General features: G+C 50.2%; 3 protein-coding genes across 3 annotated transcripts in view; 1 reads left to right on the plus strand and 2 right to left on the minus strand.

Moving 5' to 3' along the window:
• Positions 1–25,856: 25,856 nt before the first annotated feature.
• Positions 25,857–34,503, minus strand: MYCBP (MYC binding protein). Its single transcript, XM_078620945.1, has 5 exons — positions 34,241–34,503; positions 32,237–32,309; positions 31,044–31,092; positions 28,805–28,934; positions 25,857–26,713 (listed from the first exon to the last, which is right to left on the minus strand). Exons 1-5 carry the CDS (start codon positions 34,253–34,255, stop codon positions 26,669–26,671), a joined length of 312 nt encoding a protein of 103 aa, XP_078477071.1. The 5' UTR covers positions 34,256–34,503; the 3' UTR covers positions 25,857–26,668.
• Positions 34,504–38,844: 4,341 nt separating this feature from the next.
• Positions 38,845–56,416, minus strand: LOC144738081 (ubiquitin-conjugating enzyme E2 J1-like). The gene is made up of 10 exons (XM_078620991.1): positions 55,896–56,416; positions 53,245–53,318; positions 51,356–51,487; positions 49,172–49,256; positions 46,759–46,864; positions 45,038–45,161; positions 43,818–43,920; positions 43,345–43,415; positions 40,831–40,941; positions 38,845–40,782 (listed from the first exon to the last, which is right to left on the minus strand). Exons 1-10 carry the CDS (start codon positions 55,924–55,926, stop codon positions 40,657–40,659), a joined length of 963 nt encoding a protein of 320 aa, XP_078477117.1. The 5' UTR covers positions 55,927–56,416; the 3' UTR covers positions 38,845–40,656.
• A 5,746-nt stretch (positions 56,417–62,162) lies between these two features.
• DAP (death associated protein) overlaps positions 62,163–72,089 on the plus strand; it is a 14,955-nt gene continuing 5,028 nt past the window's right edge. The window contains exon 1 of the mRNA XM_078620939.1: positions 62,163–62,413. Coding sequence (XP_078477065.1) covers positions 62,359–62,413 — 55 coding nt within the window. The 5' untranslated portion in view covers positions 62,163–62,358. The remainder of the gene's footprint in view (positions 62,414–72,089) is intronic.

Consider the following 72,089-nt stretch of genomic DNA (forward strand, 5'->3'; position numbering starts at 1 on the left):
TAGTGTATAGTGTATTGTATGTGTGTTGAACTTCTTTCGTACCGTGGGAGTTGTGGTGAGGCTGCCGTTCATGGCCCAGGAGGAGCCGTTGAATGTCGCGAGCCAAGTCTGCTCGCTGTAGAACGTGGCTCTCACGACCTCGCAGCCGGGCACGTCCAATAGATATAGACTGTAATATATATTGCACCATATACAGTATATACTGGATATATACTGTACCATACATATATACTATATATACACTGTAATATATACTGCAGCATGTAATATATACTAGCGGTAAGTACCCGGCGTTGCCCGGGCGAAAAAGACAGACACACACATCGACTTACACACAGACATCGACCCACACACATAGAAACACATAGACTTACACACACACATATGGACTGACACACACACAGACTTACACACACATCCACTCACACACACACACATACATAGACTCACACACAAATTTACCTACACGCACATATGGACTTACCAAGACACACATATTGACTAAGACACACCATCATGGACTTACACACACACATCGACTTACACACACATATTGACGCACACACACATGGACTCTCACACGCATACACACATTGCCGTACACACATCGACTGACACACATCGACTCACACACGCACATAGAGCCACACACACATGGACTGACACACACACATGGACGTACACACACACATGCACTTACACCCACACATGGACCTACACACACGCAAGGAAATGCACTTGCACTGACTCGCATGGAGCCACCCACACATAGTGACTAACACATACACCCATCGACTGATACACACACATATATCGACTCACACACACAGACACATCGACCTCACACACAGACACATCGACTCACACACATTGACTCACACACACAGACACATCGACTTACACACATCACCGCAGACACGCACATCGACTCACACACATGGACGTAGACACACGCATTATTATTGTTCAAATAAGTAACTTAATTTTCAATTAGGAGTTGTCTACACACACACACATAACGCAAACACATTGACTAACAGAGACATCGACTTACGCACACACACATCGACGGTATGCACTGCTTTCACTACAGCAGTGCATACTGACTGTGGTGGTACCTGCTATGATAACAGCAGTGCATACCAACTGTGGTGGTTGCTGCTATCACCACAGTAGTGCATGCCGATTGTCGTGGTATGTGCTATTACTACAGCAGTGCATACTGTAGTGGTGCCTGCTATCTCTCCAGCAGTGCATACCGACTTTGGTAGTACCTACTTTCACTACAGCAGTGCATACCGACTGTGCCAAGCAGCTTGGTGAGAAGGTGACAACAGTTGATGCGATTATTCGCAAATGGAAGAAACACAAAAAAACTGTCAATCTCCCTCGGCCTGGGGCTCCATGCAATATCTCACCTCGTGGAGTTGCAATGATCATGAGAACGGTGAGGAATCAGCCCAGAACTACACGGGAGGATCTTGTCAATGATCTCAAGGCAGCTGGGACTATAGGCAGCAAGAAAACAGTTGGTAACACACTACGCCGTGAAGGACTGTATTCCTGCAGCGCCCGCAAGGTCCACCTGCTCAAGAAAGCACATATACATGCCCGTCTGAAGTTTGCCAATGAACATCTGAATGATTCAGAGGACAACTGGGTGAAAGTGTTGTGGTCAGATGAGACCAAAATGGAGCTCTTTGGCATCAACTCAACTCGCCGTGTTTGGAGGAGGAGGAATGCTGCCTATGACCCCAAGAACACCATCCCCACCGTCAAACATGGAGGTGGAAACATAATGGTTTGGGGGTGTTTTTCTACTAAGGGGACAGGACAACTTCACCGCATCAAAGGGACGATGGACGGGGCCATGTACCGTCAAATGTTGGGTGAGAACCTCCTTCCCTCAACCAGAGCATTAAAAATGGGTCGTGGATGGGTATTCCAGCATGACAATGACCCAAAACACACGGCCAAGGCAACAAAGGAGTGGCCAACTACAAGAAACGTCTGACCTCTGTGATTGCCAACAAGGGTTTTGCCACCAAGTACTAAGTCATGTTTTGCAGAGGGGTCAAATACTTATTTACCTCATTAAAATGCAAATCAATTTATAACATTTTAGACATGCTTTTTTCTGGATTTTGTTGTTGTTATTCTGTCTCTCACTGTTCAAATAAACCTACCATTAAAATTATAGACTGATCATTTCTTTGTCAGTGGGCAAACGTACAAAATCAGCAGGGGATCAAATACTTTTTTCCCTCACTGTATAAACCGTTCAATCTGCCCGTCCCGTTCCGACGTCACCACGATAATTATTATTGTGATGCAACACCCCCCCTCCACCACGCCCACCACCACCACCCCAACCACCACCACCACCAACACTACCACCCCCCACCACCCCCCCCCCAACACCACCACGCCCACCACCACCACCACGCCCACCACCACCACCACCACCCCCAACCAACATTGCCACCACCACCACCCCCAACACGACCACCCCTCCCCCACCAACACCCCCCCCCGCCCCCACCACCACCACCCTGCAAGATATTCTGACTGAGTGGTTGCAAATCGCTGGCAAATAACAATTAATTAATTAATTATCGCAATTCTATTTTTGTACCGCGGCACCACAGATATACCACCCAAACCGTTCAAGTAACATTGGGACAATATTGGCAGATGGGCTGAATCACAGTTTTTTCATAGACAACTTGGGAGACCCTGATCGGAGTACCACTTCATCATGAGGCCTCCTTTGCCAGTACCAAAATATACTAATAGGGTTTTTCCCCTTTTTTCTGACAACAAAACTGACACCTTTTGCATTAGTATATTTTGGTACTGGCAAATGAAGCCTCATGATGTAGATGCTTACCCTGAGCTCCCATTACTCTGATAGTGCGTTGTCTTTGAACTGTGCGCCTTTTGGCGTCATCTGGTCGAACACCATATGAGACTCGGCTCGAAGAAAATCTATCTCTGGTGTGGACCAATGAGTTTCAAAGACAATGCATGTATTATCAGAGTATTGTTTTTTGTTTGCATTTTGACTGCAAGTATTGTGGTTAATGTAAACATGATTCCTTGCAAAAGGTGTCAGTTTTGTTGCCAAAAAAGGGGAAAACCCCTATTGGTATGGAGTTCCACTAGTGTATGCAACAAGTCACGATCCCCTTTTTAACTACACACACACGTTCGTTTATGAAGGTGAAATCTCGTTTTTTTCCTGGAACTGATTTCTCAATTGAAAGTGTCTCCTGAAGCTGAGTTGAGAGTCTGATCCTATCACCCAATCCTTGATCTGAGCGTCAGAGTTGAGAGTCTTATCTTAGCGCCCAATCCTGGAGCTGAGTCTCAAGACTGATCCTTGGATCCCCTGGTCTCCCTTCATTTAAATTCAAACTCTGTTCGTGAGACCCAGCCGCCCCGAGTTTCAATGCAGACTCTGATGCTGAGGCCGTGTTTGCCTGTCTCAATGCACATGGTTGGCTACGTACGGTGCGAAATAAGATATACATATAACACACGTACATACCCGAGTCTCAACCCACACGCAAATCGTGATACCCAATATACCTTTCCCGAACCTCCGACAAGCACGTTTGGCTACGTACAGTGCAAAAGAAGTTCAACCTGAGTCTCGATCCAGACTCAAATCCTGATACCCAATATATATTTTCCGCACCGCTGGTTAGCACGGTTGGGTACGTACGGTGCGAAAGACGTTCAAGACCAAGATCGCATGTATAGCCTGAACAGACTGTTGGGGCAAGTGGTGTTAGCGAGCACCAATGAAGGCCGGCATGGCACACGAGGGGGTGAGAGGCCAGCACCACGCCCGGCCGCCTTTGTTTCTCCCAGTGCATATGTTTACGCACCACACCAGGTACTTATTTGAGGCTGAGTCAACATAGGGGAGGGGCAGAACCCGTTCAGATAAGCGTGACTGGTCACTGGGTTTCTCGTGCAGCGCGCTAACCACTACGCTACTACTCCCAATGTTTGGCTCCGTAGGGTAAGAAAGACGTTCATCATACATCCCTAATTCTCAATCCAGTCTCTGAATCCGCAATACCTCTGCAGTTACTTTCGCTGCCTCTACACCACTCTCCCTAATGGGGCCTCAGAGTGCATTTGAGATACCGCTCACTCACCGTGCTGGACTCGGAGCTGCACAGACGATTTCGTTAGCCGGACCATCTCCTCGTTCTTCCAAAGGACCTCGATAGCGTAAAGCCCAGAGAGTATTCCGGTGATTCATATCCAGCATTGAGATATGTCCTCTTCATCATCATCATCATCCATATATAAAATTCCCTATAGTAAATTTTGGGTTAACTTTGTGGGGAGAGAGAGTCCAAATCAGTTAATTATCCAAAGGCTCCACGTGGTACAAACTGGGACATCACTCCTGAGAATGAAACCAACGGTTTAATAATAGAGTCAGTTTAATGGAGGACAGAGATAACAGAATAGAGATGCCAAGAGACGGAACTTCTGAGATGTTCCAAACACTTTGGAGCAGCAGCTACGTTATATACGTGTTATCAAAATTGAGGTGATGCCCACCCGACCGCGAATACAGAGCAAAGATACGAGAATGTCCCTTGTCGTTTCAACAATTTTCTGAATTAACAAACCCTGCTGCCTGGAAAGTTGAAACGTTCAAAATGACAACCACCGCATATAAACAACGTGGTACTTCTACATGGTAATCTAATTCTAGGATGTATTGTTACGTGACAATACAGCACAGAGGTTTTTAAAATGACAAATGTGCATGTACTTATTAACATACTCTTAGGGTCACTGTTATATTCTTTGGTTCTTTCGGTAATGTCACGTCGATAGAAAAATTCATAATTAAAATACAAATATTATTTTTTCTATCTAGGTGACTTTACCGAAAGAACCAAAAAATATTAATTCCTGCAGTCACGAAAGTTTTAAGTCAAAATCACTGTTATGACATACGGTCTGGGTTAAGCACGTGAAACTTGATAATAATGGAATTTTGGAAGATCATGTTGAAGGATCACTCAGGATGGTAATCAGGACCAGTTCAGATAGCCAACACTGTGTTGATTGTGAGTGGGACACGGCAAACGAGACTCAATAGGAGACGGGACAAACCTAGACACAAAAACGCGGAGGGAGGAAGGACATTTTACAATATAACACGTGGCTACAAACACACATACGCCACGTCTAGGGGCCAACTTGTATGAGTCGATAGACCTTGCAAGGGGCAATAACGTGGCTCTGTGTTCACACAAATCCAGGAATGGCCTAAGGCTGACTCGATGAATGCTCAGGACGAATGTACTCTGCAAACCCAACGGCTACCTTCAGCGATGTGTTCATGAAGCCATCCAGATATATACACACAGACACAACTTCAACCGAGAAGATGGGTACAAACTGAGTAATCATTGGAAGGACGTTATTAACCAGTTAAAGTCTTAACTGACTGTGATGTTTCCAACCTACCTGCCATCATGTCAGCTGTTATTTCCGTCTCTCTGTGTCTCTCTCTTAGATCTGTGCCTCTCTCTTAGGTCTCTCACACGCCCTTTGGATTGCACTCTCATGCTCACATGTCTGACTCGATGAATGCTCGAGGGACGTGACAGTAGACAGTAGGATGAGCTTTGGGCTTTGGCATGGTCAAATGAATTAATGAAATAGATCTTGACTTAAAGCTTTCGTGACTGCAGGAATTAATATTCTTTGGGTCTTTCGGTAAAGCCACGCAGATAGAAAAATAATAAAATTATCACGACGTTTCGATCGCAACGCAAGCAATCGTCATCAGGTGAAAAACATTTGCGAGAGAGCTGCCGAGGCATGAACTGTAGGGAGTGGTGGGTGCTCTGGTGAGGCTAGGAAGTGGTGAGTTCTGTGGTGAGGCTGTAGAGGCAGTGGGAGTTGTAGTGACCCTCTAGGAGTGGTGGGTGCTGTAGTGAGGCTGTATGGAATGGTGAGTGCTGTGGTGATGCTAGGGAGTGGTGGGTGCTGTGTTAGAGCTGTAAGGAGTGGTGGGTGCTGTGGTGATGCTAGTGAACGGTGGTTGCTGTGTTAGAGCTGTAGGGAGTCGTGGGTGCTGCGGTGAGGCTGCCGCTTAGGGCCCAGGAGGAGACGTTGAATGTAGCGAGCCGTTGAAGCTGCTCGTAGTAGAACGAGGCACTCGCGACCTCGCAGCCAGGCACGTGCGGTTTCTGTAGACTGTACTATATACTGCAGCATATATATATAGACTGTAGTATATATTGTAGCAAATATAGACTGTAATATATGAAAAGAGATAACACAACGTGAGACATGGAGAGAGGCATACACAGAGATACATGCAGATACGTAGTGGCTCGGAGATGTTACCTACCTCGCCTGGTATACAGGAGGTCATGGATTGAATTCCCACCCTGGCCCATGCTGTATATTTGGAGTCTGCGTGTCTCTCTTTCCCCGTGGTGGTCGTGGGGAGATTTCTCCAGGCCCTCCGGTTTCTCCCTCGACATTCAGAATCAACATCACAACACGTTCAGAGTGTTTGACTGCGATGAAGTTCCACGTGTGATGATGATGATAAACCACTTCGTTGAGTTGTCATTTGTGGCCTTGTCGCTTCTGAAAAGGAGCTATACAGGTCAGTGGACCTTAACCGGTAATAACAAAAACAATGTTTTTACATGTGTAGTGGCATAGCGCTGGCTGCTGGCAGGAAAGGGGATCTGTGGTGTCCGGTAGTCCTGACGTGAAGAGGCCAAGATATACACAAGAGGGTGATCTAGGGGAAAGGTCGCAGAAGGGGCCCACCAGGAACCCGCTGGTGAGTTCCAGAAAGGCTGGGGCGGAGCGAGGCCACGCTGATAGTGTAAGAGGGGCCCCTATGGGGGACCTCGGGGCTCTTGTTGGAGTGGGATCCCCGTCGTGCTGCTGAAGTCCATCGTCGCCATTCTTCTCGTTGTCTTCACCATTCTTCTCTTCGTCTTCACCATTATTCTCGTCGTCTTCACCATCCTTATCGTCGTCTTCACCATTCTTCTCGTCGTCTTCGTCTCTACCATCTCGGGGCGTCGCTAGTCAGGCAGCCTAACAACTGTCCTGACTGAGTAGCGTCGCCCATTAATAGACGGACTAAACATTAAGTGTGTTAATCCCGATGGTGCTCGTTAATAAAGAAGTTCCTCCAAGTTTTATCGTCTCCGAGTAGTACAAATCGTTGCCTTTGGTAGCACGGAGCCAGCCAATCGTCATCATCAGGGGCTGGGGGTTGCTGCTATGACGGCAACAGGCTGTGTGGCGAAGCTTCGCGTTGTTGCAGCTCTGCTCGTATAAACCGTTCCGTCAGGCCGTCCCAATTCGATATCACGAGAATTCTGACGCCAAAAAAAACAAAGACCCCCCGTATAGCCTTAACAGACTGTAGGGGCAAGTGCTGTTAGCGAGCACCTATGAAGGCCAGAACGGTACACAAGGGGGTGGGTGGCCAGCACCACGCCCGACCACCTTTTGTCTCCCCAGTGGCGATGTTTACACACTGCACCAGGTACTAATTTGAGGCTGAGTCGACCTAGGGAAGGCCCAGGACCGGTTCGGATTATCGTCACTGGTGTTGGCCGTGAGCGGGAATCGAACCCAGGTCGTTGGGTTCATAGCGCAGCGCGCTAACCGCTACACTATCACTCCCTCTCTATTTAAGGCCTCGACACAGAGGCATTGGGTCTCTGTGTGTCTATGTTGTGTCTCTCTCTGTGTGTCTGTGTTGTCTCTCTCTGCTTGGGGGTCTGTCTGTGTGTCTCCGTGTCTGTGTTTTGTCTCTCTCTCAAATTTAGTTCTACCTGATGACGGTTGCTTGTGTTGCAATCGAAACGTCGTATTCTATTATTTAATTTAATAATTTTTTACGTGAATTTACCGAAAGAACCAAAGAGTAATTCATGCAGTCACGAAAGCTTCAAATCAAGTTTCAAAAATAGTTTGTATTCAATGGTGTATCGCCAGAGCGATACACCATTGGACAAGTTCAGATAGCCGCTACTGTGTTGATTGTGAGTGGGACTCGAACTCGGCCAACTGGACTCAATGGGAGACTGGACAAACCGAGACACGAATACCCAGAGGGAGGAAGGCCGTTTTACAATATAACACGTGGCTACAGACACACATACGCCACGTCGAGGGGTCAAATTGAGTCGATAGACCTTCCAAGGGGCAATAACGTGGCTCTGTGTTCACACAAATCCAGGAATGGCCTAAGGCTGACTCGATGAATGCTCAGGACGAATGTACTCTGCAAACCCAACGGCTACCTTCAGCGATGTGTTCATGAAGCCATCCAGATATATACACACAGACACAACTTCAACCGAGAAGATGGGTACAAACTGAGTAATCATTGGAAGGACGTTATTAACCAGTTAAAGTCTTAACTGACTGTGATGTTTCCAACCTACCTGCCATCATGTCAGCTGTTATTTCCGTCTCTCTGTGTCTCTCTCTTAGATCTGTGCCTCTCTCTTAGGTCTCTCACACGCCCTTTGGATTGCACTCTCATGCTCACATGTCCTTTGGATTGTACTCTCATGCTCACATGTCCTTTGGATTGCACTCTCATGCACACATGTCCTTTGGATTGCACTCTCATGGTGCTAATCTCTCATTAACAGTGCTGTTGTGCGCATATGCGGGCATGATATTCTTATGCGGCGACGGAAGTTCATTCATGCTAATCTCCCTCCCTAATCTCTCTCCCTCATCTCCCCCATTAACACAACTGACGTGCTTGCGTCCGTGGATTGAATTCCTTTCCAACTCAGACCCCTCTTGCTTGCCCATCGTATATAACCTTGTTTTAACAGCTCTCTCACTGGTTTAGCAGTTCCACTGCTGGATTATTCTTGTGTTGCGATCAAAACGTCGTGATATATTATTTTAATTTTGTTTTATTTTTATACCTACGTGACTATACCGAATGAACCAAAGAGTATAGTAGGAGGAGCTTTAGGCTTTGGCATGGTCAAGTGGATGAATTAAATAAGGTAGAAATTCCTTCATACCAATAGACAAACATCATAATATTTAGTCTTGCAATGGCAGACCTCGAGTGGTACTCAAACTCAGCCATAAGTTTGAGCTTTACAGAGGCAAAGGCTCTGAGTCGTTAAGAGTTTGAGATCTTGCCAAGGCAGACTCCAAGTGTCCTCTCATTCGAGAGCCGCAAGCGCGCTCCAGCTGTGGATCGAGCCTGCCAGTCTACACATCCTTACCTATATAGCCTCTTGTTACAGCAGCCCTTTTGCCCACTTCAGCAATTGTTTATTTCTGTGGTTGTCCCACCTGATGACGGACGCTTGTGTTGCGCCCGAAACGTCGTGATTTAATTTATTTTATTTTATTCCTACGTGACTGTAGCGAAAGTACCAAAGAGTAGAGATTAGCATGTCAATGTAATATCAGAGAGTCGAAAATGACTGCTAACATCGGAAGGTAGGATGGAAACATCACAGCTAGTTATGACTTAAGCTGATTAATAACGTCCTTCCAATGATTGCTCAGTTTGTACCCATCCTCTCGGTTGAAATTGTTTCTGTGTCTATATATCTTGATGGCTTCATGAACGAATCTTTGTTGATAGCCAGTGGGTTTGCAGAGTACCTTCGTCTTGGAGAAATAATTTTCGTGTGAGCCCACATTAAAACAATGGTCAGCCACGGCCGAGGTATTGGTCCTACCGTGTTTCAGATCTGCCGTATGTCTCAGACCGTGTTCGTGGGCTCACTCACAGTTTTTTCATAGACAACTTGGGCGACCCTGATCGGAGTTTCGCTGTTGTATGCTACGAGTCACGATCCCCCTTTAAACTACACCCACACATTCGTTTATGAAGGTGAAGTCAATTTTTTTTCCTGGAACTGATTTCTCAGTTGAAAGTGTCTGCTGGAGCTGAGCGTCAGAGTTGAGAGTCTGATCTTATCACCCAATCCTGGAGCAGCGCGTCAGAGTTGAGAGTCTGATCTTAGCATCCAATCCTGGAGCTGAGTCTCAATACTGATCCTTGGACCCCCTGGTCTCCCTTGATTTCAATTCAAACTCTGCTCGCGAGACCCAGACGCCCCGAGTTTCAATGCAGACTCTGATGCTGAGGCCGTATTTGTCTGTCTCGATTCACATGGGTGGCTACGTACGGTGCAAAAGACCTTCAAGACCAATATCGCATGTATAGCCTGAACAGACTGTTGGGGCAAGTGGTGTTAGCGATCACCTAGGCAGGCCGACATGGCACACGAGGGGGTGGGTGGCCAGCACCACGCCCGGCCGCCTTTGTTTCTCCCAGTGCTGATTTTTACGCACCACACCAGGTACTCATTTGAGGCTGAATCGACACAGGGGAGGGCAAAACCGGTTCAGATAAGCGTGACTGTTGAAGGTCGTGAGCGAGAATGCAACTCTCGTCACCGGATTTCTGGTGCAGTGCGCTAACCACTACGCTACCACTCCCCATTGTTGGCTACGTACGGTAGGAAATACGTTCAACATACATCTCTAAGTCTCAATCCAGTCTTTGAATGTGCAATACCTCTGCAGTTACATTCGCTGCCTCCACACCACTCTCCGTAATGGGGCCTCAGAGTGCATTTGAGATACCTCTCACTCACCGTGCTGGACTCGGAGCTGCACAGACGATCTAGTTAGCGCAACCATCCCCTCGCTCTTCCAAAAGACCTCGATAGCGTAAAGCCCAGAGAGTATTCCGGTGATTCATATCCAGCATGAGCTATGTCCTCGTCATCATCATGACCAGCATCCATAGTTAAAATTCCCTATAGTACATTTTGGGTTAACTTTGTGGGGAGAGAGAGTCGAAATCAGTTAATTATCCCAAGGCTCCACGTGGTACAAACTGGGACACCTGTCCTGAGAATGAAACCAACGGTTTAATAATAGAGTCAGTTTAATGGAGGACAGAGATAGCAGAATATAGATGCCAAGAAATGGAACTTCTGAGGTGTTCCAAACACTTTGGAGCAGCAGCTATATTAAATACGTGTTATCAAAATTGTGGTGATGCCCACCCGAACGCGAATAGAGGGCAAATGTACGAGAATGTCCCTTGTCGTTTCAACAATTTTCTGAATTAACAACCCTGGTGCCTGGAAAGTTGAAACGTGAAAAATGACAACCACCGCATATGAAAAATCTTAAACAACGTGGTACTTCTATATGGTTATCTAATTGATAGGATGTATTGTTACGTGACAATACAGCATGGAGGTTTTGAAAATGACAACATTTGCATGTCCTTATTAACAAACTCTTTGGGTCAGTGTTATATTTCTCTTGCTTCGGTAGCTCTCTCGCTATATTGTTTCACCTGATGATGATTGCTTGTGTTGCGATCGAAACGTCGTGATAATTTTATACTTTTTCTATCTATGTGGCTTTACCGAAAGACCCAAAGAATATGAATGAAATAAGGTAGAAATTCCTTCATGCCAATAGACAAACATCATAATTTTTAGTCTTGCAAAGGCAGACTACAAGTGTCCCTGAAAGTAGCCAAGTGTAGTTTGATATTTTTATCTACACATTTTGAGTTTCTTGCAGAGTCAAGGACTTCGAGAAGTTGTGTTGTGATCAGATAAGAGGTGTGAGAAGTTACGTGGCCGACGAAAATTGTTAATAACAGCACCTGGTGGCAGGGTGGTCTCATACAGCTCTCCCTCATGCGATTGTTGTGAGAAGGAATTTTCATATAATACTGTGCTAAGCTAAGAGGTGTCAGGGAATTGTTGTCAAAACGTCCATTGTGGCAATACAGCAACTTTCCTAAGTGAAGATTTGAGTTCCACACCAATATCGGGTGTGAACGGAGATATTGTCCAAGCTATTGGCTGGAAGCGTTCTGTTTGTTGTGAAGTCAACCTGACATTGCACGAGGTGTGACGAGGCTGGGGGCGTGTCGGCCTTGACGTGCAGGTTGCAGCACAGCGCGAGACCTCCGAGATTGAGCCACAACAGGCTGCTCGCACCCGAAGCACTCTCCAAAGGGCCGAGAAGCTTCGAGCGTTGGGCCAGCTTTGCCGCAGCATCCTCCAGCTGCAGATCGAGCCTGGCGACCTGCGAGCGTGCTGCGTTGCAGTCAACGGCTGACTGGCAGCGCTCTGATTCAAGAGCCGCAAGTGCGTTCCAGCTGTGGATGGAGCCTGCCAGTCTACACATCCTTGCGGCACTGGAGGTGTTTTTCTGGAAGAGAGAAGACAGGAGGAGGGACACTAACGTCAAACTCACTCACCTTTTTACACGCTTTTTATTAACTCACTCTGTCTGTTGTTGTTGTCGTATCCTCAAATCTTGTAACTCAATTTTAACCCACTTCCCAATGTGGTATCGACTGCAAACTTGGTATACTTATGTCATACTGATGACAATACCATATTATATCATGAAAAATATATATTGTAAAACATTCTTTTGTATATGTTATGTTTCGGCTTGGGTGTAATTGTCCACGGTCAACTGACGTTGGCTGTAATTGGCCACGGTCCCAAATGTTATGGCAAGTTTCGGGGCCACTTCCTGGAGTCGTGGAGTTATTCGATTACGAGTACATTTAATAAAAAAGCATGTTTTTAAAAAAGTGTTTTTTTATTACTTATTTAACTGTCGTGGGCCAAGAACAATTTCAGCTTGCATGCATCACGCAGTATAACAAATTAATTGTGAATTGTCGCATTACCATTAGACATTCGGCGGGTTGTTTTCTTTTAATCGCGTGATCGTGAGATCCTGATCGTTGATGCTTTCTAACCTGCAGGCGTGGTGGGAGTTGTGGTGGAGCTGTAGGAAGTGGTGAGTGCTCGGGTGAGGCTGTATAAGCGGTGGGTGCTGTGGTGAGGCTGTATGAGTGGTGGCTGCTGTGTTAGAGCTGTAGGGAATGGTGGGTGCTGAAGTGAGGCTGCAGTTTAGGGCCCAGGAGGAGCCGTTGAATGTAGCGAGCCGTTGAAGCTGCTCGTTGTAGAACGCGGCTATCGCGACCTCGCAGCCAGGCACGTGCGGTTTATATAGACTATAGTATATACTGTAGCATATATAGACTGTATATATGAAAAGAGATAACACACAGCGAGACATAGAAAGAGGCATACACGGAGATACATACAGATACGTAGTGGCTCGTAAATGTTAACTACCTCGCCTGGTATACGGGAAGTCAGGGATTAAATTCCCACCCTGGCCCATGCTGTATATATGCAACGAGTCACGATCCCCTTTTAACTACCCCACAGGGTCGATTAAGAAGGTGAAAGCTGTTTTTTTTCCCGGGAATGTATTTCTCTATTGATAGTGTCTCCTAGAGCTTTGGTAGAGTTCAGAGTTTGATCTTATCACCCAATCCTGGAACTGATTCTCATGACTGATTCTTGTACCCCCGGGTCTACTTTCATTTCAAATCGAAACTCTAATTGCGAGACCCAGCCACCCCGAGTTTCAATCCAGACTCTGACCGTGAGGCCATGTTTGTCTCAGGTCGCAATTCACATGATTCACTACGTACGGTGCGAAATAAGTCGTAGATATGTAAAGACGGTGCCTGGCCTAGTGGGCTTGGGGGATGGTCGTGGTGACAGGGGAAGGAAGGGTCGCACGAGGTGACTGTGCAGAGCGACCGAACAAAGCTGGGACAGTTCGAGAGGAAGGGGCGTGGCCGGGGGCGGGGCTTGGCCACGCTGAAGGGGATATAAGGAAAAGGCTGAGAGGGGGACTGGGCTGTTTGGGGAGTCGGGGTCCAGATCGTCACTATCTACATTGTTGTCATTTGTCGTTTTCACGGCCGTCATCATCATCATCGGAATCAACACCGGCACGGACAGCTAGTCGACCAGCTATATAGGAACGTCGTGTAGCAGCTACGTCTCATCTGCCTACGTCCGCCGGTGAAACTGAATAAATATAACTGTTGGACAACGTGCTACATTACACATACAACATACCTGAGTCTCAACCCACACACAAATGGTGAAACCCAATATACATTTCCCAAACCTCAGAAAAGCACGTTTGGCGACATACATTGCGAAAGACGTTCAAGACCAAGATCCCATGTATAGCCTGAACAGACTGTTGGGGCAAGTGCTGTTAGCAAGCACCTGTGAAGGCCGACACGGCACATGAGGGGGTGGGTGGCCAGCACCACGCCTTTGTTTCCCGAGTGGAGATCTTTACACACCGCACCAGATACTCATTTGAGGCTTAGTCGACATAGGAGAGGGCCAGAACCAGTTTAGATAATCGTCACTGGTGGTCGCGAGCGAAAATCAAACTCTGGTCTCCGAGTTTGTAGCGCAGCGCGCTAGCCACTCCGCTATTACTCCCCATGGTTGGCTACGTAGGGTACGAAAGACGTTCAACATACATCCCTACGTCTCAATACAGTCTCTGAATGTGCAATACCTCTGTAGTTACACTCGCTGACTCCATCTCACTCTCCGTAATGGGGCCTCAGAGTGCATTGGAGATACCGTTCACTCACCGTGCTGGACTCGAAGCTGCACATACGATTTCGTTAGCCCGACCATCTCCTCGTTCTTCCAAACGACCTCGATAGCGTAAAGCCCAGAGTCTTCTGGTGCTTCATATTCAGCAGTTTGGCTATGTCATCGTCATCATCATCATCATTACCAGCATCCATAGTTCACATTCCCATAGTACATTTTCGTTTAGTTTTGTGGGGAGAGAGTCCAAATCAGTGAATTATCCCAATGCTCCGCGCGGTCTAAACTGTGACACCACTCCTGAGAATGAAACCAATGGTTTAATAATAGAGTCAGTTTAATGGAGGACAGAGATAGCAGAATAAGAGATTCAAAGAAATTGAACTTCTTAGGTGGGTCCAAACACTTTGGAGCGAAATATGGGAACTGTAAACAGACAGACTCACACAGATACCCATAGACTCACACAGAGACTCATACACTCGCAAATAGGCCCATACACACACACAGACTAATAGACTCACACATATACCTGGAGACTCACACAGATGCCCAGAAGCTCACACAGAGACCCATAGACTCATACAGAGACCCATACACTCACCAAATTGTAGTGTGCGACATCAGGGCAACTGTTAACAACTCCCACGGTAATAACAACAGCAGGTCACACAAATCAAGGGCAAATCTACGGACAGTAGCCTTGTAAATGAGATTAGCCCTGTAGTGAAAATGTAATCTTACGTCCAACGCAACATTGTATAACGATCGCTTATCAATATATTGGCTGTTGAAATCTCTCTCGTGCAAACTTGTTGAGCCAGCTGGGGCAGAATAAAAAAAACTGATCCCGCTTTTCAACCAGTCTCTGTTAGTTTTTATGCGTCTCTATGCATATCTATGAGTCTCTAGGAGTCTCTATGAGTTGCTGTGTATTGCTATGAGTCTCTCTGAGTCACTATATATCTGTGTTTCTATGTATCTCGTTGTGTGTCTACGTATCTTTATGTGTGTATGTGAGTCTCTATGTATTTCTATAAGTCTAGGTGTGTCTCTATGAGTCTTTATGTGTCTCTGTGAGTCTGTATATATATCTATGCATGTCTATATGTATTTATGTATCTCTATGCATCTCTACGTATCTCTATACGTCTATATTTATCTGACTCTATCTGTCTCTTTGAGTTTCTATGTATCTCTGAGTATTGATGTATCTCGATGAGCCTATATGTATCTATATGCATGTCTATGAGTCTATATGTAAGAGTCTATATGTTTCTGTGCGTGTCTATGTATCTCTATGCATCTCTATGAGTCTCTATGCATCTCTATTAGTATATATGTATGAGTATATATGTATCTCTATGAGTCTGTATATCTCTATAAGTTTACACACGTGTAGTGGCACAGAATTGGTCACGTAGCAGCATAGCGTTGGCTGCTGGCAGGGAAGGGGATCTGCAGCTTACAGCAGCCCTGATCGACAGCAGGTCACGTGATAGACCAGAGAGGGATGTAGGGAAAAGGTTACGGAAGGGGCACATCAAGAACAAGCTAGTAGGTTCCAGAAGGGGGGCGTGGCAGGTGGTGGAGCCAGGCAACACAGTATAAGAGGGGCCCCGAAGGGGACCTCGGGGCTGTCGTTTGGAGTGAAATCCCCATCGTGCTGCTGGAGTCTTCGCCGCCGTCTTCATCATCACTGTCTCGGCCTCGCTGTGCGCTGCGTTGCACCGCTAGCTGAGTAGTTAACCTCGCGTCCAATAAACCTTCACAGCCAGGATGAACGTCCGACTCCAAACGTCATTTATTGAATTTAACGAGGTAAAACTGGTAAGAAAACAGCACAGATACAGCATCTGTTAATACCCGGAAACACCAACACAATGAATGAACACCTGTTGTATGTGTTGTAATTATGAAATTTTGATAAAAATAATAAAAATTAATAAATTTCAAAAAATGCGCAAATCGCATAAATTATGATGTGTGCAATTATATGCATACATTATGATAATAACGGAGATAATCGTAGTAATTTATGCGGATGCTTGCGATTATGTTAATGTGTGCAATTATGATAATTAAGCTTAGCTTCGTTATCCAGAGTTGTATCAATCGGGATAAAACGATTATCTTTGATTAAACATTTACTGATTATCTTATTGTGTGTTATGTTATGTTAGGTCTCCAATTTCATATCTCATCGCAGGATACAGTTCTTATGAATAAGACAGTTTTGCATGGATTTGGAAAAAAAACACTCGAGATACTTCTGGGTTAACAATTTTATTCTAAACAAACATGTGATACTCTTAACATGCAAAGGCAAAAGTATGCGTCAATATATTCCTTGGCGAGATTATGCAATTAACGAACTGAAGGCTAACATTCTTCTAACAATCGTAATTCTATTTTTCCACCAGACATCTCATTAGTTCTCCCATGTATCGAGCACAATCGGCGACTGGCCGAGTTTCAAAACAAGTATGCGACAATATTGATATGATGGCAATAAAAGCACTTATTGTACCCCGAAGGCGAAGCATACGTCAATCGATTCGTTGGCAAGATTATATCTGTTAACGGAATGTTTGAGACAATGGTGGGTGAGGGCGTGTGTGTTGGTGGGAGAGCGAATCTGGCTCTGTTTTAATTAATTCTTCGGCGAGACTCTATGACAAAGAAACAGGTTTGACACGATATTCTCTCTCTGTAACGTATCGATTCGCAATGAGGATTTCTAGAGTTTTAGTTTGCATCGATGAATCTATTGGTCGTTTATGCGATAAGAGAAACGAAAATAAAAAGGCAAGAAAAATTTCACACTCTTATAACCAACGGATTCTTAATTACTCAGAGGGCCACGATTCCTCACGGCCAGCTGGTGTTCCAACTTTATAATTAGTCTTCTGATGCTTGTCTAGGGTGGGTCCCATTGTGAGAGAGGTGGATTGTCTCTTGGATAAATTCTTGCATTCCCCGCGGGAAGTAGGTGTGTGTGTGTGTGTATGTGCTTCCTTGAGTCTGTGAGTGGGGGAGGTGATATGACCCTGGTTCGGAGATTTCCTCTCGCCCGTGCGGGTTGCAGCCGAGACTTTCTCCGCTTGAAGATGAGCGGCGTACGCTGGGTGGTGCTTGGCGCAGGCACCCGTACTGTGTGACTCTGACAGCGCGGGCCGTTCTCTGTAGCTGACGACGCGGTGGCGTTCTCTGCAGCTCTGACGGCGGCGCTCGTTCGGACGGCTTTGACTCTCTTTCTCCACTGCGGGATGACAAGTCGGTTCTCGTTGGTGCTGGTTGATCTGTGTGTGCGTATTGAACACACGGCGCATGCGTTGGCGCTGTCCTCTTCCTCACAGCCGGTCGATCAGGCTTTCTCCACTGCTGGGATGACGAGTCGGTTCTCGTTGGTGCTGGTTGATCTGTGTGTGCGTATTGAACACACGGCGCATGCGTTGGCGCTGTCCTCTTCCTCACAGCCGTTCGATCAGGCTTTCTCCACTGCTGGGATGACGAGTCGGATCTCGTTGGTGCTGGTTGATCTGTGTGTGCGTATTGAACACACGGCACATGCGTTGGCGCTGTCCTCCTCCTCACAGCCGTTCGATCAGGCTTCCTCCACTGCTTCATGCTCTCTGCTTTGCTCGCTTGGTCGACGCTTGGCGATCTCCGCCCTTCCTACAGGTTGCTCGCTTGGTCCTCGTCACTCTCTCTTCTCCGTGCTTTCCTTTGTTCGTGCAGCTGCCAGCTTCATACGGGCACTAGCTGATGCCTCTCCCGCCCTCACTTCAGGGGCTTCGTGGTTTAAGTTCTCTCACGAGAATTATAGCTGGAATCTCTGTCAGCTTCACTCGCAGCTCGGCGACTCAGGGTAGCGATTCTTCTTAGGTGGTGCAGACCTCAGCTTGTCGATGCACGTCGCTACCCCGCGAACATCGTCATTCTGGATGACGGAAGAGCTTCTTCGTTGTCAGCGTTGAGATGAGATGGGGCCGGAGCCCTGGTGAGAGGTGGGGGCCAGAGCCCTGGTGATCTGTAGGGGCCGGAGACCCGGAGAGATCTGTGTTGAATGAATTTTGCCTCGGCTTATATCGGGAAAATCCACTCAGTTTTTCCGAGTTGTTCAAAGGCCGGGTCATATAACTTTTCCATTTGTTCGTGTGCGTTTTCGTCCGTGTGTGTCGTGTTTTATTGTGTTTTATTGGAGGAAAGGTTTTTCAAAAGCCACGGCTGCCCGCAATAATTCTGGAAGGAGGGGTGGGGCTTCCTCGCAAACGGTGCCACACACGAGTCATCAATTAAACCAGACCGACGATTCGCACTGAGGTTACACAATCACAATCCACGTTTTTGATAATGAATAATATTGGTCGCGAAAACCTACGCGTTAAGCGAGCTTAATGATCCCCTCCCTCGCTCTGGGCGTTTATCCTTGTCTCACACTGCTTCGTTTGGTTTGGAAAAAACGACTCACTTTGCTGTTTAGTATTATTGTGATTTGATTGTAAGTAGCCGTGTTCACGGTATTTCATCGTGGTTTGATCTCCCTATGGGAAATGTTATTTGCTCGCGTGCGCAAATCTTGCTGTTCGTGCTGCGGGGAGACAAAGACGGCTGTGCTCCGTCATTGGAGCACCCTGCGCGTGTGTTTATTTATTTTTTAAGAGCATATGCTTCTGTTAATTCCTTTCTCGAGCCGTCACCCGCTCGTCACGAACTTTTATGAGGGCCATTTCCTGGCTGTGTGCCTGCTCTGTGGTCGTTCCTCTCGGGAAGACAAAGACGGCTGTGAGCTGCTCGCTTCCCCTGGAGTATTGCGTGTTGGTTAATTATGATAGACTTCTCCGCCCTTAACTCTCCTAGGAGATCCACTCTAATTTCGTACTTATTATTTGACTTCTTGTTATTATTTAATCTGATATCCCGGGGCTAGGGAATTTGTTTTATTATTAATTTTTGTCTTAGGAGCGACCCTGACTGCCGTATTTATTCTTTGATGCTTCGGCCCGGCCACGTAGAAATTATTAAGGGTAAATAATGTCCGTATTTAATTAACAAATTATGAATCACGACCCTGGTGCAGACTGTCGTCTGGTTTCCAATTGGAGCGAGGATTGATAATGTTTGCAAAACTCGTCTGTGCTTTCTTGTTGTCAATGCTATTTTTGTTAAGAATATAATTATATATTCCTTCGTGGCGCCTGTTTTTTTTGGTATTGTAAAAGGGCCTTTTGAAGAATGGGTATTATCCTAACAACCCCTTGCAATTCCCCCCCCCCCCCCCCTTTTGTTCTTGTGTGAAATTCGGGGCGGTGTTATGACGTTTGATGGCGGTCTCTTTCCTGCCTTCTGGCCTTTGAAGCGAGGTGTGCTCACATCTGCTGTGGAGTTGGGAAACGGGTTTTCCGCTCGTCTTTGTCTGCTCCCAAGTTGCCCCGTGTCTATTAAAATTATATAGTATATATGTTGGCTGAATTATTCTTAATATTAAAAAAGGGGTATAGACACAACACACCACAGCATCATAACATTGTCTTAGATAACAATAGATCCTGGATGGACCAGGCCCCTTCATTACCACTGAATAACTATACAAGAGCATAAGCTGCTGTGTTACATGAAGGCACATCGTGTATTCATCACACTGCACCCCAAATGTACAGTATTACACATAACACTAAATTGTGGATGAGATATTTCGTCATCCTTGCTCTCAGGATCGCAATATAGTTACTTGGGTACAAGTTTGACTCGACTTATTAAATTACAAGTAACATTCACAATAAGGAAAGTTGCAGGCTTCGTTGTTAACTAGGCCTCGTATTTATCATAACAATTTAACAGTATTATAAAGGCATTTACATCATTATAACGGTCATTCTAACATTATAACAGCATTGCCAATATTATAAGAACATAAACGAACTTACAGACAATGCTTCTTAAGGTCCCACAATGGACAATTGCGGCTGGCTTCACTGGGACGCGATGTGTGCCGCCATCTTGAATTATGTGTGTAATGGCCGACGCCCGCGTGGTTGAGCGGGAATCTTAAATCGCAACTTCCTGGTCACGTGACCAAAATTAGCATCAAAAACAGGAAATTTCTGTGTACATACGCCCCCCCCCCCCCCCCCCCCCGGATCTGCCGTGAGGCAAAACTCCTGCCGTGAGGCAGAACATTCCGTGAAAAGTTCGTGGCCATTGATTTCTGTGTCATAGAAATTTCCAAAATCTGTGCAATTTCGACGAATTGCATCGACATCTGTGTCGGATAGAAGAGTTTTGATGTCCAGCAGAAATCCAAATTTTGTGTTCAGGTCTTTTAGTCATAAAAACTGTGTTGACATCTCCTGTTGAAGTCGATAAAATACGCTCTTCATAACGCGCACAATTCCTTCTTCTGCTGAAAGTCCTGCATCTCTTGCCAGTTCTCCTGGCATCTTCCGACGTCGCCTAATTCTTCTGTCCACATCGATCCCCCAGGCTGTGCATCTTGTTTTAGCGTTTTCTACAGCAACTTGGCTCAAATCATCACAAATCTTGACAAATTCATGTTCCAAAGATTCAAGATCAGTTGCTGCTTCCTTGACATTCATAGTAGGATCCTGTAAGCGCTTCTGAACACGATCAATTTTTCCAAGAATGACATTCCAGAAATGTAATAAACTATGAAGTTAAAATTTAATAAGCATGCCTGTAACTTTTCGATTTAAAGCTTTCCTGACTGCAGGGATTCATCTTCTTGGTTCTTTCGGTAAAGTCACGTAGAAGGGAAATAATAAAAATAAAACATAATAAAATAATTCTCACGACGTTTCGGCCACAACGCAAGCAGTCGTCCTCAGGTGAAAAACAGGTCTGTCGAGGGTATATTTAGTATACTAATGATACTGATGTAGTTTATACTTTAGTTTTTTTACGTGGTGGTTTAATTGCTGCAGCTCCATACTATTAACATTCCTTCCCTTAATTAATGCTAACCCTAATCCCTCCCTTTGATGCTGCTAATCCTGCATAATGCACGGGCATATTATGACTTTGAAACCCCCCGCCCACCTCCTACGCATTCCACAAGTAATGACTAATCCCATATTTGCATTCCCCATAAATATGCTAAATTCCTCTTGATATGCAAATTATTTTGTCAAGGCGCTCTTCCCCCTCCAACCCAGCTTAAATATATGCTCCAAGCCTGGTGGTGTTTCATTCAGACGCTGTCTTTCCGACAGACCTGTTCTTCACCTGAGGACGGCTGCTTGCGTTGTGGCCGAAACGTCGTGAGAATTATTTTATAATGTTTTGTTTTTATTATTTTATTATTTCCCTTCTACGTGACTTTACCGAAAGTACCAAGAAGATGCCCGTAACTGTTCTGCATCACTTCTGGTTTCAGGTGTCATAGTTACGTCCTCCGATAATTTGTCTAGCAGCCCTACTAGCTCATCCAGTCCTTCATAGATAGCTTTAACAGCTTCTGATCGTGCACTCCAGCGTGTTTCAGGCCGTCGTAGTTTCCGCCACCAAAAAACAGGCCAGTGAATAAGGCTGAAAGACTGCACCTGTCTGTTGTTTGGGATGTTCTTCCATGTAAGTTCTTAATAGGCGCGCGTACCAAAATGTAATTACATGACATGTAAGCTGTGTGTGGCGGGATATATAAACTTTTAGGTTGAGGTGTAGATTTGTGCAGTAGTTTCAGGCTGCCGCGCCCGCCGCAATAAGTTATAATGTAACGTTGTAAGCCTCATTTTGGCGCCCCTTTACCTTGGCGCCCGGGGACATATGTACCCCCCCCCCCCGCCCCCTTGCTACGCCTCTGACAGGCCTTACTAGCGAAATACATTTCAATGGTGATCTCGAGTTTTACTGGACGAAGAAGTGCACGCTTCATAGCGTGTTGACGTTTTAAAAATATATTCAAAGACAATAGTGTTGATGAAAGTGCGTCTAGACAACGAAGTAGATTTGTTATATTCAACCAACCAAAATGATTACAATTGCTGTAATAATTGTTTGAATAATCATCTGATTGCTATAGCTTGTAATTATAGCCAAAGCTAGCAGTACATCAATTGAAACATAAAATCATCGGAATGAGTATCTAGAGAAGAATAACTCAATGGCATCTACAGAATAACTCAAGGCATCAGACGATCCACAAATCTAGAACGATAAGGAAGTTATATCAAAATGACATTCAAAGCGTTGTAATGGGTCCTGAAAAAAATTCCACTTTAGATCCCATGCAGTTGGATCTTGAGAGATGGCTGTATGTAATGGAGTGGCTGGTGAGTCAAACTTAAAGTATAGCGTGACTGTGTGTGGTTATACATATTGAGCCATATTGAGTATGTAATGTTAACGTCCAAGAATCAAGTAATATGTAACAATTCAGTATATCAGTGGTTCTCAGTAATAGTCCAAACTACAGTGATGTTATAAATGCTATACAATGTATTGAGATCAAAGTCTTCCTTGTGAGTTTGGCGGTGGCTGTGTTTGGGGAAACGAAGATTCATCGGTCGATGCTGTTGAGATATTCTCCAGACACTAGTGACTCATGCTCCAGTAGTGCTCACTCAAAAATTGCATATTTCGATAAATCCAATGATTGCTCTGGCAATTGGCTCATTGGAGAGAGGCGACAGTGCCTCGACAGACCTGGTTTTCACCTGAGGACGGCTGCTTGCGTTGTGGCCGAAACGTCGTGAGAATTATTTAATGTTTTATTTGTATTATTTTATTACTTCCCTTCTACGTGACTTTACCGAAAGAACCAAGAAGATGAATTATCATATTTTTTACTGGCAAATGAGGTTCCAATGGTGAAGCTCTTTGATCTCGACATCCTTGGACCATTTCCCACCACTCCGAGGGGAAACAAATTTTTGCTCGTCTGGGTGGAGTACCTGTCCCGGTGGCTGGTGGCATGGCCTTTGCCGGATCAATCGGCTGCGTCCATCACGGATGCATTCCTGCATGGGTATGTTTTGGATAAGGGGGCCCTGGGAACGTCTCCTTATGGACCAGGGCCGGAATTTTTCTCCTAAATTATTAAAAGAGGTGTGCGATTCCCTCGGTACTAAAAAAATCCGGATGTCACCCTACCATCCCCAGACTGACGGGATGGTAGAGCGCTTGCACAGAAGCAGTCCATGCTGTGCTAACAGGTCAACGAGGCGTAGTCCGGTTGGGATTTACACGTTCTGGGTGTTCTCGCTGCATACAGAACGGCTCCTCACGCCTCAACTGGGTTCTCCCCCTTTTTCCTCATGTATGGGAGGGAATGCGACCCCCCCATGGAGGCTCAGTTAGACATGGGGCCGGGCAAAAAGGTCGCTGTGCCCATGCCCATGCACCTTACCCTCCAGCGATTGACGGAAGCGCAGAAAGCGTCTCGGGGGAATTCGGCAAAACGGCAGGCCAAAAATGAAAAGCTTGTGAGGCTCCGGGGATCTGGAAACCCATGGAAACCTGGAGACAAGGCATGGCTGCATTGACCCCAGGTGCCCCAGGGCATGTCCCCTAAATTGCATAAGCCATGGCAGGGCCCAGTTGAGGTGATTGAGGTCAGGAGGCTGCAGTGCATGCGGATCCAGGTCGGTCGCGGCATTGGTATGTGCACCCGTCATGGCTGAAATCCTATTTCTCACCTTGCGAGGTCGTTTCATCCCCACTACCTGAAGGCCGGGTATCTGATGTGTCCGACGTGCCCGGGCATACGCTCACGGAGGTTGCGCCTCACCGAGACTCTATTCTTACGCCTACAGGATCCTAGCACCTGACACCCGTGGAACCACCAGCGGCACCGTCCATAGGCGGGCCAGGGAGGACGGAACGGCTGCCACCCGGTTCTTCTCCCTCTTCATCTTCTTCCGGGGAGGGGCCGCGCCCCTTAGGCCATTGACAAATCGTCCCCGGTGTCCTCAGGAAACCCAATCTTGCCTCACCTGGGGGCCCAGCGACGAGGACGCATTCCAAAACTGCTCGGTTCAAATAACCCACCCCTTCCCATTCTCCTATTTATTATTTAGTGCCGTCTGGCAGGTAGTCGCAGACACGAGCCAGGCTATGGCTGTCGGTTGAACCGAGGTCCTTCCTGTGCTCGCGGGCTGCGGCACACAGACGGTCGTGGGGTGTTGTATATTCCTGGGGGCCGGGTTTATTCCCGTGTGTTCGCAACTTTTTTTTTATTGTTCCGGTTATTTATTGTTCTCGTTAATACTACTGGCAGGTAGGATGACGGTTGCTATTGTTGTGTTCGTTGTCCCGCTACACGAGGTATGGATGTCAGCCGGGACGGCTGATTTTTTTTTCACAGGGGGGGGGGGGGTAATGAAGTGACATGGAATGTGTCACTGTGGCGCATAGCATTGGTTGCTGGCACAGAAGAGGATCGGAAGTGCAGCACAAATCCATCTCTTTGTCTGCCAGCAGGATGTGATGAGCCAGAGAGAGGGACGTGAGGCAAGGGGGATAGAGGGGGTACGTGTGGTAAAGCTCGGGAAAATTCTGGTGGATTTTAGAAGGGGAACGTGGCCAAAGGCGGAGCGGGGCCACGCTGGGTGTATAAAGGACCCCGAGCGAAGGTTCAGGGTGGAACCGTCATGCGGCTGGAGTCTTCGTCACCATCTTCACCTTCTCGGCGTTGTAAGTCAGGCAGCCTGTTAGCTGTCCTGCCCTTAATGTAGTTAACCCTTGTGCCTGTGAAGGCTGTAATAAATAGAGTGCCTCCTACGATTAGTGACTCCGAGTGACTAACTACACATGTATTGTTTAGAACCATGTTGGGTCAGGCAAGGGGAGGTACACGGTCAAAACAAACTTCAAAGGTTGAGAACCACTGCTTGTCGCATTAGGGAGGGTGCAGTCCACCTTTTAAAGACGATTTTAAACCAAGAAGACAAAGTGAAGGCCACTGTGTAACAATGTCCTCCTATTGTACCCCCCCCCCCCCACCTGCGGGTGCCACTGTGGCCAGATGTTAACTCCCTTGCGTGGTATGCAGGAGGTCGTGGATTCAATCCCAACCCTGACGCCAGCTGTATATTTGGAGTTTGCGTCTCTCTCCCAGGTCGCATGGATTTTTTTCTCCAGGTCCTCCACATTTAGAAACTTGCGTTTATGGAGTATTTGGCTGCTATACATTTCAACATGATAAGCCACATCGTTGACCTATCAATGGTGGCCAGGTCGCTTCTGAAAAAGAGCTACATAGCTCAGTGGGCCTCACCTGCTAAAATAAGATTTTATAGTTCAGTAGTTTAGAATTATCTCTGCCCCCGAACACCCCCCCCCCCCCCGCCCCCCCCCCCCCCCGAAAGGAATCCACCACGGCTCTCATTCAAACAAACCACTTCCTTTAATGAAACACTCCACAACAGGGACAGAGATTGTAATTACAAAAAATGATCTCTGCTCCTCTCTCCCGCACTGTTGTCATCGTTGTCGCACAGAGGGTGGACTGAAAAAAAGAATGTGAACTCAGTGCGATGATCAGTCCCTCACCCCCGCCCCCAGCCATTAACTCCGCCCCCCTCAGCCATCAACTCTGCCCACCAACCACTGACCCCACCCATCAGCCACCAACTCCACCCACCAGCCACTAACCCCGCTCACAAGTCACTAACTCCGCCCACCCCGGTCACGGCAAAGACTCCACCCCAGTAACACCAAAGGAACCCAGGTGGAGAAGACAGGCAGGAGGTGGTGTTAGACTAAGTGTGACTGGGTTTTAGATGGGGTGATAGACTTAGATTAGGTGGGTGTTAGATTTGGTGTTAGGTTAGGTAGGTGTTAGATTGAGTGTTAGACCAAGTGTTGGGTTGGGTGGGTATTAGTGGGTGCTCCCCTCGCTAGCAGTACTTCCCCAACAGCAATTGCGGGCTACACGGGGGACCTTTGACTATGTGTTAGAATGTGAGAGTAGCGAGCGTGGGAGGAAAGGGAGTGTTTCATGTGCATACCCATACCCACGTGGATGTGCGTGTGTGAGTGTGTGCGCGAGAGTGTGTGCATGCACGTGTGTGTGTCTAGGTGTGAGTGTGTGTGTGTATTAGTGTGTGTCTGTGTGTGTCTCTGTGTGAGAGTGTGTGACTGTGTGTCTATGTTTGTGTGTGCATTCCCCAGTGCCTTGCGTCCTCCACCCCCCCCCTCTACTCCGTGCGCCCCTCGTCCGCCACCGCTTCGTAGCGAGCCAGCTGTGGAAACAAAGACAAAGATCCCCCAGGTAGCCTCAACAGACGGTCGGGACAAGTGCTGTTCATAGCGAGTAGTAGCAGCGCCTATGAAGGTACACAAGGGGGTGGGTGGCCAGCACAACACACACCCGGCTGCCTTTGTCTCCCCCAGTGGCAATGTTTACGACGCACCACCACTGCATCAGGTACTAATTTGAGGCTGAGTCGATCTCCGGGAGGGCCCAACACCGGGTTCAGATAATCGCTGCTGTCACTGGTGTTGGCCGTGAACGGGAACTGAACTCGGGTCACCGGGTTTCATAGCGGCACTACCGCTGCCCCCACACTCGTACACACACAGGGCATGCACCACCCACGGCCGCATAGCCGCCACCACTACCTGAGAGGTGAACGGCAGCTGCCATCATTGCGTAGCGTGCACCACGGTGTCCTAAATGTTAACTACCTCGCCTGGTATCAGGAGGTCGTGGGTTCGATCCCGACCCCAACGATATGGTAGCAAGATGCTCACTACCTCACCTGGTATGCAGGAGGTCGTGGGTTCGATCCCTACCTCGACATCACAGTGGCTAGAAGATGTGAACTACCTCGCCTGGTATGCAGCAGGTCGTGGGTCCAATCCAAACCCCAATGCCACGGTGGCTCGGAGATGTTAACTACCTCGCCTGGAATGCAGGAGGTCGTGGGTTTGATCCCAACCCTGACGTCCACGGTGGATAGGAAATGTTAACTACCTTGCCTGGTATACATGAGGTCGTGGGTTCGATCCCAACCCCAATGCCATGGTGGCTAGATGTTAACTACCTCGCTTTGTATACAGGAGATCATGGGTTCGATCCTGACCCTGATGATGCCTGTTGCTGTATGTTTGGAGTCTGGGTCTCTCTCTCTATTATCTCCCCGCAGTGGTCGTGGATTTTCTCCGGGTCCTCCGGTTTTACCTCGACATTCAGAATCAACGTCACGCCTTTAGAGTATGTGACTGCAATAAATGTCCACGTGCACAATGATGGCAGCCACTTCGTTGAGCCATAATTTGTGATTGCCAGGTCGCTTCTGAAAGCGTTACATAGCTCAGTAGGGCCTTACCTGGTAAAACAAAACAGTTTTACCGCATGTGTTGTGCATGATTGGCCATTGTAATTTTCCTGATCGTCATTGGCGGAGCCTACATCATCATCATAAACATCATCAGCCATGGTCACTCCATTGCTGGATGAAGAGCTCAAGCCACCACCATCATCAGCCATAGTCTCTCCCCCCTCTCTCTCTGCACGTGCGTTTCGATGACAGTGACAATTACATCGTTAATGATTTCATCATCATCGTCGTTAATGATTACATCGGCAGCATCATCATTGTTGTCGACATCACTATAATTGATATGAATAATGATTACATTGTCATCATCATAAATAATAATAGTAGAACCCCTCTTAATGACCACCCCTGTTAACTATCGCTTAACGACGAGCGTTCATAGCGCCCAATGTGGAGAATAGTATATAGTAGTTTATATTGTAATGTATAGTATAGTATACAGCAGCAGTCTATAGTTGCGTAGCGTATAGTGGTGTAGTGTATAGTGGTGTAGCGTATAGTGGTGTAGCGTATAGTGGTGTAGCGTATAATGGTGTAGCGTATAGTGGTGTAGCGTATAGTGGTGTAGCGTATAGTGTAGAATATAGTAGTGTAGTGTATAGTAGTGTATAGTAGTGTATAGTGTAGTTAACGACTAATTGCTTAACGATGGGCCTCCATAGAGCCCAATGTGTTCCCTTACCGACCATTCCCCTGTTAACGACGACTTATGACGAGCACACGACTGTCAATTTCAGCCAATCGGCGAGTTCCAAAGTGGTCTGACCAGGCCTCGGCCAATCAGCGACGTCCATTCATGGGTGTTGGGGCATTGTTTACATTCAGTGTCTGCTGTGCTTTGAAGTGGAAACATTTACTCGCCTAACGACCGGCTTCCTGGAACCAATTACCTTTAAGAGGGGTTCTGCCATACATCATTAATGATTACATCGACATCATCATCATCAACGATTGCATCATTATAGTCGTGACCACGAGGACACCGCTCACCTTGCCCTTGAGCTCGCGGTTCTCTTCGGCCAGGGAGTCCAACTTGAGGCGCAGTTCAGAGGCCTCGAGGCGCAGGGCCTCTACATCGGCCCCCTCAGGGCCCGCAGAGCTCAGGTGCTGCTTCAGGAAGCTGAGCAGCGACGTCAAGGATCACTCAACGACAACAATGACCGACCTTCGCCACTAAGTGGCGGTAATATCACCATGGTGCCTGTGCCAGGCAATGTGCACTTTAAGGCCACGTGAAGTGTCAAATGCCTGCTGGCAGGTCACTGGACAGATCTAGGTGCCATGGGTCGACTGATTGAGATGACTGAGATGACTGGCCGATGCACCACCTGTGCCCCCTACTGAGCCAACTTGCTGTGTTTTAGCAACTGGGCCTTCCGCTCATTGTTGTGAGCGTCGCTCCTCTGCCCTCTGTTGCTGTTGGAGGGCGATTGCCTCCAAATGCCCAGTAGTGTCCTTCACGAGCCTCCTGCACTGAGGCCGATCTTGACACCGCTAGTACCAGTCATCAGCAAGTCCACTGAGCTCCACATCCTCTTGCACCACGAACAAAAGCTGTTTAGGCATGTGGTGGCTGGGCATGTGGTCTACATGACCCAGCCAATGCAGCCTTGCTTGCCAGAGGAGCTCACCGATGGGATTTTTTCCATATGTTTCAAGGATTTGTGAGCTCTTCAGACAATCCAGCCGGGTTAAACCCAGGATGGATCGAAGGCAGGCCAGCCTAAATGTTTTCAAGCGGCAAAGATGTTCCATTAGGGGGGTCCACATTTTGCAAGAACAGAGAAGGGCATGACCGTGGCAGAGAAGACCCGAAGCTTCATGTGGAGCGACAGACCAGGTAGCTTCCACACAGCATTACGCAGACGATGAAAAGATAATGCTGATCAATTGATTCGGAGAGCTCTGCTTTCAAACCGAGCCGGTCATGAGCATACCGCCCAGATATGGAAAACTCTCCACGCTCTCCACAACTGCCCCACCAACCACTATGGGTTTGAATGGGGTTCTGGATATACACCCACCACTGGAGTGGAAGAATGGCAGGCACATCTTACAGATGACAAGCTGATGGTCGGTGGGCAGATCAGCTCCATGGTAGGTCCTGGTCTCAAGGACATGGGCCCGCATCCGCTGTAGTCACTACATAGTCCAGCAGATGTTCTTGCTTGGACCCAGCATGCATCCATGATGTTGTGGATGCACCGATGTCAGAACATCATGTTGGTAATTACAAGCCCATGGGCTGCACAAAAGTCTAGCAGCCTCCTACCCTTGTTATTGAGCTGATCTGGCCCATGCCTTCCAGTCACTCCAGGTGCCAGGTTCATGACCCACTCAGGCATTAAAGTCACCCAACAGGATGACTCTATCCCGAGGGGCCACTTCAGCTTGCACCTGTTACATGTTAGGGCTTACAAATTATCACACCTCACCGCCACGCTCCCACACTCGCCTTAATTATTTTGTTCAGAAGAGCCACTCCGTGTTGTTTGGCAGTCTCCTGCCCCAAGTAGAGGACTGTCCACCCCTCAGTGGTAGGAGCCAGAGCCAGTCCACCGGACCTCCTGAATACCGCAGAGATTCAGGAGGTACCGGTACAGCTCCCAACAGAGGAATGAGCATTCGAACATTCCAAGTGGTCTCCTGCAATGGCTATTTCATTTTACTGGAGGAACCCCAAGGGTAAAGATTACCTCTCCAGGCTCCGCGAAATGGGTTTGGCCAGCAGACGTCATAAATGCCTGTCCCCCCGGGGCCTCCGGCACAAACTTCGTTCTTTATTTTTCATGTGGTTTAGTGGTAAATAATGAAAGGTGGGTTACCAACCCCTCACACCTGACACTGAGGGGTCCCCTAGGCTCTCTTAGGATAACACACATGGGGGGATACTAACACTGGAGGGTTACCTAGGCTCCCCTAGGGTCCCCTAGAATCACACACCCAATCACGCATGGGGGTCCTGACACTGGGGGGGTCCCAAAGATCACACGCAACGGACGCCGACTCACACGATGGGCCCCCCTCCTATCACAGATGTAAGGCCCCACTGACCTATGGAGCTCTTCAATCAAACGCAATCTGGCCATCACAAATGATAGCTACTCACCGAAGTGGTGGCTTGTCATCACCAGCACGTGGAAATTGATAACAGAAGATAAATACTATAAACATGTGACGTTGATTCTAAACGTGGAGTGGCGTGGTTGAGTGGCGTGGTTGAGGATACTCCAGGGCATTGTTGGGTTTGTCTGGCTCCTCGTACAGACCAACAAGCACTGCACACGCACACACAAAGACAAAGGTCCCCCGTATAGCCCTTAACAGACTGTCGGGACAAGTGCTGTTCGTGAGTAGCATCGCCTATGAAGGCCGGCACCACGGCACATACCTGGCCGCCTTTGTTTCCCCGGTGCTGATGTTCCCACACTGCAACAGGTGCTCTTTTAAGGCCGAGTTGACCTCGGGCAGCCCTACCGATATTAAGCTATCCACAGCGCCAACGCTTGACAAATGCGCGTGTACAAGGAAATATGAATAAGTGTGCTCTGAACCTGGCGACCCGAGTTCGATTCCCGCTCACAGCCAACACCAGTGACGATTATCTGGTTCCGGTGCTGGGCCTTCCCTAGGTCAGCTCGGTCTCAAATTAGTACCTGGCCCGCGGTGTGTAGTAACCATCGCCATAGACTAACACTGCCCATAGACTCAACACCGCCCATAAACTCAACACTGCACCACAGATGCAACACTGTACCGTAGACTCAACACTGCACCATAGACTCAGTACTGCCCGTAGACAGAACTGCCTGGAGCCTCAGCACTGCCCGTAGACTTAAAATATGAGTCTCTAGGTGTGTGAATGAATGAGTTTCTGGGTGTGTGAGTGAATGAGTCCCTAGGTGTGTGACTGCGTCTAGATGTATAAGTGAAAGTCTCGAGGTGTGCAAGTGAATGAGTCTCTCAGTGTACAAGTACATTCATCTGTCAGTGTATAAGTGAATGAGTCTCTAGGTATGTAAGTGAATGTGCATCTAGGTGTATAAGTGAATGTGTCTATAGGTGTGTGAGTGAATGAGTCTCAGTGTGTGAGTGAATGAGTCTCTGGGTGTGTGAGTGAATGAGTCTCTGGGTGTGTGAGTGAATAAGTTTATGAATTTGAATGAGTCTCTAGGTCTGTGAGTGAATTAGTCTCTAGGTGTGTGAGTGAATGAGTCTCTGGGTGTGTGAGTGAATGAGTTTATGAATTTGAATGAGTCTCTAGGTCTGTGAGTGAATAAGTCTCTCGGTGTGTGAGTGAATGAGTCTCTCGGTATGTGAGTGAATGAGTCTCTAGGTGTGTGAATGAATGAGTTTCTGGGTGTGTGAGTGAATAAATGTCTGGGTGTGTGAGTGAATGAGTGTCTGGGTGTGAATCAGCACCTTTCGTGAGCGCGTCCAGAACGCCCGACTTCTCCAGGTACCTACGGAACTCCTCCCGCTTCGAGTCAGCCGCCTGATAACAACAATTAACCCCAGCTCAGTTAGGGCCGAGTCAACCTAGGGGTGGTCCAGATCACGTACGAGCGGTTTCAAATATCCTATAAACTACAACGATAAACTAATTGGGGTGCCACGGTGGCAAGCTGTTCACTCCCTCGCCTGGTATGCAGGCGGTCGTGGGTTCGATCCTGACCCTGACGCCACGGTGGCGAGATGTTAGCTACCTCGCCTGGCATACAGGAGGTCGTGGTTTCGATCCCTAACCTGACACCACGGTGGCTATGAGATATTAATTACTTCGCCTGGTATACAGGAGGTCGTATATCTTCGTCTCTCTCCCCCCGCGGTCGCGTAGATTTTTCTCCGGGTCCTCCAGTTTTTCCCCTCCACATTTAGAATCAACGTCGTGCATTCAGAGGAAATGTGGCTGCTGCTATGATATTCCACGTGATGATGGTAAGCCACTTTGTTGAGCTACCATTTGTGGCCAGGTCGCTTCTGAAAAAATAGCTGTGTAAAATTATTATTTTTTTTACATTTATACGATAGATCATAGATTATCCAGCAGCTTCTGGGTGAGGGAAGGGGGCGCCGGATTTTCAAAAGCGCCGGATAATCACTACATCAATTATTTTAAAAATCTAATTTTTGCACATTCTTGCATTACATTATATTATTAGGTGTTGTGTGTGTTTTAAAGAAGACTGTCTCTGGTGTAGGCCAATCAGGTGTCATGGTCGGGATCGAACCCACGACCTCCTGTATACTAGGCGAGGGAGATAACATCTCCTAGTCACCACGGTGAGATGTTAACTCTACTCCACACACTGTACTACACAGTACTTGTACTACAGAGTAACTGTTCTGCACTACACAGTACCTGTATTAAAGAGTACTTGTACTGCACAGTACCTGTACTACACAGTACCTGCACTAGTGTACTACAAAGTATCTGTAATACTGGTAGGAAGCTCCTGGTTACACCAGCCCACAGGGGATTATTGTGTCCGTCCGTCCTGCATCCAAAAATGAGAGGGGTGGGGCTGGGTGGAGAGGGGAGGGTGGGGAGGGGCTGGGTGGGGGGTGGGAGGGGTGGGACTGGGTGGGGAGGGGTGGGACTGGGTGGGGAGGGGCTGATCACCCCGTGGTGCCCTTATAACACTTAACGTTTAAAGTCACGTAGGTAAGAAAATAAAATGAAAATAAATAATATATCACGACGTTTCAATCACAAATCGCCCTCGGGCGAAACAAAATCTAGCAATAGAACCACCGCCGCTGTTCCACCGCCGCTGTTCCACCGCCGCTCTTCAACCGCCGCTGTTCCACCACTGGATTTGTTTCGCCTTAGGACGATCGCTTGTGCTTCGATCGAAACGTCGTGATATATTTTTTATTTGCATTTTATTTTTCTACCTACGTGACCTTAACCTAAAGAGTGCACACACAGTGCCTGCACTACACAGTACACCATAACGTGACAGTGGCGTTAGGGAACACTGCAGTGGGTAACAACGTAAATCTTAAGATTGATATACAGCAGCGCCTTATTCCAATGCGCTTTACAACAATTATATAAAGTGTACGTACGATGAAAGTTGTTGCGATAATAGAGCGGTGGTGGTGGTGGTTGTTGTTGTTAAAGTCGCGGTGTAGTCATGGTGACGGTTAGTAGGGGTTGGGGATCGTGGTGGTGATGGAGGTGGTGGTGATTGTGGTGGAGGTTGTTGCGGTGATGGTTGTGATGGTGGTGGAGGTGATGGTTGTGATGGTAGTGGAGGTGATGATGGAGGTACAGGAGTCAGTCCGCCACCACTCGATCAGTGGAGACAGCCTGGGGCGGCCGCGGACGCCATAGCAACAGTCGAAGCGAAGCCGAAGTTTGGGGCGAACAAACCACGCAAGACACCCTCGGAACAACACAGCAACGGAGGAAACCCTCACCCGATACGAGGCCATGGCGAGACGGAAGAGGGGGTGGGAGAGGGCGTGAGGGGCTCGCGGAGTCCGGGTTGGCGTTTAAAGGACGCGGATGGCGAGCGATGTAACTTTGTAGTTTTGTGTTGTTCGGAGACGACTCCGACGCCGCCGCCGCCTTCAACTCCTCTCGCCTCCTGCTTCCGGTTTGCCGGCGAACGAATGGAGCCGCGCGCAGCAACATCCGGGTGACGGCGCTTGGCGAGGGGCGGGGTTAGGGGCGGGGCGGGGTTAGGGGCGGGGCGGGGTTAGGGGCGGGGCGGAATTAGGGGCGGGGCGGATGAGCGGGGAGGGGGAAAAATCTACGTGACGTTGACCACCGCTCCCTAGCGAATATTAATGAGGCGATGGCCATATATGGAATAACATTATATTATTAAGGTGAGAGGGTGGTTGGGTGAGTGTGGGTGGTTGGGTGAGTGAGTGGGTGGGTGGTTGGGTGAGTGGGTGGGTGGTTGGGTGAGTGGGTGGGTGGTTGGGTGAGTGGGTGGGTGGTTGGGTGAGTGGGTGGTTGGGTAAGTGGGTGGTTGGGTGAGTGGGTGGATGGGTGAGTGGGTGAGTGGGTGGGTGAGTGGGTGGGTGGTTGGGTGAGTGGGTGGGTGGTTGGGTGAGTGGGTGGATGGGTGAGTGGGTGGGTGAGTGGGTGGGTGATTGGGTGAGTGGGTGGGTGGTTGGGTGAGTGGGTGGGTGGTTGGGTGAGTGGGTGGGTGGTTGGGTGAGTGGGTGGGTGGTTGGGTGAGTGGGTGGGTGGTTGGGTGAGTGGGTGGGTGGTTGGGTGAGTGGATGGGTGGTTGGGTGAGTGGATGGGTGGTTGGGTGGGTGGTTGGGTGAGTGGGTGGGTGGTTGGGTGAGTGGGTGGGTGGTTGGGTGAGTGGGTGGGTGGTTGGGTGAGTGGGTGGGTGGTTGGGTGGGTGGTTGGGTGAGTGGGTGAGTGTGTGGGTGGTTGGGTGAGTGGATGGGTGGTTGGGTGAGTGGATGGGTGGTTGGGTGAGTGGTTGGGTGTGTAGGTGGGGTGGGTGGTTGGGTGTGTGGGTGGGTGGTTGGGTGAGCGGGTGGGTGGTTGGGTGAGCGGGTGGGTGGTTGGGTGAGTGGGTAGTTGGGTTAGTGGGTGGGTGGTTGGGTGAGTGGGTGGTTGGGTGGGTGGGTGGTTGGGTGAGTGGGTGGTTGGGTGGGTGGTTGGTTGAGTGGGTGGGTGGTTGGGTGAGTGGTTTGGTGAGTGGGTGGGTGGTTGGGTGAGTGGTTTGGTGAGCGGGTGGGTGGTTGGGTGAGTGGTTTGGTGAGTGGGTGGTTTGGTGAGTGGGTGGTTGAGTGAACGGGAGGGTGAGTGGTTGGGTGAGTGGGTGGGTGGGTGGTTGGGTGAGTGGGTGGTTGGTTGGGTGGTTGGTTGAGTGGGTGGGTGGTTGGGTGAGTGGTTTGGTGAGTGGGTGGGTGGTTGGGTGAGTGGTTTGGTGAGCGGGTGGGTGGTTGGGTGAGTGGTTTGGTGAGTGGGTGGTTTGGTGAGTGGGTGGTTGAGTGAGCAGGAGGGTGAGTGGTTGGGTGAGTGGGTGGGTGGGTGGTTGGGTGAGTGGATGGGTGGTTGGGTGAGTGGTTGGGTGTGTAGGTGGAGTGGTTGGTTGGGTGTGTGGGTGGGTGGTTGGGTGAGCGGGTGGGTGGTTGGGTGAGCGGGTGGGTGGTTGGGTGAGCGGGTGGGTGGTTGGGTGAGTGGGTGGTTGGTTGGGTGAGTGGGTAGTTGGGTGAGTGGGTGGGTGGGTGAGTGGGTGGTTGGGTGAGTGGTTGGGTGGGTGGTTGGGTGAGTGGTTGGGTGAGTGGATGGGTGGTTGGGTGAGTGGGTGGTTGGGTGAGTGGGTGGTTGGGTGAGTGGGTGGGTGGTTGGGTGAGTGGTTGGGTGAGTGGTTGGGTGAGTGGTTTGGTGAGCGGGTGGTTGGGTGAGCGAGTGGGTGGTTTGGTGAGTGGGTGGTTGAGTGAGCGGGAGGGTGGGTGGGCGGGTGAGTGGGTGGGTGAGCCTCAAGTGGGAAGGTTAGGCCAGGCGAGGATAAGAGAAGACGACGATCGGTGGAGACGGAGTACGATGCCAGGAAGAGGTCAAAAGAGCGGGTTGATGAGTGGGTGGGTAGTGGGTGGGTGGTTGGGTAGATGTGTGGGTGGATGTGTGGGTGGGTAGTGGGTGGGTGAGTAGTGGGTGGTTGGACGAGTGGATGAGTGGGTGGGTCGTGGGTGGCCAAGTTGGGAACGTCGCTGGAGAGAGCGAGGATGAAGATGTGGACCCGTTCCGTGAAATAAAGACCTTACCTTGGTTAACAGAGAAAAGGGCCCGAGTCTTCTTTCACATAGATTACACACATTTATGATATGCTCCTCGGTGGAATATAATTAGCCTAATTTGACCTCACTGGAACCAATCTTGATTTGAAGCTTTCGTGACTGCAGGAATCCATACTCTTTGGTTCTTTCGGTAAAGTCACGTCATCAGGTGGGAAAGTATGCTTTCCCGCCCGAAACGTCGTGATTTATTTTATTTTATACCTACGTGACTTTACCGAAAGAACCAGAGTATGGAACCAATCTGTCAACCCATACGGTATACCCGTATTCTTGTACAGAGAACTAGAGTCTATGTGTTTCTCCCTTTGTAGGATGAACGTTGAGATTCATCAGGGTGACCCACGAGGTGACCAACGAGGTCTGAATTAGTCTGTTATAAGGTAGGGCACGACAGGAATGCAATGTTGATGAACTGTTGCCGATGTACCACCTATGCCCCCGACTGTGCGTTTTATCCGCCCGGTGCCCCGCTCGTTGTGAGCGTCGCTCCTCTGCCCTCCTTTTCCATGGAGGTTCGCCGTCTCCAACTGCCCAGTAGCAGCGTCCTTCACGAGCCTCCTCCTCCTCCACAGGGGCCGACTTTCACATGGCTGGTAGCGGTTATCGGCAAGTCCACTCAGCTCCACATCTTCCTGTAACCACATCAGCTCCACCACCTCTCCAGCCCGTACCACCCACCCATCATCTCCACCTCTTCTCCAGCCCGTGCCACTCACCCATCAGCTCCACCTCTTCTCCAGCCCGTGCCACTCACCCATCAGCTCCACCTCTTCTCCGGCCCGTACCACTCAACTTTTCACCCACACACGCAGTCGAACGCTCATTCACCATAGCGTGACATCGGCGGCTGTGGAAAAACAGCCGCACGGCTCGGCACGGCAGGGGCACGGTTGTGGCAGCGGGGGGGACGGGGGTGGCACGGCACGGCACGGTTGTGCCAGTGGGGGGAACAAGGGTGTCACGGCACGGCACGGTTGTGCCAGTGGGAGAAAACAGGGGTGGCATGGCACGGTTGTTTATTTTTAAATCCTTAATATTAAGTTCACTTGCTTGCTTGCGCGCTTACGACCGTGCACATCTTTTGGTCGTTTTTTAACCCACTTCCCGTGATCCAATCGAGCTGACATTTTGCACACAGAGTCGTTGTGCGTGACAATTTATTTTCGTGAAAATTTTTTCCAAAATTTTCCACTTTCTAGGAAAAAATGTTTCATATTTAATTTAAAATACCAATGTGATAAAAATTAAACTCTTACTCAAGAAAAACAGAAATGAATAATAACATAAAACCGATGCCACGCATATAAAGGATTTATAGTGAAAAACTTTGTTTTTACGGGTTAATTTTTTTTTCTTTATTCAGATTTCCTCACAACAAGCCGAGCCACGAGGGGGAGCGGAGATCAGCACAAGCAACACCACACAGGCACCTGGATCTGTCCCGTGACCTCCTGCCCCTGCACCTAGCCTGGCACGGCAGTCAACCCATAGACACCTGGGTGTGTCCCGTGACCTCCTCCTGCACCTAGCCTGGCACGGCAGTCAACCCATAGACACCTGCGTGCATCCCGTGATCTCCTCATGCTGCACCTAGCCTGGCACCTGGGTCCGTCCTGTGACCGCCTGCCAGCTGCGACAGCCTCCTCTACTTCACCTGAATAGCCTCGAGGTGCACCTAGCCTGGCACAAGCGCCGTGGTGAGTCACCACGCTGCCACCCAAGTGGCGGACGGCAACTTCCGCCGCGTGTGTTGCGCGCGATGCCGCGCCCAAGCGATGGAAGTTCCACGTTCCTATGCCCGAAGGGGGTCGAGTCCATCCACGGCACAATGTACACGCGTGACGTGGGGACTCACAGGCCGGCTCCTGGGCCTACACCCCTAGGTCCACTCGGCATTAAATGAGGGCCTGGTGGGTTATTAAAAATAAAGGATAGGGGGTCGTCCATAAATGACGTCACGTGATTTTGGACGATTTTTGACCCACCCCCGCCCCCTTCGTCACAAAAAATTAGACCCCCCCCCTCAAATATGACGTCACAGCTCTGCCTGCCCCCCCCCCCAAAATGTTGTAGGAGAAAAATTGTATTAAAAAGTCAATTTAATTAAGTAGAACGTGTTGTCTATATTTATTTAAAGTTGCGCATTTTGATGTGACGTCACACTTCTCAACCCCCCCCCCCCCTCGTCACACATCGTGACAAATGTCTGACCACCCCCCCCCCCCCCAGGTGCGTGACGTCATTTATGGACGGCCCCGAGGCGCTCGCTAATAGCACTCGCCCCGACGGTCTATACAGCTTTTGTTGCTTTTGAGACTTAAATAGTAATTGGGCCTCAAGCAGTACATGGTGATGTCATTAAATACGCGATTAAGAATGTAGAGAGGGGGAGAATATTAGTGGGATCTGAGACTCGGCGAGATCGGGTCCCGGGGTCTGCAGACTCTGGGAAACCGGGTCTCAAGAGTCTGTAGAATCAGGGAGATCGGGTCTCAGGCTCTAAATACTCAGGGTCTAGAGCCTCAAGCAAACTGTGTGTTCAGGGTATAGAGACTCAGGGTCTAGAGCAGGGGTCGGCAACCAAAACAACAAGAAGAGCCATTTCTTTCCAATTCGGTACAAAATTCAGTATTTCAAGAGCCGCAATGCATCTGAGTACATACTGTACATACGTACATATCGTCAAGAAGCAGCCCGTAAAGAGCCGCATGCGGCTCCGGAGCCGTAGGTTGCCGACCCCTGGTCTAGAGACTCAGGGAGACCGGGTCTCAGGGTCTGAGTCTCTATTGAGACACAAGTGTGTGGAAGTGCTCGCTACGTGAATAATTCAGAAATGATTTCATGATACCAATAATCATACTCATTCACATATACACACGTACACACACAGTCATACACAGACACACTCTCTAACACGACTCGTCACACACATTGTGCGTCACACACACACACCGTGCGTGCGTCACACACACACCGTGCGCGCGTCACACACACACCGTGCGTGCGTCACACACACACACCGTGCGCGCGTCACACACACACACCGTGCGCGCGTCACACACACACACACCGTGCGCGCGTCACACACACACACCGTGCGCGCGTCACACACACACACACCGTGCGCGCGTCACACACACACATCGTGCGCGCGTCACACACACACACCGTGCGTGCGTCACACACACAGAACCGTGCGTGCGTCGCACACACACCGTGCGTGCGTCACACACACACACCGTGCGCGCGTCGCACACACACACCGTGCGTGCGTCACACACACACACAACGTGCGTCACACACACACCGTGCGTCACACACCCACACCCACCGTGCGTGCGTCACACACACCCACCGTGCGTGCGTCACACACACACACACACACACCGTGCGTGCGTCACACACACCGTGCGTCACACACACCGTGCGTGCGTCACACACACACACCGTGCGTGCGTCACACACACACCTTGCGTTACACACACACCGTGGGTCACACACACACCGTGCGTGCGTCACACACACACACACCGTGCGTGCGTTACACACACACACACATCGTGCATGCGTCACACACACACACTGTGCGTGCGTTACACACGCACACCACGCGTGCGTCACACACACACACCACGCATGCGTCACACACACACCACGCATGCGTCACACACACACACATCGTGCGTGCGTCACACACACACGCACACCACGCATGCGTCACACACACGCACACCACGCATGCGTCACACACACACGCACACCACGCATGCGTCACACACACGCACACCACGCATGCGTCACACACACACGCACACCACGCATGCGTCACACACACACGCACACCACGCATGCGTCACACACACACATCGTGCGTGCGTCACACACACACTGTGCGTGCGTCACACACACACTGTGCGTGCGTCACACACACACCGTGTGTGCATCACACACACACACACCACGCATGCATCACACACACATCGTGCGTCACTCTCACACACACACACCGTGCGTGTCACACTCACACACACACCGTGCGTCACACTCACACCACGCATGCATCACACTCCGTATCCGTCGTCGAACGCCCGACCCAGCAGTGCTCTGCGCAGCACCAGGAAGGCGATGGCCACCGCGAGGAGCGCCACCAGTAGGGAGGAGGCCAGCCCCCGCCCCCCCACGGCCCCTCCCCTCGGTCCCCCGCTCCCCGCCTCCTCCCCCACTTCGGCCCCCCTCCCCCCGCGCCCCCCGCTGGGCTGCACTGCTGCTGCTGCTGAAGAGGAGGAGGTGGTGGCGGTAGTGGCCGTGGTGACCACGCGTTGCCGGGGCTCTGTGCTGGCTGGCGACTGTAGCGCGTGAGGATGGGACGGGGGGGGGAGAGATGGAGGGAGAGTGAGCGGGTGGCTGGGCAGGTGGCTGGGCGACTGGGTGGGTGGCTGGGTCAGTGGGTGGGTGGGTGGCTGGGTGGGTGGGTGGATGGGTGGGCGGGTAGCTGGGCGGGTGGGTGACTGGGTTGGTGGCTGGGTGGGTGGCTGGGTCGGTGGCTGGGTGGCTGGGTGGGTGGCTGGGTGGGTGACTGGGTGGGTGGGTGGGCGGGTGGCTGGGTGGGCGGGTGGCTGGGCAGGTGGCTGGGTGACTGGGTGGGTGGGTGGGTGGCTGGGTGGGCGGGTGGCTGGGTGGGTGGGTGGATGGGTGGGCGGATGGCTGGGCAGGCGGGTGGGTGACTGGGTGGGTGGCTGGGTCGGTGGCTGGGTGGGTGGGTGGCTGGGTGGGTGGCTGGGTCGGTGGCTGGGTGGGTGGCTGGGTGGGCGGGTAGCTGGGTGGGTGGCTGGGTCGGTGGGTTGGCGGGTGGCTGGGTGGGCGGGTGGCTAGGTGGGTGGCTAGGTCGGTGGGTTGGCGGGTGGCTGGGTGGGTGGCCGGGTGGGCGGGCGGGTGGCTGGGTGGCCGGGCGGGTGGCTGGGTTGGCGGGTGGCTGGGTGGGTGGCTGGGTGGGCGGGCGGTTGGCTGGATGGGCGGTTGGCTGGCTGGCTGGGTGGGTGACTTTAACGATGTGGTGAACAATGCCATGGGGGGAACGGCCAAATCCAATTGGCTATTACCCTCATGGCGCTTGTAGCCACCACAACGGCCAATGGGTGCTCTGGATGGGTGCGAGAGGCTGACAACCCCTCCACCTTCAATTTAACTACCATGAAAACATGTGCTAAATATCGAACTAAGCTCGTGTGAGAGGCCCCGGGTGGACAGGTGTCTATGACATCCCATGTTGGCGGAGCCAGGAGACTGAATCCGTACCCTCGGAGTTCCTCCAGAAATGGCAAAAAGCCACTGTCGGTGGCCACGTGGAATGTTCGAAAGCTCACTGCGGAAGAGAGGCTGCCACTCCTCTATCGGGAACTGGACTGGTACCGCCTGGATCTCTGCAGTATTCAGGAGGTCTGGTGGACTGGATCTGGCTCCTGCCATCATGAGGGGTGGACAGTCCTCTACTTGGGGCAGGAGACTGCGAAACAACAGGGAGTGGCTCTTCTTCTGAACAAAAGAATGAAGGGGGCGTGGGAGCGTGGTGGTGAGGTGTGGGAAGTTGGAAGCCCCAGGCTACTGTGGGCTCACCTTCCCATTAACCAGAGGCAAGGAGTAGTGGTCGTGTTACTTATGCCCCCATCGAAGATGAACATCAGTGGAGGGATGCAGGCAAGGCCAATGAGTTAGATGCTTTCTATGACCTCCTGTTACAGGTGCAAGCTAAAGTCGCCCCTCGGGATAGAGTCTTCCTGCTGGATGACTTTAATGCCCGTGTGGTTCATGATGCTGGCAACTGGTCTGCAGTGATTGGAAGGCATGGGCCAGATCAGCTCAATAACAATGGTCGGAGGCTGCTAGACTTCTATGCAGTCCATGGGCTTGTAATTACCAACACGCTGTTCTGGCATCGGCGCATCTACACCACATCATGGATGCACGCCGGGTCCAAGCAAAAACATTTACTGGACTATTTAATGATGGGTGTACACCCAGGCTCCCATTAAAAAGCAGTGGCCTGGTTTCAGCTAGATAATGAAAGTTGCAAGCGAGAATTTCATCATCGATTGCAGCTGGGGTTGGCATAGTCCCCCACGCCTCCTGATGCCAAGGGAAAATAAGCGAGGTTTAGGACTGTGACTCAAGCGGCTGCAATGGCTGCTTTGGGTACACGATCCAAACCTCCTCAGAGACCCTGGCTGATGGAGGAGGTGTTCCGGCTGTCTGAGAAAAAGCGACAGGCCCACTCCCACCATCTACAGCTCCAGGTCTTCTCAGCCACGGTCATACCCTCCCTTCTCTATGCTTGCGAAACGTGGACGACCCGAATGGAACATCTGCGCTGGTTAGAAAAATTTAGGCTGACCTGCCTAAGATAAATTCTGGGTTGAACCAGGCTGGATTGTGTGAAGAGTTAACAAATCCTTGAAATATCTGGACAAAGTCCCATCGTTGAGCTCCTCCGACAGACAAGGTTGCGTTGGCTGGGTCATGTAGCCCGCAAACCAAGCCACCTAATGCCCAAACAGCTTTTGTCTTGCCAGATAAAGGGGGCTAAACGGGCACGGCACGGGCTCGAGAACAGATGGAGTGATGTGGTACAAGAGTGGACTTGCCAATGACCATCGATGCCAAGAACAGCCTCTGTGAGTGAGTGAGTGGAAGGCTGAGTGAGTGGGGCAGTGAGTGGGTGAGTGAGTGGGTGGGTGGGTGAGTTTGTGAGTTACCGGTGGACGGAGTCTCTGAGCTCCCGATTCTCCGCTCTCTTCCTGGGGTTCACTTGCAGAAGGGGATGGACCTAACAACAACAAAAACAACTCGCTCACCACTCACTTAATCACTCTCCATGCCACACACCAAGCCACCCAACCACCCAGCCACTCATCAACCAAGCTACCCACCAGGCCACACACCCACTCAGCCACCCACTCACTCAACCACCCACCCACTCAGCCACCCACTCAGCCACCCACCCACTCAGCCATCGACACATCCACCCACCCACTGGCCCACACAACTACCCACCAACTCACCCACTCACTCACTCACCAACCCAACCCTCCACCCACTCACCCACCCCTCCACCCACCTACTTACTCACCCACCCACCCCTCCACCCACTCACCTACCCACCTATATCCACCCACCGTGCACCGTGCGTTACGGGCTCTGTGTGCATCACCACCACAGCCGTGCCCACCTGTGGTAGTGATGCTGCCACTGCTGGCGCTGTCAATACCGCCACCACCACCGCTGCTGCTGCTGCCCTCTGGAGGTTGTGTCCCTGGCCCGGTCGCCTCCGGCTGCAACAACACCGGGAATCACCAGGGGGCAGTCGCAGCAAGGAGCAGTCTCAGCAGGGAGCAGCCCCAGCAGGGGGCAGCAGAGCTCATCACCGCCTCTGCTTTGGCAGCCGAGTTAGTGAGTGGGTGAGTGAGTGTCAGTGTGAGTGGGTGAGTGGGTGAGTGAGTGTCAGTGTGAGTGAGTGGGTGAGTGTCAGTGTGAGTGAGTGGGTGAGTGAGTGTCAGTGTGAGTGAGTGGGTGTCAGTGTGAGTGAGTGGGTGAGTGTGTGTCAGTGTGAGTGAGTAGGTGAGTGTCAGTGTGAGTGAGTGGGTGGGTGGGTGGGTGTCAGTGAGTGGGTGAGTGTGTGTCAGTGTGAGTGAGTGGGTGAGTGAGTGTCAGTGAGTGAGTGGGTGAGTGTCAGTGTGAGTGAGTGGGTGAGTGAGTGTCAGTGTGAGTGAGTGGGTGAGTGTCAGTGTGAGTGAGTGGGTGAGTGAGTGTCAGTGTGAGTGAGTGGGTGTCAGTGTGAGTGAGTGGGTGAGTGTGTGTCAGTGTGAGTGAGTGGGTGAGTGTCAGTGTGAGTGAGTGGGTGAGTGAGTGTCAGTGTGAGTGAGTGGGTGTCAGTGTGAGTGAGTGGGTGAGTGTGTGTCAGTGTGAGTGAGTGGGTGAGTGAGTGTCAGTGAGTGAGTGGGTGAGTGTCAGTGTGAGTGAGTGGGTGAGTGAGTGTCAGTGTGAGTGAGTGGGTGAGCGAGTGTCAGTGTGAGTGGGTGAGCGAGTGAGCGAGCAAGCGAGTGAGTCACCTTGAAGCTGATCTGCCAAGCCAGCTCAAGAGCGAGTTAGCAAGCCAGCGAGTAAGTGAGCGAGCCAACGAATGAGTCACCATGAAGCTAATCTGCTGAGCCAGCTCAAGAGTGAGTTAGCGAGTGAGCCAGAAAGTGAGTGAGCCAGCCAGTGAGCGAGTCACCTTGAAGTTGATCTGCCGAGCCAGCTCAAGAGTGAGTGAGCGAGTGAGCCAGCCAGAAAGTGAGTGAGCCAGCCAGCGAGCGAGTCACCTTGAAGCTGATCTGCTGAGCCAGCTCAAGAGTGAGTGAGCGAGTGGGCCAGCCAGCGAGTGAGCCAGCCAGCGAGCGAGTGAGTCACCTTGAAGCTGATCTGCCGAGCCAGCTCGTGAGCCTCGCTGTCGTCCGGGCTGGGCCCCTCAGCTGCCTCCGGCAGCGCCGCCCTCAAACGCTCCCCACAGCCCTCGCACACAAACTCTCTAGAGCTAGAGGGGGGCACGGGAGGAGGGGGAGGTAAAGAGGGGGGCACAGGGGGGCACGGGGGGGGAGGTAAGGGGGGTGCACGGGGGGGGTGGGGCACAATGGGGTGTGAGAAAAACTACACCAGAACCACCACCACCTCCTCTACAACCTCTGCCACCTTCACCATCATCACCATCATCATGACCATCACCTCCCCCTGCACCACAACCATCACCATCACCACCTTCATCACTACCACCTCCTCCTCCTCTACAACCTCCACCACAACCACCATCATCATCACCACCACCACCACCTCACCACCACTACCCCCAAATTCTCCTCAACCGCTCCCTCCTAACCATCATCCATGACTACATCACCACTTGAACAACAACACCACTATTTTATTATCTCAACCACTATCATCTTATTAACAATTTGTATAATTGTTTAGTGACATCGCTGGATGTTACAGTGCGAGGCCGGCCTGGGAGAGGCACGGCGTGCATGTACTGTGTGATACAGTATGTGTATTCGGTACTACCGGTACTGTGTGGTACAGTACAGGTACAGTGTAATACATGTACGTTGTAGTACAGTGCATGTACTGTGTAGTGCAGTGCATGTACTGTGTAGTACAGTGCATGTACTGTGTAGTACAGGTACTGTGTAGTACATGTACGGTGTAGTACAGGAACTGTGTAGTAAAGCTACTGTGTTGTACATGTATAGAGACAGTGCGTGTGTGGAGACAGTGTGGGTGCAGGGACAGTGCGTGTGTCGAGACAGTGCGCGTGTGGAGGCAGTATGGGTGCAGGGACATTGTGTGGCCCAGTGATTATTACAGGGGTGGAGATTAATAGAGGGCAAGTTATGAGAAGGGGAAAACCATCTGGAAATTTCGGGAGTAGGCTAGAGAGTTCGAGAAAGGGGACATGGCCGAGTGAGGGCCACACCAGGGATAAAAGGAGGCGAGAGGCAGGGTTCAGGGCTGCCGTGGGATCGGGATCGACTGTTTTCACGCTGTCACTGTCTTCCCATCGTCGCTGTCTTCGCTTCGTCGCTGTCTTCGCTTCGTCGCTGTCTTCGCTTCGTCGATGTCTTCGCGTCGTCGCTGCCTTCGCGTCGTAGCCACTTGCCCAAGTTATTTGCGTGTCATCCCTGACCAAGTTATCTCTGTGTCATCCCTGGCCAAGTTATCTGCGTGAAGCGCCCTAATTAAGAAATAAAGAAATCCTCTACAGTTTGTGTTGTCTGAGAGTCATGACCTCCTGCAAGCGGGCGTTCGACACTTCATGTGGCCTTAACGTGCACATAGCCTGGCACAAGCGCCGTGGTGACGTCCCGCCACTTAGCGGCGAATGGCATTTGTTGTTGTTGTGCGTGTATGTATGCAAGTATGTGTGTATGTACGTGTGTATGTACGAGTATGTACGTGTGCGTGTGTACGTGTGCATGTGTACGTGTGCGTGTTTGTACGTGTGTATGTGTGTATGTATGAGTGTGTACGTGTATGTGTGTACGTGTGCATGTTTGTGCGTGTGTACGTGTGTATGTATGAGTGTGTACGTGTACGTGAGCGTGTGTACGTGTTTATGTTTGTGCGTGTGTGCGTACCGTTTGGCGAGCTGTCTCCGCTCCTCCGCTGAGTAGTCCAGGGAGCCGATGGCTCCCTCCCCCTTGGTCGGCATGAACCCAATCAGAGCGAGCAGCGCTGTGCGGACTGCACACACCACGCGCACACACACAGATCCATACACACAGATACATACAGATACACAGAGATACACACACGGATACATACACACAGATACATACACACTCACAGATACATACACACAGAGATACATACGCAGATACAGATTCATACACATAAATACACACAGGTACACACACCCACAGATACATACACACACATACACACAGGTACACACACATATACACAGGTACACACACAAACACAGATACACACAGGTATACATACAAACACAGATACACACACACAGATACATAAACAAACAGATACACCTATACCCGCAATTCACCACTAAGTGATGGTGACGTCACCACGGCGCCTGTGCCAGGCCAGGTGCACTTTGACGCCACAAAGTGTCGAAGGCTCGCTGACAGGAGGTCAGGGGCCATCCATTTAGTACATACGCATGGAGGGGGGGGGGTTAACCCAAATGCGTACGCTTGCGCATGGGACGTCTACTGACAATGTACGTAGGCATAGGAAACGAGGTGGGGGGGGGGGGGTGAAGCCTTGATAATAATTTGTCTACATTGGCCTTCAAATGAGTTAGATAGTCCGGCGGTGGACTATGTTTGCTTAAACACGTTAAAATTATTAATCCTTGATCGTTTCTGCGTGGATTAAATATCGGCCGTTATATAGGATTCGGGGGGGGGGGGGTGTCAAGTGTACATACCCAGGAGGGGGAGGGGTGTAAAAAGTACGCGTGCGTACAGGGAGGGGGGGAGGGGTCAAGTTTTGACAGGCTTTTGCGTACCTACTAAATGGATGGCCCCTCATGGGACAGACCCAGGTGCCATGGGTTGACTGACTGAGATGACTGGCCGATACACCACCTGTGCCCCTTACTTTGCAAACTTTCTGTGCTTTAGCCGCCCGATGCTCTGCTCAATGTTGTGAGCATTGTTCCTCTGCCCTCAGTTGTTGTTGGAGGGCGACTGCCTCCAACTGCCCGGTAGCATCCTTCACGAGCCTCCTCCACAGAAGCCGATCTTGACACCGCTGGTACCAGTCATCGGCAAGTCCACTAAGCTCCACATCCTCTTGTACCACATCACTCCATTTCTTCTCTAGCCCGTTCCATGCCTGCTTAACCCCCTCTCTCCGGCTGTACAAAGGTTGTTTAGGCATGCGGTGGCTGGGCATGCAGGCTGCATGACCCAGCCAACGCAGCCTTGCCTGCCGGAAGAGCTCACCGATGGGACTTTGTCCACATCTTTAAAGGATTTGTGAGCTCCTCAAACAAACCAGCCTGGTTAAACCCAGGATGGATCGTAGGCAGGCCAGCCTAAATGTTTCTAACTGGCGAAGATGTTCCATTAGGGGAGCGACAGACCAGGTAGCTTGCACACAGTATTACACAACCGATGAAAAGATAATGTCGCTTGCGTGATTCTGAGTGAGGCCTCTGCTGTCAAACCGGAGCCTGTCATGAGCACACTGCCCAGGTATGGGAAACTCTCCACTCTCTCCACAACTGCCCTATCACCAATTGGGAGTTGTGGAGGTGGAGTGTCTGATGGTACAAAATACCCAGACAGGTGCTTAGTTTTGGTGGGGGTGATGGTAAGGCCCCACACCTCTTAGTGGCAAGCTCCAGGAGTGCTTCCAACTCCTCCTCTGAGTGAGCAGCAATCACCAGATCATCATACTCAGATATACATACATATTACAGATACACACACACAAAGACACACGAAGATATGCATATGTATCTAAATCCATGTATACTACACACAAACCATGCTTGAGTGGGTGAGTGAGTAGGTGAGTGGGTGGGTGAGTGGGTGGGTGGGTGAGTGGGTGGGTTGGTGAGTGAGTGGGTGAGTGGGTTGGTGAGTAAGTAGATGGGTGGTTGGGTGAGTGAGTAGGTGAGTAGATGGGTGGGTGGGTGAGTGGGTGGGTGAGTTGGTAGGTTGGTGAGTGAGTGGGTGAGTGGGTTGGTGAGTAAGTGGATGGGTGGGTGGGTGAGTAGGTGGGTGAGTTGGTGGGTTGGTGAGTGAGTGGGTGAGTTGGTGAGTCAGTAGATGGGTGGTTGGGTGAGTGAGTAGGTGAGTAGATGGGTGGGTGAGTGGTTTGGTAAGTGGATGGGTGGGTGGGTGAGTAGGTGAGTGGGTGGGTGAGCGAGGTGAATTGATGAGTGAGTGGGTGGGTGAGTGAGTAGGTGAGTGGGTGAGTGAGGTGAGTTGGTGAGTGGGTGAGTGAGTGAGGTGAGTTGATGAGTGGGTGGGTGAGTGAGGTAAGTTGATGAGTGAGTGGGTGAGTGAGTCTCACTGCTCCATGAAGGTTGCCAGGTCTCGGGGTGGTGGCCAGAAATGCTAAGGCAGATTTTCTTCCCGACCTCAAACCTCCCGCTCGCCTGTACAGAGATGTACACACACAGAGACAACAACAACAACCGCCATTCGCCACTAAGTGGCGGTGACGTCACCACGACGCTTGTGCCAGGCCATGTGCACCTTGAGGCCACGTGAAGTGTCGAACGCCCGCTGGCAGGAGGTCACGGGGCAGACCCAGGTGCCACGGGTCGATTGACTGAGATGACTGGCTGATGCACCACCTGTGCCCCCTACTGTGCCAACTTGCTGTGCTTTAGCCACCCGGCGCTCCGCTCGTTGTTGTGAGCGTCGCTCCTCCGCCCTCCGTTGTTGTTGGAGGGCGACTGCCTCCAACTGCCCAATAGCGTCCTTCACGAGCCTCCTCCACAGAGGCTGATCTTGACACCGCTGGTACCAGTCATCGGCAAGTCCACTCAGCTCCACGTCCTTCTGTACCACATCACTCCATCTCTTCTCTAGCCCGTGCCGTGCCCGTTTAGCCCCCTCGATCCGGCCGAACAAAAGCTGTTTAGGCATGCGGTGGCTGGGCATGCGGGATACATGACCCAGCCAACGCAGCCTTGCCTGCCGGAGGAGCTCACCGATGGGACTTTGCCCAGATCTTTCAGGGATTTGTGAGCTCCGCTCGTTGTTGTGAGCGTCGCTCCTCCGCCCTCCGTTGTTGTTGGAGGGCGACTGCCTCCAACTGCCCAATAGCGTCCTTCACGAGCCTCCTCCACAGAGGCTGATCTTGACACCGCTGGTACCAGTCATCGGCAAGTCCACTCAGCTCCACGTCCTCCTGTACCACATCACTCCATCTCTTCTCTAGCCCGTGCCGTGCCCGTTTAGCCCCCTCGATCCCGCCGAACAAAAGCTGTTTAGGCATGCGGTGGCTGGGCATGCGGGCTACATGACCCAGCCAACGCAGCCTTGCCTGCCGGAGGAGCTCACCGATGGGACTTTGCCCAGATCTTTCAGGGATTTGTGAGCTCGTCACACAATCCAGCCTGGTTAAACCCAGGATGGATCGTAGGCAGGCAAGCCTAAATGTTTCCAACCGGCGAAGATGCTCCATTAGGGGGGTCCACGTTTCGTAAGCGTAGAGAAGGGAGGGAATGACTGTGGCCGAGAAGACCCGAAGCTTCGTGCGGAGCGACAGACCAGGTAGCTTCCACACAGCTTTACGCAACCGATGAAAAGTTAATGCCGCTCGACTGATTCGGAGTCAGACCTCTGCTGTTAAACCGGAGCCGGTCATGAGCACACTGCCCAAGTATGGGAAACTCTCCACTCTCTCCCACAAGTAGACACACACAGGTAGACACACACAGATAGACACACACAGGGAGTCATACGCAGGTCATCACACACCAAGGCCATAATCATAATATTTCTTGGGGGGGCCACATCGCCCCAAATATTCAAATATGCTCAAAATGTCCCCCCCAAAAAATGTATATAAAATAGATTTCTGTTCATATTATTGTGCCATTATATACAATGAAACAAGAAAATGTAAAAAAAGAAAAAACAGAGCAATGTAATACAATACACTATTAAACATTATTGTAAAAAAAAAAGTCCATCCTATGTGTTAGTGAATTTTTTGAAATTTTCGGCAGGAAATGGCAGGAAATTCGTTTTCAAACCTAGATTTTTTTCTGGGGGGGGACACCTTGACCCCCTGGAAGATTTGCTCCCCCCCAATGTTGGCTCAATGGCTACGGCCTTGTCACAAAGATAAAGATCCCCGTATAGCCTTAACAGACTGTAGGGGCAAGTGCTGTTAGCGAGCACCTATGAAGGCCGGCACGGCACACGAGGGGGTGGGTGGCCAACACCACGCGCGGCCGCCTTTGTCTCCCTAGTGGCAATGTTTACACATCGCACCAGGTACTCATTTGAGGCCGAGTCGACCTAGGGGAGGCCCAGGACCGGTTCAGATAATCGTCACTGGTGTTGGCCATGAGAGGGAATCGAACCCGGGTGGCCAGGTTTGTAGCGCAGCGCGCTAACCACTACACCACCGCTCCCCCCAATGTTGACTCAATGGCTACGGCCTTGTCAGACACACGTAGACACACACAGGTCGACATATACAGACAGAAAGGCAGATTCACCCGGTGCGTTCCCCCACCGTGAGCATGATAATGCTGGGCGGCCGCATGGGGTACTCTGGGGGCAGGATGATGCGGCCGTGGTATATGCCGCCCTCGAAGTCCGAGTCCGGGGGTCCCCTCACCGAGAAGTGCCACTCAAACAGATTATCCTGCCTCGCCCGGACACGCGGGGACACGCGGGGAGACAGGGGGAGACAGCAGGAGGCACAGTGACACGCGGAGAGACACAGGGAGACACAGGGAGACAGGGGGAGACACAGAAAGACACAGGGAGACGCAGGGACACGCAGGGACACGCAGGGACACACAAGGAGACAGGGGGAGATGCAGGGACACGCAGGGAGACAGGGGGACATCAGCACCAACACCACCACCATCACCCACCATCATCACCACAATCATTTACCACCACCATCATCATCATCAACAACCGCAATTCGCCACTAAGTGGCGGTGACGTCAAGGTGCAAATGGCCTGGCACAAACCATCATCATCACCACCGCCAACACCACCACCACCATCATCGTCCTCTGAGACGACGACGATGATGACGATGACCCACAGATCCCGCCAGGAGGAGTAGGACAAACCACAGACACGGAGCACAAAGGCCGCAGAGAGATGTCCACTACCAACTACGGCGGACTGTCGATTGTCAGCGTGCCCTTTATCCGACTTGCAGATTAACCGCGGACCCTTGAGATTTTGACACGTATTAATAACCCGTGGGATTTTCCGTTGAGCCAAAATCAATAACCTGAACACAGTTATGCAACGCTGTTATCCTCAGAAGCGATCATTACAAGTCACACACGGTGCTTAAACCGAACAAATACGCTGCTGCTCCGATTAATCCGAAATTCACGTGATCGCCTCCACAGTACAGTAGGTGCCAGTGGGTGGCTGAGTTTAATTGATGTTGATTGGCTGTGGATCTGCTATCATCCACTCAGTGGGCTGAGTTTTATTGATGTCTGATTGGCTGTAGCTCTGCAATCATCCACTCAGTGGGATGAGTTTGATTGATGTCTGATTGGCTGTAGCTCTGCTATCATCCACTCAGTGGGATGAGTTTGATTGATGTCTGATTGGCTGTAGCTCTGCTATCATCCACTCAGTGGGATGAGTTTGATTGATGTCTGATTGGCTATAGCTCTGCTATCATCCACTCAGTGGGCTGAGTTTTATTGATGTCTGATAGGCTGTAGCTATGCTATCATCCACTCAGTGGGTGGAGCCTTCTTGCGCAGGGAAGTGTTATTATCACCGAGAAGGCGCATCGATTGGTCGGTCGTTCGTATTCGTACTCAATTTTCTCAACTCGAACATAATTTAACACCGAACGTTAGTGGTTTTAGGCATAGTGGATCCGAGGAAAATGGTTATGTTCATTGGATTATCCGCGATTTTGAATTATCCGCGGGCATCCATCCTCCCCTTCATTAGTGCCGATAATCGAGAGTCCGACCGCGTTACCTAAGCTCTGTCTTGCTCTACGTGCGAGCGAAGGCGTTATCGGTCCGATTAACCGGAGTTGCTTTATCCGCGTGGGAGAGGACGCCTGAGTACCCGGTGAGAACCCGTGCCTCATGTGAGAAGTGGGGGTGGGGGGGAACACTATTCTACTACACCACTATACTAATATTCACTACGATACACTACACAATACACTCCACTATACACAATACTGCTATACACCACACTATATTGAATTGAAAAATAATTTCTTTAGAACTCCTTGTTGTTGTGTTTCATTTGTTGTCCGTCCACCCCACGCACTCCGATTGGCCACGGTCAGCTACGTGAGGTGGTGCGATAGAAGTTCCAACACATGTCAAGCGTAGCCACCGCACGCCTGTGTTGTACTGCACTCGTGTGCCCCCCCTTCCCCACGCCCCAAGTCACCTCGAGTGGCTGAGCAAAGTAGTGCTGAGTGGGCTCCCTCAGCTCCTGCGCCTCCTTCATCAGTCGCTTCACGGCTGAGATGGGCGGGGAGGGACATGGAGAGACACGCGGAGACAAGGGGAGACACAGAGAAAGAAGGGGAGACACCAGGTTACAGAGAGACAAGGAGAGACGCTGGGAGACACAGGGAGACACACAGAGACATGGTTACAGAGGGAGACACAGAGAGACGGAGAGACAAGGCGAGACACAGAGAGACATGGGGAAACACAGAGAGATACGGGGAGACACAGAGACACGGGGAGACACAGACACAGGGAGACAGAGAGACATGGTTACAAAGGGAGACACAGAGAGACGGAGAGACAAGGCGAGACACAGAGAGACACAGAGAAAGAAGGGGAGACACCAGGTTACAGAGAGACAAGGAAAGACGCGGGGAGACACAGGGAGACACAGGGAGACACACAGAGACATGGTTACAGAGGGAGACACAGAGAGACGGAGAGACAAGGCGAGACACAGAGAGACATGGGGAAACACAGAGAGACACGGAGAGACACGGGGAGACACAGAGAGACATGGTTACAGAGGGAGACACAGAGAGACGGAGAGACAAGGCGAGACACAGAGAGACATGGGGAAACACAGAGGGACACGGGGAGACAGAAAAACACAGGGAACACAGGCAGACACAGATAGACACAGGGAGACACAGAGAGACACAGAGAGACAAGGCGAGACACAGAGAGACATGGGGAAACACAGAGAGACACGGGGAGACACAGAGACACAGGGAGACACAGGTAGACACAGAGAGACAAGGTTACAGAGGGAGACACAGAGAGACACGGGGAGACACAGAGAGACACAGAGGGACACGAGGAGAGACAGAGAGATACAGGGAGACACAGAGAGACACGGGGAGACAGAGAGACACGGGGAGACACAGGGATACACAGGGAGACATGGGGAGACATAGAGAGACACAGAGAGACACAGGGAGACACAGAGAGACACACAGAGACATTGGGAGACATAGAGAGACAGAGAGACACAGGGAGACACAGAGAGACACAGAGAGACACGGGGAGACACAGGGAGACACAGAGAGACACAGAGAGACAAGGTTACAGAGGGAGACACAGGCAGACACACAGTGTGATACATTCTATGTATCACACAGACTGAAGGGGCAAGCGCTGTTAGTGAGCTGCACCAATGAGGGTCGGCACGGCACACGAGGGGGTGGGGTAGCCAGCTCCACGCCCGGCCACCTTTGTCTCCCTAGTACAGCACTGCTGTTTCACACTGCACCAGGTACTCATTTAGGGCTGAGTTGACCGAGGGGAGGCCCAGAACCGGTTGAGATGATGGCTGTCGCTGGTTCGTAGCGTGACCCGCTAACCGTGAACGCAACACACACTCACGTTGAGTAACATCATCACCATCATCACCCGCATCACCATCACCCCCATCACCACCACCATCATCACCCCAATAACTACCACCACCATCATCACACTCATCATCCCCATCATCACCCCAATACTACCACCACCATCACCACCATCACTACCATCATCACCACCATCACTACCACCATCACCACCACACTCACTACCATCATCAACATCATCACCCCCATTACTACCACCACCATCACCACCATCACCCCCATCACCACCACCATCACTACCATCATCACCCGCATCACCATCACCCCCATCACCATCATCACCATCACCCCCATCACCACCACCATCATTCACCCCATAACCACCACCACCATCATCACACTCATCATCCCCGTCATCACCCCCAATACTACCACCATCACCCCCATCACCACCACCACCATCACTACCATCATCACCATCATCACCCCCCATTACTACCACCCCCATCACCACCACCACCCTCATTACTACCACCACCATCACCCCCATCACCACCACCATCACTACCATCATCACCCGCATCATCATCATCATCACCATCACCCCCATCACCACCACCACCATCACCACCATCACCACCACCATCATCACCACCATCATCACCCCCATCATCACCCGCATCACCATCATCATCACCCCCATTACCACCACCCCCCATCACCACCACCACCACCATCACCACCATCACCACCACCATCACCACCACCATCATCACCACCATAATCACCCCCATCATCACCCGCATCACCATCATCATCACCATCACCCCCATCACCACCACCACCCCCCATCACCACCACCACCCCCATCACCACCACCATCATTACCCCCATTACTACCACATCACCCCCATCCCCATCACAACCACCACCCCCATCACCACTACAACCCACATCACCACCACCATCACCACCACCCCCATCACCACCCCCATCAGCACCCCCATCCCCACCCCCCCATCATCATCACCACCACCCCCATCAGCACCATCACCACCACCATCCCCCCCCCCATCACCATCACCCCCATCAGCAACCACCCCCATCACCACCCCCCCCCCCATCACCACCACCACAACCACCACAACCACCGCCACCCCCATCACCACCCCCACCACCCCCATCACCACCACCACCCCCCCCATCAGCACCACCCCCATCACCACCACCATCCCCACCCCCCCATCACCACCTGGGCTCCTCAGGCTGTAGCGGCTCTCCATGATCTCCTCCGCCTCCTCCTCGAAACTCTTCGCAAGGAGCCGTGACGCTCCAGACTACAACACAGCTGGTTGTGGTGGTGGTAGTGTGGTGGTGGTGGTTGTAGTTGTGATGTTTAGGGGGTCGTAGTGGTGATGGTAGTGTGGTGGTTGTGTAGTGGTGGTGGTTTAGATGGTTGTGGTGGTGGATGTGATGGTATTGTGGTGGTAGTAGTGGTGGTGGTAGTGGTAGCAGTGGTAGTAGTGGTGGTGGTGGTAGTAGTGTGGTGGTGGTAGTGGTGGTAATGTGGTGGTTTAGGGGTAGTGGTGGTTGTGATGGTTGTGGTGGTTGTGATGGTTGTGGTGGTTGTAGTGGTGGTGTTTGTTGTAGTGGTTGTGGTGGTTGACGTGGTGATGGTATGGTGGTGGTGGTTGTTGTAGTGGTGGTGGTTGACGTGGCCTTTCCCGATGACGGAGCCGGCGGGGTCCTCGCGGCGCCGAGGTGGCCGCGGCGTGCGCCTGAAAAGAAGAAATTATTAAATAACTCGAACGCATAAATTAATTAAATTAATAAATTTTGATAATGATGTGGCAGAATGTGACCTGTTTAACATAAATAAGTTCGGACGTTGCGGCTTTGTTATTGTTATACAGGGGGGGGGGGGGGGGGCAAAAGTAAGGACATATAGTTTGTTATTGTTATAACAAACCTATGTTGAAGCTCACAGTGACCACACTATGGGAGCCTCAGTGATTAACAGTGGACCCTATGGAAACCTCAGTGATTAACAATCAGACCCTACAGGAGCCTCACTGATTAACATTGAACCCGATGGGAGTTTTAGTGATGAATACTGAACCCCATAAGAGTCTCACTGATTAACAATGAACCCTATGGGAGCCTCAGTGATTAACATTGAACCCTATGGGATCCTCAGTGATTAACATTGAACCCTATGGGAGCCTCAGTGATTAACATTTAACCCTATGGGAGCCTCAGTGATTAACATTGAACCCTATGGGAGCCTCAGTGATTAACATTGAACCCTATGGGAGCCTCAGTGATTAACACGAACCCTTAGAGAGCCCCAGATGATAATATTGAACCCAATGGGAGCATCAGTGATTAACACTGAACCCTATGGGAGCCTCAGTGATTAATACTGAACCCCATGGGAGCCTCAGTGATTAACACTGAAACCTAAGGGGCCTCAGTGATTAACATTGAACCCTATGGGGGCCTCAGTGATTAACATGAACCCTATGGGGGCCTCAGTAATTAACACTTAACCCTATGGGAGCCCCAGACCTTAACACTGCACCCTATGGGAGCCTCAGTGAATAACACCGAACGCTACGGGAGCCTCAGTGATTAACATTGAACCCTATGGGGCCTCAGTGATTAAAACTTAACCTTATGGGAGCCCCAGACATTAACACTGACTCCTATAGGAGCCTCAGTGGTTAACACTGAACCCTATGGGAGCCTCAGTGATTAACACAGAACCCTATGGGAGCCTCAATGATTAACACTGAACCCTATGGGAGCCTCAATGATTAACACTGAACCCTATGGGAGCCTCAATGATTAACACAGAACCCTATGGGAGCCTCAATGATTAACACCGAAACCTATGGGAGCCTCAATGATTAACACCGAACCCTATGGGAGCCTCAATGATTAACACTGAACCCTATGGGAGCCTCAGTGATTAATACTGAACCCTATGGGAGCCTCAGTGATTAACACTGAACCCTATGGGAGGCTCAGTGATTAATACTGAACCCTATGGGAGCCTCAGTAATTAACATTGAACCCTATGGGAGCCTCGCTGATTAATAATGAACCTTATGGGAGCCTCACTGATTAACAATGAACCCTATGGGAGCCTCAGTGATTAACACTTCACCCTATGGGAGCCTCAGTGATTAACACAGAACCCTATGGGAGCCTCAGTGATTAACACCGAACCCTATGGGAGCCTCGGTGATTAACACTTGACCCTATGAGAGCCTCAATGATTAATATTGAACCCTATGGGAGCCTCGGTGATTAACACTTGACCCTATGGGAGCCTCAATGATTAATATTGAACCCTATGGGAGCCTCGGTGATTAACACTTGACGCTATGAGAGCCTCAATGATTAATATTGAACCCTATGGGAGGCTCAGTGATTAACACTTCACCCTATGGGAGCCTCAGTGATTAACACAGAACCCTATGGGAGCCTCAGTGATTAACACCGAACCCTATGGGAGCCTCGGTGATTAACACTTGACCCTATGAGAGCCTCAATGATTAATATTGAACCCTATGGGAGCCTCGGTGATTAACACTTGACCCTATGGGAGCCTCAATGATTAATATTGAACCCTATGGGAGCCTCGGTGATTAACACTTGACGCTATGGGAGCCTCAGTGATTAACACCGAACCCTATGGGAGCCTCAGTGATTAACACTGAACCATATGGGAGCCTCACTGATTAACAGTGAACCCTATGGGAGCCTCATTGATTAACAGTGAACCCTATGGGAGCCTCACTGATTAACACTTCACCCTATGGGAGCCTCAGTGATTAACACAGAACCCTATGGGAGCCTCAGTGATTAACACCGAACCCTATGGGAGCCTCGGTGATTAACACTTGACCCTATGAGAGCCTCAATGATTAATATTGAACCCTATGGGAGCCTCGGTGATTAACACTTGACCCTATGGGAGCCTCAATGATTAATATTGAACCCTATGGGAGCCTCGGTGATTAACACTTGACGCTATGAGAGCCTCAATGATTAATATTGAACCCTATGGGAGGCTCAGTGATTAACACTTCACCCTATGGGAGCCTCAGTGATTAACACAGAACCCTATGGGAGCCTCAGTGATTAACACCGAACCCTATGGGAGCCTCGGTGATTAACACTTGACCCTATGAGAGCCTCAATGATTAATATTGAACCCTATGGGAGCCTCGGTGATTAACACTTGACCCTATGGGAGCCTCAATGATTAATATTGAACCCTATGGGAGCCTCGGTGATTAACACTTGACGCTATGGGAGCCTCAGTGATTAACACCGAACCCTATGGGAGCCTCAGTGATTAACACTGAACCATATGGGAGCCTCACTGATTAACAGTGAACCCTATGGGAGCCTCATTGATTAACAGTGAACCCTATGGGAGCCTCACTGATTAACAGTGAACCCTATGGGAGCCTCAGTGATTTACACTGAACCCTATGGGAGCCTCAGTGATTTACACTGAACCCTATGAGAGCCTCACTGATTAATAGTGGACCCTATGAGAGCCTCAGTGATTAACACTGAACCTTATGAGAGCCTCACTGATTAACAGTGAACCCTATGGGAGCCTCACTGATTAACAGTGAACACTATGGGAGCCTCAGTGATTAATACTGAACCCTATGGGAGCCTCAGTGATTAATACTGAACCCTATGGGAGCCTCAGTGATTAACACTGAACCCTATGGGAGCCTCAGTGATTAATACTGAACCCTATGGGAGCCTCAGTGATTAACACTGAACCCTATCGGAGCCTCAGTGATTAACACAGAACCCTATGGGAGCCTCAGTGATTAATACTGAACCCTATGGGAGCCTCACTGATTAACACGGAACCCTATGGGAGCCTCAATGATTAACACTGAACCCTATGGAAGCCTCGGTGATTAAAACCGAACCCTATGGGAGCCTCACTGATTAACACAGAACCCTATGGGAGCCTCAATGATTAACACCGAACCCTGTTGGAGCCTCAATGATTAACACTGAACCCTATGGGAGCCTCAGTGATTAACACTGAACCCTATGGGAGCCTCACTGATTACCACTGAACCCTATGGGGGCCTCAGTGATTAAAACTGAACCCTATGGGAGCCTCACTGATTAACACGAACCCTATGGAAGCCTCTGTGATTAACACTGAACCCTATGGGAGCCTCACTGATTAACACGAACCCTATGGGAGCCTCTGTGATTAACACATAAACCCTATGGGAGCCTCAGTGATTAACACTGAACCCTATGGGAGCCTCAGTGATTAACAGTGAACCCTATGGGAGACTCACTGATTAACACTGAACCATATGGGAGCCCCAGTGATTAACACTCAACCCTATGGGAGCCTCAGTGATTAACAGTGAACCCTATGGGAGCCTCTGTGATTAAAAGTGAACCCTTTAGGAGCCTCAGTGATTAACATTGTACCCTATGTGAGCCTCAGTGATTAACAATGAACCCTATGGGAGCCTCAGTGATTAACAGTGAACCTTATGGGAGCCTCAGTGATTAACACTCAACCCTATGGGAGCCTCAGTGATTTACAGTGAACCCTATGGGAGCCTTTGTGATTAACAGTGGACCTATGGGAGCCTCAGTGATTAAGTGAACCCTATAGGAGCCTATCTGATTAACAGTGAACCCTATGGGAGCCTCAATGATTAACACTTGACCCTATGGGAGCCTCAATGATTAACACTGAACCCTATGGGAGTCTCGGTGATTAACACTGAACCATATGGGAGTCTCAGTGATTAGCATTACACACTATGGGAGCCCTAGCGACTAACATTGAACCCTTTGGGAGCATCAGTGATTTAAACTGAAGCATATGGATCCTCAGTGATTAATATTGAACCTCATGGGAGCCTCAGTGATCAACACCGAACCCTATGGGAGCCTCAATGATTAACACTGAACCCTATGGGAGCCTCAGTGATTAATACTGAACCCTATGGGAGCCTCAGTGATTAATACTGAACCCTATGGGAGCCTCAGTGATTAACACTGAACTCTATGGGACTATCAGTGATTAATACTGAACCCTATGGGAGCCTCAGTGATTAACACTGAACCCTATGAGAGTTTCAGTGATAAACACTTAGCCCTAAGCCTTAGTCATTAACACAGACCCCTATGGGAGCCTCAGTAATTAACATTGAACCCTATGGGAGCCTCGCTGATTAATAATGAACCTTATGGGAGCCTCACTGATTAACAATGAACCCTATGGGAGCCTCTGTGATTAACAGTGAACCCTATGGGAGCCTCAGTGATTATCAGTGAACCATATGGGAGCCCCAGTGATTAACAATTAACCCTAAGGGAGCCTCTGTGATTAACAGAGAACCCTATAGAAGCCTCTGTGATTAACAGTGAACCCTATGGGAGCATCAATGATTAACACTTGACCCTATGGGAGTCTCGGTGATTAACACTCAACCATATGGGAGTCTCAGTGATTAGCATTAAACACTATGGGAGCCCTAGCGACTAACATTGAACCCTTTGGGAGCATCAGTGATTTAAACTGAAGCATATGGATCCTCAGTGATTAATATTGAACCTCATGGGAGCCTCAGTGATCAACACCGAACCCTATGAGAGCCTCAGTGATTAACATTTAACCCTATGGGGGCCTCAATAATTAACACTGAATCATATAGGAGCCACAGATATTAACACAGAACCCTATGAGAGTTTCAGTGATAAACACTTAGCCCTATGCCTTAGTCATTAACACAGACCCCTATGGGAGCCTCAGTAATTAACATTGAACCCTATGGGAGCCTCACTGATTAATAATGAACCTTATGGAAGCCTCACTGATTAACAGTGAACCCTATGGGAGCCTCACTGATTAACAGTGAACCCTATGGGAGCCTCAGTGATTTACACTGAACCCTATAGAAGCCTCAGTGATTTAAATTGAACCCTATGGGAGCCCGGTGATTAACATTGAACCCTATAGGTGTGGGATGGTGTGTAAGTGCCACGTGTCATTGAAACCTAAGGATTGCGCCACGTGGCCCCTCCTCCCCTCCAACCCCCGCCCCGCACTCCGCAAAGCAAACTCCCTCCGCTTCCGATTGGCTAATTTTGCGACACGTGGCGCTCGCCGGGACGAATGGGAGCGCTCCTTTTGCAGTGAGGGTCGTGGATGAGGGGTGGAGGGGAGGGGCCAGTGGTGGATTCCCCCCTCCCAGCATTGTGGACCAATGGGAGTCTCCCATTGGCAGTCCGAGGGGAGGGGAGAGTGGGTGACAGAAGGGAGGGGTGAGTGGGGGATTTACTCTGTGCGGACCAATGAGAGCGTCCCATCTGCAGTGAGAGGGGCTAATCGGGGTGGAGGGGAGGGGCGAACCGGTGATCTGCAATTTGGCGACCAATGGGAGCGTCCGATCTGCAGTGGGAGGAGTTAGTGGGGGTGGTGGAGGGGAGGGGCGAGCGGGGGGGGTGAGAGCCGCCATTGCTTAAGGAAGACGCGGAGTTGATGGTCTGGTGGAGTTGATTCTGGCGCAGTGAAGACTGCAGAGTGGAGACTGTAGAGTGTGAAGACTCGTAGAGTGTGAAGACTCGTAGAGTGTGTAGACTGTACACTAGTAGAGTGTGTAGAGTGGTCTCTGCGTTTCGTGTTGCTGCTGCTTGCCATGGCCTCGCCTCCGAAGGAGCACCCCGACCTCAAGGGCGGACATCTCCCCGCGGGTAGCGACACGGGCCGCGAGCCCTCCTCTCTGTTGTTGTTGTCAGCAACGTGGGGAGTGTTGTTGTTGTTGTGGTCACGTGGGGAGTGTTGTTGTTGATGTGGTCACGTGGGGAGTGTTGTTGTGAGCAACGTGGGGAGTGTTGATGTGGTCACGTGGGGAGTGTTGTTGTTGTGGTCACGTGGGGAGTGTTGTTGTTGTGGTCACGTGGGGAGTGTTGTTGCTGTTGTGGTCACGTGGGGAGTGTTGTGGTCAGCAACGTGGAGTGTTGTTGTCAGCAACGTGGGGAGTGTTGTTGTCAGCAACGTGAGGCGTGTTGTTGTTGTCAGCAACGTGGGGAGTGTTTTTGTTGTGGTCAGCAACGTGGTGATTGTTTTTGTTGTGGTCAGCAACGTGGGGAGTGTTGTTGTTGTGGTCAGCAACGTGGGGAGTGTTGTTGTTGTGGTCAGCAACGTGGGGAGTGTTGTTGTTGTGGTCAGCAACGTGGGGAGTGTTGTTGTTGTGGTCAGCACTTGCCCCAACAGCCTGATGGAGACTACACGGGGGATCTTTGTCGTATGGCGAGGTGTTAACTACCTCGCCTGGTATGCAGGAGGTCGTGGGTTCGATCCACACCCTGTGATGACGCTGGCTGCTGCTGCTGTATAGTTGGAGTCTGCGTCTCTCTCTCTCTGCCCGTGGTCGCGTGGATTATCACATATCGAGATGATGATTTGGCTGCCGTGTTCTACATTCCCACGTGGTGATGATGGTGATGGTGAAGATGTCAGCCACTTGGTTGAGCTGTAATTTGAGATGGCCAGGTAGCTTCTGAAAACCAGCTACTTAGCTCGGTGTGCCTTACCTGGTAACGTAAACAAATAAATAGTTTTTATACCCATAGACTCGCACAGAGATGTATAGATTCTTACTGAGAGCCATAGACTCGCACACTGAGAGCCATAGACTCACACAGAGAGCCATAGACTCTCACTCTGAGAGCCATAGACTCACACACTGAGAGCCATAGACTCACACACTGAGAGCCATAGACTCGCACTGAGAGCCATAGACTCACACTGGGAGCCATAGACTCGCACTGAGAGCCATAGACTCACTCTGAGAGCCATAGACTCACTCTGAGAGCCATAGACTCACTCTGAGAGCCATAGACTCACTCTGAGAGCCATAGACTCACACACTGAGAGCCATAGACTCACACACTGAAAGCCATAGACTCGCACTGAGAGCCATAGACTCACTCTGAGAGCCATAGACTCACACTGAGAGCCATAGACTCACTGTGAGAGCCATAGACTCACTCTGAGAGCCATAGACTCACTCTGAGAGCCATATACTCACACACTGAGAGCCATAGACTCACACACTGAGAGCCGTAGACTCACACACTGAGAGCCATAGACTCACTCTGAGAGCCATAGACTCACTCTGAGAGACATAGACTCACTCTGAGAGCCATATACTCACACTGGGAGCCATAAACTCACACTGGGAGCCATAGACTCACTCTGAGCCATGGACTCGCACAGAGATCGATTTGAAGGAGGAGACTTCGGCACCGCAGCGATGCGTCGCCACGCCTCCTCTGCTGCGCCTGACCCGTCTGGCCCCAGTCACCTTGGGGGGGGGGGACAGAGGCCACCACTAATTCACTCTGCAACACAATTTTTGTTCCTGGGTACTGAGTGTTATTTTCTTAATTGATTTTGCCTAAAAGTATAGAAAATGGATATTATTCCATTTGGAGTATGGATATTATTCCCCACAAACTTGGCTTTTGTTGACCAGGACTTTGTGAACAACAGACACGCATGCGCACGTTTTTTCATCGAAAATAGGTACATTTCAAAATATCACTGTCCTGGTCACAAAAGCAATAATAATAGCTATTTTCTGTACTTTTGAGGCATAAGCAATTAGGAAATAACACTGACTACCCAGGGACAATTGTTTTTGTTCCACAGTATATAATGGATATAGAGTTAAGGCCATGATAGTCTTTTTTGGTTTGGTGTTTAGATCGCGCGTTAATATAAATGTGGTGTTGTTAACTCTCCACCACAAAGCCTTGAACAACTCTGTAGGGGCAAGTGCTGTTAGCGAGCAGCACCTGTGAAGGCTGGAACAGCACACGAGGGGGTGGGTGGCCAACACCACGCCCGGCCGCCTTTGTTTCCCCTGTGCTAGCGATGTTTACTAACACATCGCTACACCGGATACTCATTTGAGGCTGAGTCGACCTAGGGGAGGCCCTGTACCGGTTTAGATAATCGGCACTGACGGTGTTGGTGGCCGTGTGAGCGGGAATCGAACTCGGGTCGCCGGGTTCGTAGCGCTAATCGCTACACCACCGCTCCCCACCACCAGCACCACCACCCAGGCACGGCCAATCGGTTTACGATTTCGGAACTAACCGGTTGTTGCGTGGAACGATAAGAATGGGTATTCTTCAGGTCATTCGGTAAAGTCACGTAGATAGGATCAAAGAAATAACAAAAATAGCAAAATAACTACGACGTTTCGATCGCGAGACAAGCGGCCGCCATCAGGATGGTCGTAGTTTTTTTTTGTATTTTCTTTGAACCTATCTCCGTGACTTTACCGAAAGACCTAAAGAATATGAATTCCTGCAGTCACAAAAGCTTCAAGTCAAGAGATGAGATTGGGTGTTTTTACCCTTTCTGGCAATAAGATGTCCAAACACCGCATCAGGTTGGTGCATTAACCACACGTGGTTATTGTGGTGAACATGCAAACAAACATGGCTCTGATAATTATGCTTGTACTCTTGGGTTTTTTCGGTAAAGTCACGTAGGTAAAAAATAAATAATAAAAATAATAGAAGAAATAATAGAAATGAAATAATAAATCACGACGTTTCGGAGGCAACACAAGCTTCCGTCTTCAGGTGGAACCGTCACAGCACGATAGCTGTATCAAGTAAGAGAAATTCCAAGAAACAGTATTTGTATATATACTGGTTGAGGGTGGGAGGAGCCAAGGTAGGCCCTGAATATTATTTTTGTGAGGTTTGGTGCGGCTGAAGCACGCTGTTAGGAATGAGCCTTTGTTGTGTAACAACTAGTTTGTTGTGTAAACTAGTAACAACTAGTTTACACAACAAAGGCTCATTCCTAACAGCGTGCTTCAGCCGCACCGAACCTCACAAAAATAATATTCAGGGCCTACCTTGGCTCCTCCCACCCTCAACCAGTATATATACAAATACTGTTTCTTGGAATTTCTCTCACTTGATACAGCTATCGTGCTGTGACGGTTCCACCTGAAGACGGAAGCTTGTTTTGCCTCCGAAACGTCGTGATTTTTATTTTATTTTTATTTTACTTTTATTAATTTAAATTTTTTACCTACGTGACTTTACCGAAAAAACCTATGAATATGAATCCTTGCAGTCACGAAAGCTTCAAATCTAGAATTATGCTTGTGTTGCGGCGCAATGTACGACTCCGAGGCAGGTTCCGTTAGGGGCTCACGCCAAGTTTGTTAAGGGCTCATGCTGAACCATAACCCTCCTAGCCTCTAACTCCCCAGGGGACAGGGGACTGCGATCCCTACAACCCCGGCTAACTCGGCTGTCCTCCCTGCCCCGGGCCGAGACTACCCCAACCTCGGCCGGTCGGGAGGAGTAGCCTCCCCTCGCCTCATGAGGATCAACTACCCCGAGTCCCCACTCCTACCCCCGACGAACCCCAGTTACATTCCGGGTCCCCCTTTAAATACCCCCCCCCCCCCCCCCCCCGGGGGCATGACGTCACAGTGCCCTGCGTCACCGCCTGACGTCACGTTCTGCGACGCCACTTTCTCCGAGGGCAAGCGTGACGTGACGTCACCCACTACTCCTCCTACACTTGCATTGTTTTTGAAGCCGATTGGCCTACGCTAGAAACAGCCTTCTTTAGGGCCGAGTCTCATCAGTGTCGGACCAGGCAATGCCAGAAGGTGAGCAGTACAAGGACGCATTCCTAACTCGGGGTGAGCTGCTACATAATGGGACCCTTCCTCTACTTTAATACTGGCAAAAGGTCCCATTTTATATTCATAAACTACGGGACAACGGCTGTGAAAGAGAGCCTCGGCTCCATCGGATTCTATATCCGAAAGTCACGTACGTGACTTTACCGAAAGAACCAAAGAGTATGGATTCCTGCAGTCACGAAAGCTTTAAATAAATATCCTGATTCTGATGTTGCAATGTGGGGGGAGTAAAGCGGAGCATGCGACACAGGGCCTGAACAAAGATTGAGGGCGCGCAAGTGTGGGCAGCATCGTCTAGAAGCATCATCCAGTGCCTCCTTGTGTCATGATGACGACGATGATGATGATAATGACGATGACGACGATGGTGACGACAACTATGATGATGACGACGATGACGACAATTGTAAACATTGTGGATTTGCTCTCCCACACACCGGTGTGCTGTACTAGTAACGAATTGGCACGTTCTGTTTACATGGCACTAAACTTTACTAATTGTCTGTGTCGGGTGGTGGCGGGTTTAACGACACATTGGCATTTTTACACGATGCAACCCAAAAAACCCTCTTATAGGTGATATTGGTCCATCCGATCCGTCCGTTGCTCGCGCCTTGCGTGAGGGGGCGACGCTGTGTCCCCCGTACAGAAGGGAACGGATGGCGATTCAGTCGACTGCCTGAACCGCCTTGCTGGCAGTGCCTCGACAGAGAGTGAGTGAGATAGAACAGATGGAGATTAGTCCACACACGGGTAGAGAGTTAGTGAGATGGAACAGATGTAGATTAGTCCACCCATGGGTAGAAGGGAGTGAGATGGAACAGATGGAGATTAGTCCACACACGGGTAGAAGGGAGTGAGATGGAACAGATGGAGATTAGTCCACACACGGGTAGAAGGGAGTGAGATGGAACAGATGGAGATTAGTCCACACACGGGTAGAGACGGAGTGAGATGGAACAGATGGAGATTAGTCCACATACGGGTAGAGAGTGAGTGAGATGAAACAGATGGAGATTAGTCCACACACGGGTAGAGGGGGAGTGAGATGGAACAGATGGAGATTAGTCCACACATGAGTATAGAGTGAGTGAGATGGAACAGATGGAGATTTGTCCACACACGGGTAGAAGGGAATTAGATGGAACAGATGGAGATTAGTCCACAAACGGGTAGAGAGGGAGTGAGATGGAACAGATGGAGATTAGTCCACACACGGGTAGAGAGTGAGATGGAACAGATGGAGATTAGTCCACACACGCGTAGAGAGTGAGATGGAACAGATGGAGATTAGTCCGCATGGGTAGAGAGTGAGTGAGATGAAACAGATGGAGATTAGTCCACACACGGGTAGAGAGTGAGTGAGATGGAACAGATGGAGATTAGTCCACACACGGGTAGAGAGTGAGTCAGATGGAACAGATGGAGATTAGTCCACACACAGGTAGAGAGTGAGTGAGATGGAACAGATGGAGATTAGTCCCCACACGGGTAGAGAGTGAGATGGGGAGAGGCTTGCTTGTGGGTTGGGGTTCATCACCACCATGGGCACGTGATCGCCGTATGATGACTACCGGACACGGTGATCTACAACATCCCTGTGTGAGTCTGAGTCTCTTTGCGAGTCTCTGGCTCTCAGTGTGAATCCATACAATCCTGTGTGAGTCTATGAGTCTGCGAGTCTACGGCTCTCAGTGTAAATCTATACATATCTGTGAGTCTATGGCACTCACTGTGATTCTCTTTAGCTCTGTGTGAGTCTATGGATCACTATGCGATTCTCTGGCTCTCAGTGTGAATTTATACATCTCTGTGCGAGTCTCTGGGTATGAACAAAACTATTTTTACGTTACCAGGTAAGGCCCCACCTGAGCTCCGCAGATGGGTACATCCCGGCAGCGACCCAACATACAGTATCGTACCTCGTACGCTGCTGTGTTTGCCTGGCGCGCGAAATTTAAAATATTTTAACAATTTTGTCGTATCGCTATCGCCGTCGTAAGACCTAAATATCGTAAGTCGGAGCATCGTAACTCAAGGACTATCTGTCTTCACGAGAGGCATCGGGGGTCAGGATCGAGCGCCCACCTGGCAAGGGAGTTAACATCTCGTGTGCATTCCATGGACTGTGCAGTGAGTGAAGATTGTGTGGCGGGGGGGTGGAGTGGTGGTGCAGCGGTTAGCGCCGCACTGCGCTACTCGGCCTCATGTTCGATTTATGCTCGTGGCCAGCGGTAAATATTCGAACCGGTCCTGGGCCTCCTCTAGGTCGACTCAGCCGTAAATGAGTACCAGATGCGGTGTGTTGGCTACTCCGCCCCCCTCATGTGCCGTGCCGGCCTTAATAGGTGCTGCTCGCGAACAGCACTGCCCATAGACTCAACACTGCCCATAGACTCAACACTGCCCATAGACTCAACACTGCCCCATAAACTCAACACTGCCCCATAGACTCAACACTGCCCCATAGACTCAACACTGCCCCATAGACTCGACACTGCCCAATAGACTCAACACTGCCCCACAGACTCAACACTGCCCACAGACTCAACACTGCCCACAGACTCAACACTGCCCATAGACTCAACACTGCTCATAGACTCAACACTGCTCATAGACTCAACACTGCTCATAGACTCAACACTGCACCATAGACTCAACACTGCCCATAGACTCAACACTGCCCCATAGACTCAACACTGCCCCATAAACTCAATACTGCCCCATAAACTCAATACTGCCCCATAGAATCAACACTACCCATAGACTCAACACTACCCATAGACTCAACACTACCCATGCACTCAACACTGCCCCATAGACTCAACACTGCACCATAGACTCAACACTACCATAGACTCCTCAACACTGCCCCATAGACTCAACACTGCCCCATAGACTCAACACTGCCCCACAGACTCAACACTGCCCCATAGACTCAATACTGCCCATAGACTCAACACTGCCCCATAGACTCAATACTGCCCATAGACTCAACACTGCACCATAGACTCAACTGCCCCATAGACTCAACGCTGCCCCATAGACTCAACGCTGCCCCATAGACTCAACACTGCCCCATAAACTCAATGCTGCCCCATAAACTAAATACTGCCCCATAGACTCAACACTACCCATAGACTCAACACTACTCATAGACTCAACACTGCCCCATAGACTCAACACTGCCCCATAGACGCAACACTGCCCCACAGACTCAACACTGCCCCACAGACTCAACACTGCCCCACAGACTCAACACTGCCCATAGACTCAACACTGCCCATAGACTCAACACTGCACCATAGACTCAACACTGCCCCATAGACTCAATACTGCACCATAGACTCAACACTGCCCATAGACTCAACACTGCCCATAGACTCAACACTGCACCATAGACTCAACACTGCCCCATAGACTCAACACTGCCCATAGACTCAACATTGCCCATAGACTCAACACTGCCCATAGACTCAACACTGCCCATAGACTCAACACTGCCCATCGACTCAACACTGCCCATAGACTCAACACTGCCCCATAGACTCAACACTGCCCCACAGACTCAACACTGCCCCATAGACTCAACACTGCCCATAGACTCAACACTGCACCATAGACTCAACACTGCCCCATAGACTCAACGCTGCCCCATAGACTCAACACTGCCCCATAGACTCAACACTACCCATAGACTCAACACTACTCATAGACTCAACACTGCCCCATAGACTCAACACTGCCCCATAGACTCAACACTGCCCCATAGACTCAACACTGCCCCATAGACTCAACACTGCCCCACAGACTCAACACTGCCCCACAGACTCAACACTGCCCCACAGACTCAACACTGCCCCATAGACTCAACACTGCCCCATAGACTCAATACTGCACCATAGACTCAACACTGCCCATAGACTCAACACTGCCCCATAGACTCAACACTGCCCATAGACTCAACACTGCCCCACAGACTCAACACTGCCCATAGACTCAACACTGCCCCACAGACTCAACACTGCCCATATACTCAATACTGCACCATAGACTCAGCACTGCCCATAGACTCAACACTGCCCCATAGACTCAATACTGCACCATAGACTCAACACTGCCCATAGACTCAACACTGCCCATAGACTCAACACTGCCCATAGACTCAACACTGCACCATAGACTCAACACTGCCCCATAGACTCAACATTGCCCATAGACTCAACATTGCCCATAGACTCAACACTGCCCATAGACTCAACACTGCCCATAGACTCAACACTGCCCATAGACTCAACACTGCCCATCGACTCAACACTGCCCATCGACTCAACACTGCCCATCGACTCAACACTGCCCATCGACTCAACACTGCCCCATAGACTCAACACTACACCATTAGACTCAACACTACACCATTAGACTCAATACTACCCATCGACTCAACACTGCCCCATAGACTCAACACTACCCATAGATTCAACACTGCCCATAGACTCTACACTGCCCATAGACTCAACACGGCCCCATAGACTCAACACTGCCCCATAGACTCAACACTGCCCCATAGACTCAACACTGCCCCATAGACTCAACACTGCCCCATAGACTCAACACTGCCCCATAGACTCAACACTGCCCATAGAAACCTCATTTGCCAGTAAAAAATATGATAATTGTTTTTTTTACCCTTTTATCTGGCAACAAAACTGACATAGACCACAATACCTGCAGTCATAATGCAAACAAAAAACATAACTCTGATAATGTATGCACTGTCCTTGAAGTTGATTGGTCCACACCCGAGACAGCTTTCCTTAGAGCCTAGTCTCACATGGTGTTGGATCAGATGACGCCAAAAGGCGCACAACTCAGACAATGCACCATCAGAGTATGAGAGCTCGGGGTAAACATTTACACCATTGGAACCTCATTTGCCAGTAAAAAATATGATAATTGCATACATTTTCAGAGTTATGTTTTTTGTTTGCATTATGACTGCAGGTATTGTTGCCAGATAAAAGGGTAAAAAACCAATTATCACTGCCCATAGACTCAACACTGCCCCATAAACTCAACACTGCCCATAGACTCAACGCTACCGCATAGACTCAACACTGCCCATAGACTCAGCACTGCCCCAAAGACTCAACACTGCACAAAGACTCAGCACTGTCCATAGACTCACCTTGAGCTAAGGCTTGAGCGCCGTATCGACTAAACACAATGCGTAAGATAAGACTGCGATCGCTATGGGCGGGGAGGCGGTGTGGAGCCAGATGGGCCTTCTTCCCAGGGCGGTTGGGAGTAATCGATGCCGGGGCAACGGCGTCAACGGCGTTGTCGTAAATCGGCGGCGGCGATGCAAATGTTCGTCAACAGTACGCTCTATTTTAATCCACTTTACGTTCCCCTCCCGCCCTTCTGCGTCTCTCCCCATGTCTCCACCCCCCCACCGCATCTCTCCCCCCCCCCCCCCGTCTCCTTCTGCGTCTCCCTCCGCATCTCTCCCCCGCATCTACCCCTGTCTCCCTTTCTACCCCATTGTCTCCCCCTCCATCTCCCCACCCTCCACGGCTACCCACGTCTACCCCCGTGTCTCCCCCTGCATCTCCTACGCCCCTTGTGTCTCCCCCTGCATCTCCATTTCTCCCTCTGTCACCCACCCCCGACCCCCCCGT

The sequence above is a fragment of the Lampetra planeri genome, chromosome 77 (assembly GCF_965212315.1).
Source record: "Lampetra planeri chromosome 77, kcLamPlan1.2.h2, whole genome shotgun sequence".
Taxonomy (NCBI): domain Eukaryota; kingdom Metazoa; phylum Chordata; class Hyperoartia; order Petromyzontiformes; family Petromyzontidae; genus Lampetra; species Lampetra planeri.

Bases quoted from the DNA above. Each gene is read 5' to 3' on its own strand.
- MYCBP (XM_078620945.1), bottom strand. The intron at 31,093-32,236 runs GTGCTGATTCAC...GTGCGTGTGCAG, and splicing joins TCTGGACGCGCTCACGAAAG to TGCTTGTTGGTCTGTACGAG. The intron at 26,714-28,804 runs GTGAGCGGTGTC...TTGTTTCCACAG, and splicing joins ACCGCGAGCTCAAGGGCAAG to CTGGCTCGCTACGAAGCGGT.
- LOC144738081 (XM_078620991.1), bottom strand. From the start codon at position 55,926: ATGGAGAGCCGCTACAGCCTGAGGAGCCCAG. The intron at 49,257-51,355 runs GTGGGGGAACGC...ATCTCTGTACAG, and splicing joins CCAGCATTATCATGCTCACG to GCGAGCGGGAGGTTTGAGGT. The intron at 45,162-46,758 runs GTACGCACACAC...GCCCCCCTCTAG, and splicing joins CGGAGACAGCTCGCCAAACG to CTCTAGAGAGTTTGTGTGCG.